Raw genomic sequence first — 72,089 nt, forward strand, 5'->3', positions numbered from 1 at the left:
AAATCTATAAAGAATTTACCAAACTCATTACCCCAAAAAACCAAATAATCCAGTTAAAAGATGGGCAGAAGACATGAATAGACATTTTTCCAAAGAAGACATCCAGATTGCTAACAGACACATGAAACAATTTTCGATATCACTCATCATCAGCGAAATACAAATCAAAACTATAATGAGATATCACCCTACACTTGTCAGAATGGCTAAACTTAACAATACAGGAAACAACAGGTGTTGGTGAGAATGCAGAGAAAGGGGAACCCTCCTACTGTTGGTGGGAATGCAAACTGGTGCAGCCACTCTGGAGAACAGTATGGAAGTTCCTCAAAAAGTTAAAAATAGAACTACCATATGATCCAGCAATCCTACTTCTGGGTATATAGTCAAAGGAAATGCAAACAAGATATCAGGAAGACTATTTGCACTCCCATGTTTATTGAAGCATTGTTTACAATAGCCAAGATATGGAAACAATGTAAGTGTTCATCAATGGATGAATGGATAGCAAAGATGTGATAATGGAATATTATTCTGCTATGAGAAAGAAGGAAATTCTGACATTTGTGACAACATGGTTGGACCTTAAAGATATTCTGTTAAGTGAGATAAGCCAGACAGAGAAAGACAAATATCATATGACATTATTTATATGTAGAATGTAAAAAGACCAGACTGAGGAACGAAGAGTAGAATTGTGGTTATCAGGGACTGGAAGGTGGTAGAATTGGGGAGATGGTGTTAAAAGGTACAAAGTTGCAACTAGTAAATAAGTAAGTTCTGGAGATCTAATGCACAGCATAGTGACTTATCTTTTCACTTTCTTGGTGTGTTACTGGCAGAAAGGTTTTTAGTCTTAATGAAACCAAATTGATCTTTTTTTCCCTTTTGTTACTTGTGCTTTGTGTTTTATCTAAGAAACATTGCCTAATTTAAGGTCATGTTAATACCTAATAATTTAAGGTCATGTTTTCTTCTAAGAGTTTTATAGTTTTAACCCACATTTATGTATTTGACCTATTTTAGGTTAGTTTTTGTATATGGTGTGAATTAGGAGTCCAATTTCATCCTTTTACATGAGGCTGTTTATTTATACCAGCATCAGTTTTTGAAAAGGTTATTCTTTCCCCATTGAATGATCTCATCACTCTTATTGAAAATCAGTTTGCCATAAATGTATGCATTTATATCTGGACTCTAAGTTCTATTCCATTGGTATATATCTATATCTATATCTATATCTATATCTATATCTATATCTATCTATATCTATGTCTATATCTATATCTATCTATATCTATATATCTATCTCCATATGCTGGTACCACACTGTCTGGATTACTGTTTCTTTGTGGTAAGTTCACAAATCAGGATATAGAAGTCCTTCAATTTTTTCTTCTTTTAAAAGATTGTTTTGTCTATTCTTGGCTCCTTGCATTTGCATATGAATTTTAGGATCAGCTTTTCCATTTCTGAAAAGTCAGCTAGGATTTTGGTAGGAATTGAATTGAATACATAAACCAGTTTGGAGTATCTTAGTCTACTCAGACTGCCATAACAAAATACCATAGACTGGGTGCCAGTAAACTTAAATTTATTGTGATAATTCTGGAGACTAGATATCCAACATCAGAATACTAACAAGTTGATGTCTGGTGAGAGTTCTCTCCTTGGGCCACAGATGGCTGCCTTCTCACTGCTTCTTCACATGGGAGGGAGAAAGACAGAAAGAGAGAGTGAGAAAGAGAGAGAGAGACAGATCTTCTCCTTATAAGGCCATAGTCTTTCATCTGATTACAGCCCGATCCTTATGACCTCATTTGACCTTAACTCCCTCCTAAAGACCCTACTTTCAGGTACAGATACAGTCACATTAGGGGTTAGGGTTTCAATATACAAATTTTAGGGGAACACAATTCAGTCCATAGCAGGGAGTATCACATCTTAACAATACTAAGACTTCCAATCCATGAACATAGGATATCTTTCCATTTATTTAAGTATTTTTAAATTTCTTTCAACAATGTTTTATAGTTTTCAGTGTTTAAGTCTCATTCCTTTTTTTGTCTCATTCCTCTATTTTAAGTATTTTAGGGGTTTTGGTGCCATTGTAAATGGATTGCTTTTGTAATTTCATTTTGGATTCTTATCATTAGTTTTGATTGATATTTGTATATTGATCCTGTATCTTGTAACACTGGTGCACTCTCTTATTTGTGCTAAAAGCTTTTTAGTATTTTACATATAAGATCATGTCCTTTGTGAATATATACTTTCAGTTCTTCCTTTCCAAGCTGTTACAACCATTTCACATTTCTGTGTTTTGTTCTTGTTAATCTCTTCCTGTCCTCTCCTTATTATTTTATTATCTTTTTGGATTTTTATTTTAATTTTACTGTTGAATTTGTAGTTATTCTTTTTTAAATTGAGGTTTAATTTACATATGACATTATGTTAGTTTTGGGTGTACAACATAATGATTCGATGTTTGTATGTATTGTGAAATGATCACCACGATAAATCTAGTTAACATTCAACCTTATATGTAGTAGTTATTCTTTATTAAATTTTTTATAAGGTTGCCCTATGGATTTCAACATTAATTCATAACTGCTACAGTATAGTTATAATTGCAGTGTACTACTTCACTTAAAAAAATAGAAATCTTGCAAACTTATAAACTTCTATCTCACCAACCTTTGTTTTTATCAGTTATATTTTCCCTTCAGCCATGAGAACTTAACCACTTATTATACTGAAGATATGAATGCTCATAGTTTTTGTTTATTTGAAAATATCCATATTTCACCTTCATTATTAAAAATACTTTTTCTGGATATTGGTAGAATTCTGGGCAGAGATTTTTTTCTTTCAGCATTTTAAAGATGTCCTACTCTCTTCTGATTTACATGTTTTTGATAAGAAGTTAGCTATTAATCAGATTTTTGTCCTCCTCTATATAATATGTTGGTTTTTTATTGCTACCTTTAATGTTCATTCTTTATCTTTCACTTTTAATAACTTAAATATTATTTGCTTTGCCTCAGCTTGGACTTTTTTGTTTTTCTGCTTATTTCTCATTAAATAATTTGAATTTGTAAATTTCTGCCTTTTATCAAATAATCTATCTTCAAGTTCACTTATTCTTCCTTCCATCTTCTCTGTTCAATTTATGTCTATCCCATAATTTTTTTATTTCATAAATTGCATTTTTGGTTCTAGATTTTCCATCTTTATTTAAAATCAATTAATTAACATGTAGTGTACTATTAGTTAGAATTTCCATCTTTTTTAAAATTTTATTTTATTTTTTCAGTGCTCCAAGATACATTGTTTATGCACCACATCCATCTTTTAAAAAATCATTGCAGTATCTCATCATTTCCCATTTCTATACTGTGATTTCATGCATTGAAGGCATGTTTTGTTTTATATTTTACTTAGGTTAATTGTTGCTGTTGGTTAAATTGTGTCTCCCTCAAAATTTCTCCTCTCGCTCTCTCTCTCTCTCTTTTTTTTTTTCTTTTTAGAGAGAGAGAGAAAGAGCATGGATGGGGGGAGGTGTGCAGAGAAAGAGGGGGAGAGAGAATCCTAAACAGGCTCCACACTCAGCACAGAGCCTGATGTGGGGCTTAATCCCACAACCCAGAGATTATGACCTGAGTTGAAACCAAGAGTACAATGCTTAACTGACTGAGCCATGCAGGTGACAGGTGACCCTCTCCCTCAAAACCTCTATAGTGAAGTTCTAACTGCAAGCACATAAGAATGTGATCCTATTTGGAAATAGGATCATGGAAGATATAATTAGTTTAAATGAGATTGTGCTGGAGTAGGGTGGGCCCTTAATCCAATATGACTGGTGTCCTTATAAAAAGGAGAATTTGGACACAGATAAATACACAAAGGGTGAAGGCTATGTTGAAGATAGCAGGTAGAAATTGGAATGAAGCTTCTACATGCCAAGGAATGGCAAAGATTTCCAGCAAATTACCAGAAGCTAGAGGAGAGGCATGGAAAGATTCCCCACTGCCTTCCGAAGAACTAGCCTTGCTGACAACTTGATCTTGGACTTCTAGCCTCCAGAACTGTGTGGCAATAAAATTCTGTTGTTTAAGCCATCAAGTTCGTGATACTTTTTAGAGCAGCCCTAGCCAACTACTGCAATTATAATAATTAATTTAAAAGCCTTGTTTGTTAATTCTGAGATTTGGTTCGTCTTAGTATTGGACTCAATTGATTTTTGTTTCTCTTGAGAATGTGTTTTATTGAACTGATTTTTCCTGTGTCAGGTAACTTGCACATTATGCATGCTAAGTAGTAGAGATTATGGGCTATATTCTTTTTCTGTAATGAATATTATTTGGTTTGTTTTAGCTGGTAATTTCCTTTACTGGGATTGAACTTCAAACTTTTTTTCTTGTGTCTGTTCAGAACTTTTGTCTGAGCTGAGTTGCATTGAGTCTCCTTTGAGTCATCCAGAGATATGGGTAGATAGAGTTTGGGATTCCCTCTCCAGCTCTTTCCTTTTCAAGACTATGGTAAGCTGTTGTGTTTGTTTGTTTGTTTGTTTGTTTGTTTGCCTGGGTCTCTGCTGCTGCTTTGTGCATTATTCAGACTGCAGTTAGCCTGGGCTGAAAGTCTCAAAAAAGGAGAACTTATGCCTACAACTTTCCATGTTCTCCTGACATGTGAAGGTGATTTCCCCATCGGTATCTGTTTGCTGCTGTTCATTCCCTAGTAACTTCAGGTAGATTTTTTTCCTCCCCAGTTTTGGTTTTGTCATTGCCTTCTGCCTGTGTGTGTGTGTGTGTGTGTGTGTCAGAATCTTAGTCCATCATGTCTGGAAGCCAGTCTCCTCACCGTCATTTTTGAGGGATATTTTCATTAGATGTAAAATTAATTCTTTCTTTCTTTCTTTCTTTCTTTCTTTCTTTCTTTCTCTCTCTCTTTCTTTCTTTCAAGATTTTATTTATTAGAGAGAGAGAGAGAGAGAGAGAGAGAGAGAAGAGGAGCCCTGGAGAGGGGCAGAGAACAGTGACTCCCCAGTGAGCAGGGAGCCTGAGGTGGGACTCCATCCTAGGACTCTGGGATCATGACCTGAGCCAAAGGCAACTATTTAACAGACTGAGCCCTTCCCCCCCTCCAGCCCCAGGTACCCTAGATGTGAAATTCTTGGTTGAAAAAGTTTTCTTCCTTTAGCACTTCAAATGTAGCATTGCATTTTCTTCTGGTTTGCATAGTGTCTGAGAAATCTGTTGTACTTATTACCTTTGTCCCTCTAGACCTTTTTTTTTTTTTTCTTTTTACTGGCTGCTTTAAAGATTTTCTTCCTTATCACTGGTTCTCAGCAAGTTGATTGGTGAGTGTTAGGGGTGTGTGTTCATTTTGCTTAGGGTTTACCAAGGTTCTTAGATCTATAAGATGGGGTTCTCATCAAGTTTGGAAAGCATCCCAGGTATAAGGGAACGACTTCAAACTGGGCAGATGGGACAGTGTGCCTTTCATTGGAACAGCCAGTAGGACAGGCAGGAGTGGATGGGGGAAGGAGTGGGGCTCCTGAAGCAGTGACTTGGGGCTAAGAGAGAGGATAAAGAAAGAGCCAAGGAACGGTGTGGTGTGGAAGGCTGGGGTGGAGCCTGAACTAGGGACCGGAGGAGAAAATTAATAGGGATAAAGTAATCCCTACTAGAGGTGGGACAGGAAGATGGAAGACTGATGCAGGAAGAGAAGGTCAACCTGCAGGAGGGAGCCAGGTCAAAGAAAGACCAAAGAGATTAAAAGGGCACACATCTTCGGAGGAAGGCAGCTAAGAAGGTCCGGATACTGAATCACAGAAGGGAAGAAGAAATAGAGAGGAGGGTGGAAAAATGGAAGAAAGAACCACGTCTAGATGTTCAGAGCACAGTAGCCTTCCCAGTGGCCCCACCGTGTGTAACCTGACTCGTCTGTTCCAGGAGTGGGGAGAGGGCGTCCGGGGGCAGAAACCATGGACTTCAGCCCGAGTCCGGGGCGGCTGCCGGGGTCCCGTGTTGGAGGACAGGCGAGGGCGGACTGACAGGATCATTACTCCTAGCCGAAAGTCCTTGCTCGTGCGCCCGCGCTTAGGGGATGAGCCTCTTTGACTCAGGCGGGAGGCCAAGGAGCGCACCCAGCAAGGCCCAGAGAAACAGCGGAGGAATGAGGGCCCTGGGGGCGTGGTGGGGTAGTGGGGGCACTGGCTGAGATGCGGAAGGTGCATGAAGCCCCCAAGCAGAAGGGCTGGCGGGCGCGGGAAGTGCCTGGATGCCTGGCCCAGGGTCGTAGGAAGGATGCAGGGCTGAGTGGACGGGGAGTGAAGGAGCGGAGCGTAGGGAAGCGGAGGGATTGGGGAGATGCAGGCTTGGGGTGGTCTGAGGGTGGAGGCTGCGTGGCGGCCGCCCAGGAGTGTTTTGGGGCCGAGAGATCGACCCCGACTAAATCGTCCCTGTGGCTTTTCTCTTCTGATTTCCTAGTCATAGAAGCTGCGGCATCAGAGGGCGATGGGTGAGAACAGGTCTTCGAGGGGCAAAGGGGAGACCAGCGGCAGGCGGTGGAAAGGGCGGGCGCGGGCAGAGGCGCGGGTGTGGCCTAGTCCCAGGCGGGGGAGGGAGGACCCCAGGACACGGTTTTGGCCCTTGGATCCTTCCCCCAGCCTCGGCTGCCTCCCCAAGCGCCAGCCGAGCGAAACGGGCACTGATGCAGCGCCAAGCCAGGGCTGGCCGCGCCGAGCGAAAGCGGGATGGAAGGGCGGGAGCCAAGGCCGAAGGGGCGGACGCAGGGTGGCGTCTCGCGCCCCATAAAGGGGCCGCGGAGACGGCGCTCTCCTCTGCGCGAGCGGCAGCCACCAGCGGGGAACACGGCGCGATGCCCCTTCCCTGCCAGCAGAGCCCGGTGCTGGCAGGCAGTGCCACTTTGGCCGCCCTGGGGGCACTGGTCCTGTACCTGGCGAAGCCCTCCGGCTACGGGAAGTACTCGGAGAGCCTGCTGCCCACCGCTACCCGCCTGCCCGCCCGCGCCGCCTGGTTCCTGCAGGAGCTGCCCTCCTTCGCGGTGCCCGCGGGGATCCTCGCCCGGCAGCCGCGCTCGCTCTTCGGCCAGCCTGGGACGGTGCTCCTGGGCCTCTTCTGCGCACATTACTTCCACAGGTAGCGTTTGTCCCCCGCGGGCGCGGCGCCCGGCCAGGCTCCCAGGGTCCAGGAGCGCGGCGCACCCGGGATCGCAGACCGGAGCGCGGAGCCGCGTTCCAGGGGAGCCCGCGGCGGGGCAGGGCTGCGGGCTGGACGCCGGCCAGGCGAGAAGCCGTCGCGGGGCAGACGCCTCCCGCACTTTCCCGGCCCCGCGCGCCTCTCCTGCCGGCTCCAAACGGTCTGGCTGCTGCGGGGAAGGAGGCGGAGCGGGAGGGAGGCGAGCCGGCCGGCTCAGGCTGGGCAGACTGTTCCCTCCCCAACTCCGTCCGCGCCGCGACACGTGCGGCGGCTCGCCCCCCTCTCCCTTCCCTCTCCCTTCACCTTTCCTTTGTAGGGCGGGGGCAGGCTGGTTCTGGGAGCCCGAGAGAGTCCACGTCTGGGCATCTCCCGGAGAACACCCGGCTCAGACGGTGGAGAACTTAATCTTTGCGGTTCTGAGGGAGGTGGGCAGAGTCTGACCCAGACTCCCACCGTGGGAGAGAGAACGGGATGGGAACCCGCGGGCATGAGCGAGAACCCTACCCTTCCCCGCAAAGGCGCGGCGCTCGCCACCAACTCCTCTACCTGGCGGGTTCCCCGGGACGTAAGCGGGAAGGAGTCGAAGTTAATGTAGAAATCAAATGCTCCTAATTTAAGAATCCCAATCAAGAATCCAGGACAGATTTGCCTTCTGGTCTAAGGAAAGACTGGAAAGAAATCAAAGGTTCTCGAAGAATGACTGTAGACCCTCGAAAAAGACTCCCAGGGGAAGGGAAGAACACCTGAGTATAAGTCGCTTCTAGTGTCCAGGCAGTTGTTGTAGCCCCAGTGTAACCGTGTGAGATCTGTGTTGATGATGCCCGCTTTGTAGACTAAGAAACCGAGGTCGAGTGAGGGTCAGTGACTGAAGGTGATGCAGCTAGTGCCCAGCCACGTTCCAATCTAAGCCCGTGAAACTCCACCGTTCAAGACGTTTTCATCGCCTTAAGCAGGCAGAAACTCCATGCGAGAAGAGTCTATGACAGAGAAAAGTTGCCAAACCAAGTCAAGAAGGACCAGAAGCACAACCTTATTTTGAGTAGAGAATTTCCAGGATCAAAAGATCAAGGAAATCTAGATTAGAAATTAAGGTAAAGGATGCTGGCAGCTGAAAGGCACAGTTCTTTTTCATCAGGATGCCTCATTTCAGGAGAAGTTGTAGAGAAACAAATTTTAACCTGTCTTACCTTCTGGATCTTCTTTATTGGTCAAGATTTCATATTTATGCAATGTGAACCGAATTTTCATTCTTTTAAAAAGATGAGTATTGGTAAGCAATAAGAACTAAAATTTCAGAAATGGGTGTCCTTTCTGCAAATATATACCAAAAGTCTGTTGTGGACAAGGTGCAGTCTTAATGAACAACCATATTATCTTACCCAGATTTAAGTGGCTTAATTTGTACAGAAAAAAAAAAGATGTTGGGTGCAGGACTTAAGAGACTAACTTTTCATTTCACTGTTTTTGGAACCAACTTTTGACAAAAAACATGATTCTATCAGACAATTAGTTTTATCTTCAAATAACACCTGTCAGTTCCATAAACAGTATTTTTATGAGGTCATTTCATCTTAAAGTAATGATTAGTGTTTTCTGATGGTCCTATTAACATAATTTTCAGACTTGTTTTTAAAATTAAAAGTCACTGTGCACAATAAATGATGACCACCCAGTACATTAAAAAAGAAAAAACACCCAAAGAAGTAATTACCCATAAAATGAGTGTCAGCATACTGTCTATCTTCTTCAGGGGAAAATTTAAAATGTAAGTTAAGGATTTGGAGATTGATTCTGACTGAGGGAGAATTGCCCACTGAATTTAGCTGTTTCTGAGACATGAAGATGGGATGTTTGCCCACCTTTCGCCCTTGTGTGAACTCTTTCTTTGAGGCCACTGGAGTACTAGATCTGTTATTTTGAGTGCTTATGGGTTATTAATGATCTGCTGAACACTCTTTGTGAATTATCTACTAATTCTCATACCAACCTATGTAGATAGTCACTATTTTCACCCCCACTTTGCAGGTGACAAACTACAGGGAAGAACAGTTAAAAAATCTGCCCAAGGTACTACAGTAACTTGGGGAGCCATGGTTCAGACCCAGGGGGTTTGAATTCAGATCTCAGGCTCTTAGCTACCAAGATAAACTGTTCTATACTTTTTCTTGCCTCCTTGTCTTTGCCTTTAAAAAAAAATATATATTTAGGCTTAAAATTATTTTTTTAATTCTGAAAATAATAAAAGTTGACTTAAGAAAAAGAAGAAAATAGAAAAAGTAGAAAAACACCCATAATTTCAACACCTAAATATATCAGTGGTTAAAGTTTTAGGACATTTTCCTCAAGGCTTTTATTTTTCTTCGTAGGTTTTTACACAGGCTTGTTATATTGAATATATTTAGCTTTGTTCTGCTTGGTTACCTAACATTTTATAATAAGTGTTTTCTTTCATTATCATTAGAATCTTTGTAAGTATAATCTTAATGGCTGCATGTGATTTCATCTCATGTAAAAACAATAATTTACCTATCCATTAATTTATGGTTGGACACTTAATTTGCCCCCTTATTTTGTAGGGGGGAAGCTAGGTTAAAGTGCATTTTTGCAACCTAAATTCTATTCAGAAGTTAGGTGTGTTTTTCAGCGGAGATTCCCAGAAGTAGTTCAAAGCCTATGAACATTTTTGTTTTGAGGCTTGAGGAGTCCTGTGGCTTGATAAATGAGGGTACATTAAGAAAAAAGCATCAGGCCCTCTTCTGTAAATTGCTGTGACACAGAGACCAAGATGAAGGGACAAGGGATCAGGAGGAAGGCTGGCTCAGGTGTGGCTTAGACTCTTGCAAAATGTCCTTTCAGGACTGTTCAGAACAGCAGTATGTTCTATTGGATAGTAGTTAAAACTCTGCACTTTTCTCCGTACAAAGGTGACTCCCCAGAATTTAAGTTCCACAAGGGCAAGGATTTTTGTGTCCTCTCTTCATGATTGTGTTCCTAGTGTATAGAAAAGTGCTGGTGCCTAATTAATACTAAATTTGTTGAATGCATGAATGAATTCTACCTCTGACATCAGTACAGGCAGTTGGATTATGGGAGAGCCAGTGATTACTTAGAAATCACCACTGAGATTGCATGGCTATGTCAACTGAGATAATTCTCCTCCCTTCAGAGTCTATTGTTGTGAATGTTCGGATGGTCTAGCCACATGAAAATGATTGCTGTGTAAGCATGTTGTCTAATCCCACTGCCAAAGTTGTTCGAAGTCAGAGTTATCTCTTGTTAGCCTTGCCTGCAGCCCTGGAACAATCCTTTGCTGACACTCTCTGATTGATTCTCATTTTCCCAAGAAGTCTTTGTGTCCTGTGCAATGACTATCACACCACGTATGCCTGTGGTGAGTGATGTCTCTTTCAAGACTTGGATGTGATCTTGGTATTTAGCTGAAGAAGGAAAAGAAACATGTTTTCACAGAAAAAATGAGATTTTATTGTGAAAAGTTGCTTGCGGAATGACTTTTCATGATGTGTATCCCAAAGCATAGGGTAACACACACATTAGAGTTGGTCTGAATTCAGATCTTTCCTGGGGTTTAGATGTTGAAACAGATGACATTTCCTAATTAGCCAAGTAAAATGATGGCTTCCATAAGATGCATTTTTGCTTTATTGGGCAGTTCATTCTCCAGCAGCATGAATTCTTCCTTATTCTTCAAAACTCAGATCAGGATCACTTCCTCCAAGAAGCCTTCTCTGAGTCCCTTCTCTGCTGTAAATCCAGGTGTGGTACCATTCCTTGGGCTTTCATAGCAGCCAGTGTGGCCTTCTAGGATACACTTCACACTTGGGACCGTAATTATCTGCTCTATGGAAACTCCATCTTCATCTGTCCAGCCTCCTCATTTTACAAAAGTAAAGCACCAAGAGGTTTAGTCAATTAGGGGCAAAGAAGAGGTTGGAATTTGAGTCCCCTGATGGCCCTTGTCAGTGCTTCTCCAATCTTATAAGAGATGCCAATGTCTGAACTCTTCAGAAGTAATCAAACCTCATGAAGGAAACAAATGGATGGTTGCCCGAGGAGGAGGTGGGTAGATGATGGGCAAAATGAGTGAGGAATGAAGGGGAATGGGAAATACAGGCTTTCCCTCACGGAATGACTAAGTCATGGGGTGGAAAAGTACAGCACAGGGAATACAGTCGATGGTATTATGATAGCATCATATGGTTACAGACAGTAAAAGTGTGGTGAGCGTAGCCTAATATATAAATTTGTCAAAGCACTATGTTGTACACCTGAAACTAATGTAACATTGTGTGTCAACGATACTTAAATTAAAAAAAAAAGGAGAAATGTGTCTTTAAATAGAAAACAAACTCATAAAAATGAAAAAAAAAACCCTCCAAAAACCTCATGAAGAAAATTACTCATTGGTTACAAATCAGAATATTGACTGATGCTTACAACGGAAACCACCTAGACAAATTTCTTCTCTTACAGATTGAGAAGAAAGGCCATGCAGGATGAGCCACATTCTTGTGGTCGCTTAATTATGTGTTAAGGACATTCATGAGGCATAATTTGATCAAGTAGGATTAACTGAAAGATTCTTTAGAATGAGGGTTAGCAAACTTTTTCTGTAAAAAAGCCAGATAGTAACTCTTTGGCTTTGCAGGCATACAGAGAACTACTGTTCTCTGCTACTGTAGCATGAAAGCAGCCACAGATAATATGTGCACAAATGAATGTGGTTGTGTTCCAATAAAACTTTATTTACACAATCAGGGAGTGGGCACTATTTGGACTATGGTCCACAGTTCTTGCCAGCCCCTCCTTAAGAAAACCGTGAATGGCATAGCTTTCTAATTAGTAAATTGATGCATTCCTGGCAGTACTACAATAAAATTTTGTTAAATCCTGTAACAAAGCAGTGGGCCAATTCTAGAATATTTCTGGTCCATTTAAACAGGAAATTGGTAGTAACATCATTTTCTGAGAATTCTCAGGTTCCAAGTCCTTTCTCTGAACACTTGTGGGAAATAGAAGGAGTCTTGGAGTTTACGTTCTAAATGGGACGACATCATGAGCACATCTTAAAAAATATTAGAGCTCTGTTTGCCAAAAATATAGACAAGCATTAGAGATCTTGGCTATTTCATTTATGCCATGTTGAAGAAAAGCTGAAGTTCTTGTTCATAAAGTTCTACCATAACGTTGCTTAAAAAGAACAAATAAGATGAGGAAACAATGATCCAAATTGGTGAAGTGATGTGTATGAAGTCACATGGCTAGGAAGGGACAGAGTGGGGCTTAAACCCAGTGTCCTGATTCTTTCTCAGAGTTTCACATGCTCAGAACCATGCTAGGTCCTGTGCAAGACACCAAAGTACAACACCTTGACCTCCAGGACAAAGGCAAGAAAGAATCATTATGAATCATTATGTGTCTATCATTCTTTCTGGTGTGAAAGTGGGTATTGGCAATGTCAGTCTGAGAGGCATAGAGCAGGTGGGAGGATGCAAATTGAGGGGGACCTATAGGGAGCCACAGTCATGCCACTGAACATGCTGTCCATGGTGCTTGTCTGTGCTTTAGTGTGTGCATGGACCAGAGGACACTCCTCTCTCCCAGCCAAGTTCAGAACCAACAGAGAGATAAACCTAGGAATGCAACAAATGACCACCCTTATTAGAGTTCTTTAAAGCTGATTTGGGGCAATGTGGCTTACATATAGGCCTCCTAACACTGTACCTCAAAAATACCCAGCAACACTCACAGCTGAACAACCGGGGGAGCCTGTTCTGAAAAAGGCAGCCGGGGGAGCCTGTTCTGAAAAAGGCAGCCGAGTGAGAGATGAGCTGAGCTGCACACACCTCTTGAGAGGGGCTGCTTTTAAGTTTACCAATCAGGCAATTCGCTTCTCTTTCCCTGAGGAGGAATGAGTGGGGGACAGTGGAAAGGCCAGGAGAGATACTCTAATGATGGGCCCCTCAGCCAGCAGGAGGGCGGGCATAAATGCTTTCTGTTTCTAGATGGAACAGAAAAGTTGTCTCCCTGTGGATTCTTGCCAGAGCCTGGCAACTTGGTTCTGGAGCCTGGGGCCCCTTGCATTCCATTTTTTACTCTCTCCCACATATGGCAATGGGGTCATCAAAATCTGGAATCAAGTTGTTTAAAAAGTCACTGTGCTCAACCCAAGATCCTTTAATAAGAGCTCAGCATAGGAGCTCTAAATTTAAAAACCCTCTGAACTGGGGCCAACAGTGCAATTTGCTTTCCATTTGGTTAGGGAAGGGGAAAAGGAAAGGGAAACCAATATTTATTGAGCTCTGGGTGTTCCAGGGATTATGTTACATGATTTACATTGGTTATCTTATTTTGTCTTTGGAGATAACCACTATCATTAATGCTATTTCACAAAAGACTGCACTCCATCTGACCACAGTGATTGGTAGGGGTGAGTGGGAGTGTTGGGGCGGCACTTGAGCTGGTCCTCAAAGCATGTTCTATCCCACACTTGGGGGTGGGAATGTGATGATCAGTCAGGAAAAGGAGCCTGATGACCAATGACCTAAAATTGCCCAGTGCTTCAGATACTCTGACTTGGAATGCCTCTCTTCCTTTTAATACCAAATATCTTTTGAATATATGCCATAATAGCCAATCCTACTATCCAAACCTTAATTAGGCTCCAGGCCCTTTTCAAAACTCTTCTATTATACTTGGGTTATGTGTTCAAGGCTGATCCTAGAAGTTAGCATGAAGAAAATAGGTAATATGCTTTTGACATTTTTCTATCTGATGTGAAACACCCTGTGTTCCTTTTCTGAGTGTGGTGTCTATTTCTCTCTCATGTCCCTATCTGCTCTCTTTAACAACAGTACAATGCCTCACTTCAGTCTCTCAGTGAATGTTCTTTACTTGCCCAAAGTTACATATCTGATAAACAAATCTAAATATTAGAGTATTGGATCCTTTGTTTTCATATTATCGAGTTTCGAAAGTTCTTTGTATATTCTGGATACAAATCCTTTACCAGGTATATGCTTTCCAAGTATTTTCTCCCAGTCTGTGTGGCTTTTATTTTTCATTCTCTTGACCATGTCTTTTGAAAAGCAGAAGTTTAAACTTTAACGCTATCCAATTTTTCTATTTGTTTTTGCGTTTTTGGTGTCATATCAAAGAAATCTTCACCTAATCTTAGGTCACGAGGGTTTTCTCTTAGTTTCCTTATAAAAGATTTATAGTTTTGGGTTTTACATTTATGTATATGATTCACCTTGAGTTAATCTTTTTTATTTGGGGGAAGGGCAGAAGGAGATGGAGAGAAAGAATCTTTAGCAGGCTTCACGCCTTGCATGGAGCCTGACATGGGGCCCAGTCTCACAATCCTGAGATCATGACCTCAGCTGAAATCAAGTCAGACACCTAACTGACTGAGACACCCAGACATCCTGAGTTAATTTTTATATAGTATTAGAAGTATGAATCAAAGTTCTTCTTTTGTGTATGGATATCCAATTGTTTCAGTATCATTCATTGAAAAGACTGTTCTTTCTTTAATGAATTGCTTTTGCATCTCGTGGTATGAACAGATACTTCAATAAAGGAAACATAAAGGTAAATAAAAGCATGAAAAGATGCTCAACATCATTAGGCATTAGGGAAATGTAAATGAAAGCAAAATGGGATACCAGTATGCAACCACTAAAATGGCTGAAATTAAAAAGTCTGACCATACTAATTCACTTACATCATTGACGGGAATGTACAATGGCAATCACTTCGAGAACATTTTGACAGTCTCTTAAAAAATTTAAACATAAATCTACCATATGACCTAGCCATTCCATTGTTAGCTATTATCCCAATAATAATAAAAGCATATATTTATACAGAGATTTGTATGCAAATGTTTGTAGTAGCTTTAGTTGTGGTAGCCAAAACCTGGAAACAACCCAAATGTCTGCCAACAGGTGAATTAGCAAATAAATTGTGTTGTATCTATATAATAAAATATTACTCATCAATAAAAATGAATTAACTATTGATGTGTGCTACAACATGGGATGAAATCCAAAATACTCTGGGTAAAAGAAACCAAGCCAAAAAGAGTGCATGCTTTATGATTCCATTTTTTTGAATTCTATGAGCTTGAAACTAACCTAGAGGACATAAAGTATCAGTGGTTTCCTAGGGAAAAAGAAGGATAGATATGGGATTATGAAGGGTATTGGCAAACTTTTGGTGGTGATGGATATGTTCATGGCTTGATACCATGATAGTTTCAAAATTTATCAGAGTTCATATTTTAAATACATGCAGTTGGTTATTAATTGTGCCTCAGTAAAGATTAAAAAATACTGTAGGTGGACTAGTGAGAAAATTATATGAATATGTGGCCCTGTGTCACTGAGAATTGCTCTAAGTTTTTGTGAGGCCAATCTGGCAACGTTTAATAATAGCTGAAAAACTGTTCACTTTTTTGTTTGTTTGTTTTTGGGCTCAGGAATTTCATTTAGGGGAAATTCTCAAGGGAAATAATCTAAAAGAAAGAAATCAGTTTATAAAAATTTACAGTGTTACTATCACAACTGTGAAACACTGAAAGTTATTTAAATGCTCTATAAATAGGTGATAATAATCAACATGATTGAATATCATATATACTTAAAAATATTAGTTTTTGGACATATGATAAAAATAAATATATAAAGTCCTTTAGTGAAAAAAAGAGCATGTAGGTGTGCCTGGGTGGCTCAGTCATTAAACGTCTGCCTTCAGCCCAGGTCATGATCCCAGGTCCTGAGATTGAGCCCCACATTGGGCCCCCTGCTCAGTGGGGACCCTGCTCCTCCTCCTCCCTCTCCCCTTGCTTTGTTTCCTCTCTCGCTGTCTCACTTTCTGTCAAATAAATAAATAAATAAATAAAATCTTTTAAAAAACCCAAACTGTACATGTTAGAATACTTGTTAAAAAAAAATAGCACATAAAGAGTACACTCTGAAAAATCCACATTAACATGTATGAGTTAGTATTGGTAATGGTTGGAATACAAAATGATGAAAATAGCTGAAACTTCAGGTTTGTGTTTTTCTTTTTTTTTAAGAGTCTGATGTGGGGCTCGATCCCAGGACCCTGGGATCATGACCTGGGCTGAAGGCAGACGTTTAATGACTGAGCCACCCAGGCACCCCTTTTTAAACAAAATAAAAAAAAAAAAGATTTTGTTTATTTATTTAAGAGAGAGACAGAATGAGAAAGAGAGAGAGGGCATGAATAGGGGGGAGAGGCAGAGGGAGAAGCTGACTCCCTGCTGGGGGGAACCCAATATGGGGCTCAGTCCCAGGACCCTGAGATCATGACCTGAGCTGAAGGCAGACACTCAACTGACTGAGCCACCCAGGTGCCCCAGTCAGTGATCTTTTAAAGAGGTTTAAAAAATAAAAAACTCATGTATTTACCTATATAGTTGCCCCTTCTGATGCTCTTCACTTTTGGGGACTGATCCATATTTACATCTGGTGTTATTTTTTATTTTGCCTGAAGAACTTTATTTCTTTCAGAACAGTTCTTTTAGATTTTGCATATCTGAAAACGTCTTTATGTCCCTTTTTGAAGATATATATTTCTAGGATATAGAATTCTAGAATGACAATGGTCCTCTTTCAGTACTTTAAAGATGTAACTCCATTGTCACCTTACTTGCATTGTCTATAAAAAGAAATCTGCTGTCCTTCATATCTTTGTTCCTCTGTACAGGTGCCTTTTTATCTCTGTCTACTTTTAGTATTTCCTTCTCATCATTGATTTTGAGCAATTTATTATATACTTTGGTATAGTTCTCTTCATGACTTTAGTGCTGGGGTTCTTTAAACTCCTTAGATCCATGGATTTAAGGTTTTCATCAAAATTGGACTATATTTATACATTATTCTTCATTTCCCTGCTTCTCTCTCCTATTGTTCAGAAACTGTGATTACATATCTATGAGGCCCACACATGTATAAAACCATCCCAGAGCACATTGATGCTCCTGTCATTTTTTAAATTCTTTTTTTCAGTGTATTTCATTTTGAGTAGTTTCTGTTGCTATGTCTTAAATTCATAGTCTTTTCTTCTGCATTATCTTATCTTGTTGATTCCATCTGGGATATTTTCAATCCAGATGTTGTAGTTTTAATCAGTAGAAGTGTGATTTTGGTCTTTCTACTGTCTTCCATGTCTCTACTTAATTTTGTGAACATGTGGAATGTAGTTATAATAGCTATTTCTTAAAAATTGAAGTCCTTTCAGGTGTACAACATAGTGATTCAACCAGTTCACACATTATGCTGTGCTCACCACAGTGTAGCTACAATCTGTCACCATATAATGTTTTTATAATACCATTGACTATACTCCCTATGCCATACCTTTTATCTCCATGACTTATTCATTCCAAAACTGGAATAGTCATAATTGCTATTTTAATGTCATTGTCTGCTGATGCTAGCATTTGTATCGTTTCTGTGTCAGTTTTGGTTGATTATTCTTCCAATTATGGTGAATGTTTTCCTGTGTCTTTGCATGCCTGATAATCTTTTTTTAAAAATTTTAATAAACATATAATATATTTTTATCCCCAGGGGTACAGGTCTGCGAATCGCCAGGTTTACACATTTCACAGCACTCATCATAGCACATGCCCTCCCCAATGTCCATATCCCCACCACCCTCTCCCATTCCCCCCTCCCCCCAGCAACCCTCAGTCTGTTTTTTGAGATTGAGTCTTTTATGGTTTGTCTCCCTCCCTATCCCATCTTTTCATTTTTTCTTTTCCTAGCTCCCCCCAGCCCCCCCACATTGCATCTCCACTTCCTCATATCAAAGAGGTCATATGATAGTTGTCTTTCTCCAATTGACTTATTTCACTAAGCATAATACCCTCTAGTTCCATCCATGTCATCGCAAATGGCAAGATTTCATTTCTTTTGATGGCTGCATAGTATTCCATTATGTATATATACCACATCTTCTTTATCCATTCATCTGTTGATGGATGCCTGATAATCTTTGATTGGGTGGTCAGATGTAGCTTCTTTTGTGTTAAATATTTTTGTACTCCTATACATATTTTTGAGCTTTACTCTGGGATGCAGTTAAATAACTTGGAAATAATTTGATCCTTTCAGGTCTTGATCTGATTTTTCTAAGTGGTTTTAGAAGAGTGCTAGTAACAGGGCTAATTAATTCTCTCCTATGAGATAAGGCCTTTATGAATATTCTAACAAATGTCCCATGTATTATGACTTTCTACTTCTGGCTCTTAGGAAAGGGCTCTTTTCCTGACCATATGTGAGCACTGGGCACTGTTCCCTTTAATCCTTTTGAGTCATCCTATCCTTACATAAGTGCATTAATTAAGGCTCTGCTGAATACTTGAGAAGGATCATTTTCAGGTCTCTCTGTATTGCTCTCATCTTAAGTACTCTGTCCTGAGACTTCTAGATGTCTTGATCTAGAATCTCAGTTGTGTTTCCTCAGTGCAGCAAGTCTTCAAACTTCTGTGATCCCCTTCCCTGAAAAGGAAAATTCTCTCAAAGAAGTAACCTGGATCAGTTGTTATAAAGCTTATATTATTTTTGTGTGTCTCTCAGGGATTCTTGTCTTTCATTGCCTGATATTCAATATTGTGTAAATCATATTTCATATAATTTGTCTTCTTGTTTTGTATTTTTGTTGTTCAGCCTGGAGGGTAACTTGTTACTCCATCCTTGGTGGAAACAAAAGTTCCTCTGATGGGTTTTGGCATTTATCTTTGCTAATTTGATCATTTGTAGTGCTTGTTGACATGTTGATTTTAGTAACCTCTGCTTGTACTCAGTGTTATTATTTTGAAGCTCATTGGTTTGTATTTCTAAACTTTCTACCAATTTGTTCAGAGCGTTTCTGTCTTAGCTAAGGTTGTTATAACAAAACACCATAATTAAGACACCTGGGTGGCTCAGTTGGTTAAATGTCCACCTTCAGCTCAGGTCATGATCCCAGGGTCCTGGGATTGAGCCCCATATCAGGCTTCTTGCTCAGCAGGAAGGCTGCCTCTCCCTCTGCTTGCTGCTCCCCCTGCCTATGCTCTCTTTCTCTCTGACAAATAAATAAACAATCTTTAAAAAGACCCACACCATACTCTGGAAGCTTATCAATAGAAAGTTATTTCTCACAGTTCTGGAGGCTGGAAGTCTAAGATTATGGTGCTAGCAAGGACCAGTTTGGGTGATGGCCCTTTTCTGGGTTTCCGATGACTGACTTCTTATTGTATCCTCATGTGGTGGAAATAGGATGAGTTAGCTCTCTGGCCTCATTTTGTAAGGGGACTAATCCTGTTCATGAAGGTTCAATCTTCATGACCTCATTACCTTCAAAGGCCCCATCTCCAAATACCATCACATTGTGGAATAGATTTCAACATACGAATTTTGGGGGGACAAAAACATTTAGTCCCTAACAGTTTCCTTTTTTTGCCCCATTATAACCCTATTGCTTTTTCTGTTCTCCGGCTTAATGTACAATGACCTTTAGGTCCCATGTTACAAGTTTCTAAACTTGTGGTGAGCTAACCATGATAGGAGAATGGTGGCTTCCTTTACAGAAGTTACATGGCTCCATGTCACTGTTGGTGGCAAGGTGGCCCTAAGACTTTAAGATGGGGGATAGTGTGGGAGATATCAGCGGGTGCTTATGAATGACAGATCTGAAACTTTCACATGGTAAATTCTGCCACAGAGACCTCAGAAACAAATTTTTCTTTTTTCATTAGTGTGAATAATGGAATGGAGTTATAGGAGGGAGATGTACTGAGGCAGATCCAGCTTTGAAAATTATGCCCTTTGATCAGGGTTACTTAGTCCCAGGACAATATTTGTAGAATATATATATGAAAGTAGAAAATTCTCAGAGGTTCTCAGAATGATGGTATATACAGGTCACATGGCTGTATAGAACAGTTTTCTAACAACAAGAGAAGCCCTATAAAGCTGGTCTGCAGTATGAATCCAAAGAGCTGGAATTAGAAAACCAGAAATTTCTTTTTGCAAACAATGAGAAATAGAGACAAATTGCAACTTAGAGAAATGATGTGTTTGTGTCCAACAGTGAACGTGCCTTCTTGCCCTGAGCCTACAATAATAGGCTTACCGAACTTTGTATTTCAAGCTGAAAACCACCCCATGCACCATTCACAATTTATTTATTTGGTCATAAGCAGTTAGCATGAGTGGTTGAGCTGGTGTGCCTATACAACGCCAAAATCCACCTCAAAATGATCAACTTAAAGAAAAAGAAAAGTTAAACTAGTTAATCAAATTAACCAACAGGTTGATCTGATTCTCTTTGTGTTTTTTACCTTTGAGAGTATAAATAGTGGTCAGTGGTAGTGTGTCTCCTGTAAGAGGTAGTAACTCAATGATGATTATCTTTCTATCACTCAGAGGAACACTCAAAATTCCTTAAAACTTTGGTAATTCATCATATATTCAGATTGAACTTCTGTGTAGGGGCAGGAAGAAAGAGAAGGGAGTTCCAGGGTCTCCCAGTACAACCAGGACGTAGATATAAAGATATAAAAACACATAAATAGAATAACTTAAAAATAGTTTGCTATATTTTAGGTCTTCATGAGCTAATCATCTCAATGTTTTTCATAATTTAAATAGATCTGCTGGATCATGACCAGTAGATAATTCAAACCAGATGACATTATTCTGGACATTGACAATGGAACCTGACTATCCTCACTTATAGGGTGTCAGAGCAAGATGAGAAGAAGTCACAGTATCCTTGGGGGAAACGTCACATTGAATTTTTCCCATGCTACAGCCCTTGATATGAAATGGTCAGCTACTCCCCTGCAGGAAAAAAACAATGTGGTATTATTAAATTGGGCCTTTCACTAGGTTTGGCAATCTAATTTCTCTCTGTAGACATAGCTTTTGGAGAAGCCAAACATCTGGTCAATGCTAACTTGAAAAAATTAGTTAAATCTACAATTGGAGGTTATTATGTCAGTGTTCTTTAGCCCTGGCTGCACATTAGAATCATCTGGGAGAACTCTTAAGAACTGCTGATGTTCAGGATTCTATGCTGAAGATTATGAACAATTTGTCTTCAGTGTGCTTCTTCCTCTTTAGTGCTCCTAAAGCCCTTTGAGTGATTTGAAAGTGCGATCAGAAATAAGAACCTCTGATGTAGACAAATGCCTATACAACTGACTGTTTTTTCTTTTTTCTTTTTTTTTTTCTACATAGCCACTGCATAGGGCAAAGTACTAAAGAGCATAAACTCTGGAACTAGCTCCACCTGGACTTAAATCCCAGCTCTGATGTTTCATAGCTGTGTGACCCTGAGCTGCTTAATCTCACTGTATAGATACCCTGGGGTATCTATAAAGATTAAATGAGTTAATGTGTACAAAGAACTTAGTAAGCACTATATAAATATTAGCTCTGTTGTCCTTTATTGGTATTTCCCTACCAAATGTCTGAACTGAAATTAATTTCAGTGGCCTAATATTATTCTAACAAGATGTATTATTTCCCTGTAACTGCTATAACAAATTACCACAAAGTGGGTGGCTTAAGATAACATAAACTTTTTCTCTCACCATTCTAGAGGTCAGAAGTCTGAAATCATGGTGTCAGCAGTGCTTTGCTCCCTCAGGAATCTCTAAAGGAAAGTCCATTCCTTGTCTCTTCTGTCTTCTGCTGACTGTCAGCATTCCTTGGCTTGAGGTCACATCTCTGCTCTCTGTCTTCACCTTGTCTTCTTTCTATGTGTCTTTATTCTCTTTTTCTGTCCCTTTCTTGTATAAGGATACATGTGATAGCATTTAAGGTACACCAAGACTGTCCAGGATAATCACCTCAAGATCCTTAATTTAATCACATCTTTTGCCATATAGCACAATCTTCACTCTTTTGTTATAAAGTAATATTTACAAGTTCTGGTGATTAAGGCATGGACACATCTTTTCTAAGGGCCACCATTCAACCCATGACACAAGGTCCATAAAAAATATAAGCTTGAATGGGATGCATCACTAACTCATTCCGTGTTTAGTCACCTTTGCTTTTGGCCTGCACATCCCACTCTCTAATATATCCCAAACCATTATTTACAATAATAGGTATCATCTTTGTATATACAGACAAGTGACTGTTCATTGTCAGTGTTTGTTATTTTTTGGGAAGGGCTCCAGGAAGTGAGCCAAGGATTCAGAGGACTAGTTGGCCCAATGCCTTTGGCATGCAGAGAGGCTCCAACAAGGAAAGAACCTCTTGGTGGGTTCTACTCCAAAGGGAATAATTGGGGGAAAATTTGTTTTATGATTAAATGTAACCCAAAACCCTCACCAATTCTGGCTTTATATTTGGAAAAGTCTGATGCTTATTTCAAAAGAGAAGAGTGTGATTGTGCTTTAATCAGGTCTCTTTCAGTTCCAAGTGACAGAAAAGTCAATTCAAATAGGCTGAAGTAAAACTTGAATTTATTAATGCTCATGACTGAAAAATTCCAGCTTTAGGTCCAGATTGATGCAGTGGTTCCAAAGATACCTTCAGGACTCGGTTTCTCTCTCTAGCTCTTGGCTCTGCCTTTACTGGTTCTGTTCTCAAAAAGGCTATCCTTCAGTGGTAGCAAGACTGTAGCATCTAAGAGCTTGTATACTCTCTGATCTAGGACACGTGCAGATGAACACTTCTCAAAAAAAATGTAAGCAAAACCTTATTGGGGTTTTTTGGGTCATGTGCCCATCTCTGAAACAACAAGGTTTTGATTGGCTGAGGGACCTGGAGATTGGTCTGAAATTCTTACCATTCAAGTGCTTTGCTTGATTTAAAGCAGTACGTTTCCAGAGAGCCAGGTAAAAGATCAAAATAGATCCAAAGGAGAGACAACATGAAATCCTGTGTTCTTGACTGTTCCTTGTCTGCCATCATGGAGGGGATGAGCCAAGTCACCTTGGGAGGTGTTTCTCATTGTCACATGCAAGGCAACAAAGCAAGACTGAGAAAAATGTCCTTTCACATTCATTCGAGCATTTTTTTCTCACTCCTCCTCCTGTCCTTCATGTTCCCTGGAGGTATCCAATGACAGGAAATCTCCACATTAAAAAACTCTATCTAAGGTTCTCCTTTTCCCAAGTAAGTCCAGTTTCAAAATGATATCTCTCCTTCATAATCACAATTCTCATTTTCACAGTGAAGTTGATCTTAGGTAGGGCAAGTGCCACCTGATTTGATTAAAGCATTCCTGTGAAGTGTGAATGAGTGACAGCCTCAACTTTCTTTCAGGGAGGTAAGGTTTAATCTTCAATCTTCCGTTTTGTTTTAAGAAAAAAAAATTGGGGGGGGGGAGGATAACTTGTGTCACATTTCTACTCCTCTAAAATCTGTTGCAAATGTAGTCACAGCAGGTTCTAACTCTGCTTCTGAAAGATTGTTGGTCATAGGTATTAGCCATCACTTAGAAGGTAACAAGGAGTAGAGCATCCTGAGGGATTGGGACAAAAGAATAGTGGGTTTCATTAAGAGAATTGGAAAACTGTTAAGATTGGGAAGTTTCCAGGAAAAAGAAACCTTTTGGGGTATGACCAAGCAGGTCTATGTTATGCATGTTCTGGATCTTGAGATCCTGAGAGAAAGAGTGAATCAGGAGGAGAGGCCTGCATAGGGGAATATTATGTAAACAGACAAAAGCCTAAGGCACAAAGACCAGTTTCACTGTTTTTCTTATGCTGGCCCTCAGCTTTATAGAGAGAAACTGATATATTCCCTTGGTTGGGGGGAAAGAAAGAGTCATTAAGTTCTAATATGTATCAGTTCTATTCAATTATACCATTTAATTCTTCCAGCTACCTTCTGAGGTTGACATCATTATTATCCTCCATTTATTAATGGAAAACCGAGGTGTGGAGGAGTTAAGTTGCCAAGGTCATTGTGGTAGTTTTTAAAACTACTGGTAGTTTTTTAAACATATTTTTAATATGTCCACACATAATTTTGATGCAATTTCCTTGAAAATATGGTACCGAATCACCCTCTCTTTGAATGGGGGCCAGAATTTGTGACTTGCTTCTGACAAATACAATGTGGCAAAGTGATGATATGTGACTTTTGACATTAGGTCACAAAAAAGGGGAGCTTCTGTTGGCACTCTATCTTGGATTGCTTGTTCTGGGGGATGCCTACCACAATGTCATGAGGATACCCAAGCTACCCTTTGTTGAAGTGAATGTGGAGAAGGCCCATGTGTGGAGAAGATGAGACCACCTGTCCACACCTAGCCCCCACAATCCAGCTATTTGAATGAGCCATCTTGGAAGCAGATCCTCCAGCCTCAGTCAGACCTTTTATGATTGCAGCCTTGGTCAATACCTTAACTGCAATCTCATGAGGGACCTTGAGTCAGGACTGCCCAGCCAAGCCACTCTTAAGTTCCGGACACATAGGAACTCTAAGTGAAAGCACATGTTTATTGATTTTTTTAAAGATTTTATTTATTTATTTATTTGACAGAGATCACAAGTAGGTAGAGAGTCAGGCAGAGAGAGATGGGGGGAAGCAGGCTCCCTACTGAGCAGAGAGCCCAATGTGGGGCTCGATACCAGGACCATAGTTCATGACCTGAGTTGAACGCAGAGGCTTAACCCACTGAGCCACCCAGGTGCCCCTTTATTGATGTTTCTAACTATTAAGTTTTAGGGTGATTTATTGTGCAACAGTAACAAATAACTAATGTATTTTGGAAGTAGTACATCCACCATCCATTTTCACCTTGCCACAGTTATCCATATAGAAACAACCAAAGAGTTGGTTGTATATACTTACAGGTATATAAAGATAGCAGATATGTACATGAAAAGATGTCCACATCTTTAGGAAATACAAGTTAAAACACAATGAGATATTATTGCAAACCTATCAGAGTGGCTAAAATAAAAACTGACTTACCTTTAAATAAAATGTCTCTTCATGTTTTTTGTCCACTTTATAATTAAATTTGTTTTGTTTTTAATATTGAGTTTTGAGAGTTCTTTATATGTTCTAAATTCTAGTCTTCTGTAAGATATGTGGTTCCCCCCCAAACAGGTAGCTTTTCTTTTCATCCTTTTAACAGGGTCTTATGAAGAGCAGAAGTTTTAAAAGTTTTGATAAAGTCCAGTTTATGATTTTTCTTCTTTTATGGACGGTACTTTGGTGTCAAGCCTAAGACCTCTTTGCCTAGCCCTAGATTCTGATAATTTTCTGGTTGAAAGGCTATCTTTTGTCCATTTAATTGCTTTTCCACCTTTATAAAAATTAGCTGGGCCTATTTGTGTAGGTGTATTTCTGTGTTCTCTGTTCCATTGATTTATGTGTATATCTCTCCACCAATACCACACAGGTTTGATCACTGCCGTTGTGCAATAGATCTTAAAATATAGTAGGCAAATTTCTCCCACTTTATTCTTTTTCAGAATAGCTTTAGTTATTGAAACTCCTTTCCTTTTCAATATAAAATTTAGAAGGATGTTTTCTATATTTATAAAAAAATCTTGTTAGAATTTATAGGAATTTCACTACCAATTTGGGGAGAATTGACATCTTAACTACGTTGACAAATGACAAAGCATTAATGACAGAAATCAAAGAACTAAATAAATCCATGAACATAGTATGTCTCCATTTATTTAGTTCTTTGATTTCTGTCATTAATGCTTTGTAGTTTTCACCATATAAATCCTGTGCATATTTGTTCAGATTTGCACCTAAGTATTTTATTTTTGAACTATTGTAAATGTTACTTTGTATTTTTAATTTCAGTGTCCCTATGTCCATTAAATACATATAGAAATATATCTGAATATAGTGTGTCCTATAAACTTGCTGAATTCACTTATTAGGAGGTTGGGGTTTTTGTTTTGTTTTTTTTTTTTTTTTTGGCCTTATCTTATTGACTGACTAGAATTTTCAGCATTTTGTTAAATAAGAGCGGTGAGAATAAACATCCTTGTCTTGTTCATGATTTTAAAGGGAGAACAGTCATTGACCATTCAGTATAATGTTTCCTGTATATGTGCTTTATTAAATTCAGGAAGCTTTATTCTATTCCTCTTTTCTGAGTTTTTATCATTATTGGGTGTTGAATTTCATCACATATATGTATTTTTTTACAATGACTGATATGATCACAATATTTCTCTTTTTGTTCTGCTAATATAGTTGATTCCATTGATTGATTTTTGAATTTTGTTTATTTATTTGTCAGAGAGAGAGAGAGAGATAGAGAGAGCGCACAAGTAGGTAGAGTGGCAGGCAGAGGCAGAGAGAGAAGCAGGCTCTCGGCTGAGCAAGGAGCTCGATGTGGGACTCGATCCCAGGACCCTAGAATCATGACCTGAGCCAAAGGCAGTAGCTTAACCAACTGAGCCACCCAGACGTCCCTGATTTTTGAATTTTGAACTAGTCTTGCATCCTTGGAATAACCCCACTTACTCCTTCTGCATGATTATTTATATATATTGCTGAATTCTATTGCTGAATTCTGTTTGTTAAAGATTTGTTAAATATTTTTGTGTTCATATTTGTCAGGGTTAGTGATCTATAGTTTTTTTTTTTCTTTGTACTATCTTTGGCTTTTGTATCAGAGTGATACTAGCTTTATAAAATAAAGCAATTATGTAGAATTGGTGTTAATTCTTTAAATGTTTGTAGAATTCTCCAGGGAAATCATTTGGACCTGGGCTTTTTTTTGAGGGGAAGTTTTAAAATTATGAATTAAATTTCCTTAATAGTTATTGGACTATTCAAATTATCTATTTCATTAGGGTGAGCTATGATAGCTGTGTTTTTCAAGGATTGGTTCACTTCATTTAAATTGTCAAATTTATGCATGTAGAGTTGTTCCTGGTATTTCTTTATTATTCTTTTTATGTTTGCAGATTCTGTAATGGTAGCCCCATTTCATTCCTGATTGTGTCTTCTCTCTTTTTCTTTATTAGTCTTTTTAGAAGTATGTACATTTCATTGATCTTTCAAAGAATAGGTCTTTGTCTTATTTGTTTTAGTTGTTGTTTTAATGTTTTGAATTTCACTGATATCTGCTTTATCTTTTTTTTTTGTAGAATTTAGATCTAAAATATCACATACATATTAGACAGTAGAAACATATTAGATAGTAGAAACTTAATGGATGAGAAAATACAGTCCTGAAATATTCTACCTTAACTCTAACCAAGGTTGTATGCTATGAGAAATTTGAATTACATTATTTTTAAAATGGAGTATTTTTTTCTCTCAGAAATAAGATCTTCCCTACAATGAATTTCCAAGTGACAGAGATGTCTTACAATACAAACTTCACTCTAAGGGAGCAGTGAAACATACATAATGGGGTGGAGGAGGACAACACGGGCCTGAAATAAGATATTTATGCCAAGCTACTAGAGTACCAATATCCTATACCTACGTGGCAGCTTTACGGTACACAAAAGAACTAAAATCTCTGACAAGTCCATTGACTTCAGACTGGGAGCACGCTTTAAAAAAAATAAGCTTAAGACTTCATGACAATGTAAATGTATCATTATCCTAAGATCAATACTTTGACACAAGTAGGTCACACTTAAGAACAGCATTTCCCAAATGATTTCATGGAATTATGAACTATTAACATGAGCTAATGATATGGTCTATTAAAAGTTATTACTAAGACACAAAACAAAGAATTATTTGGTCAAAAATTTGGGAAATGGTAGAATTGAGAAAGGGTTTCTTTTACAATAGAATTTCTTTTTTCTTTCTTTTTTTTTTTAAATTTCTTTTCAGTGTACCAGAATTCATTGTCTATGTACCACACCCAGTGTTCCATGCAATATGTGCCCTACATAATATCCACCACCAGGCTCACCCAACCTCCCACTCCCCACCCCTTCAAAACCCTCAGATTGTTTTTCAGAGTCCATAGTCTCTCATGGTTCATCTCCCCCTCTGATTTCCCCTAACTCCCTTCTCCTCTCCATCTCCCCATGTCCTCTGTGTTATTTCTTTTTTTTTTTTTAAAGATTTTTATTTATTTATTTGACAGACAGAGATCACAAGTAGGCAGAGAGGCAGGCAGAGAGAGAGGAAGGGAAGCAGCCTTCCGGCTGAGCAGAGAGCCTGATGTGGGGCTCGATCCCAGGACCCTGGGATCATGACCTGAGCCGAAGGCAGAGGCTTAACCCACTGAGCCACCCAGGTGCCCCTCCTCTGTGTTATTTCTTATGCTCCACAAATAAGTGAAACCATATGATAATTGACTCTCTCTGCTTGACTTATTTCACTCAGCATAATCTCTTCCAGTCCCATCCATGTTGATACAAAAGTTGGGTATTCATCCTTTCTGATGGAAGCGTAATACTCCATAGTGTGTATGGACCACACCTTCCTTATCCATTCATCCATTGAAGGGCATCTTGGTTCTTTTTTTTTTTTAAAGATTTTATTTATTTATTTATTTGACAGACAGAGATCACAAGCAGGCAGAGAGGCAGGCAGAGAGAGTGGGGGAAGCAGGCTCCCCGCTGAGCAGAGAGCCCGATGCGGGACTCGATCCCAGGACCCCAGGTTCACGACCTGAGCCGAAGGCAGACGCTCCAACCCACTGAGCCACCCAGGCGCCCCTGGCACCTTGGTTCTTTCCACAGTTTGGCGACCGTGGCCATTGCTGCTATAAACATTGGGGTACAGATGGCCCTTCTTTTCACTACATCTGTATCTTTGGGGTAAATACCCAGTAGTGCAATTGCAGGGTCATAGGGAAGCTCTATTTTGAATTTCTTGAGGAATCTCCACACTGTTCTCCAAAGTGGCTGCACCAACTTGCATTGCCACCAACAGTGTAAGAGGGTTCCCCTTTCTCCACATCCTCTCCAACACATGTTGTTTCCTGTCTTGCTAATCTTGGCCATTCTAACTGGTGTAAGGTGATATCTCAATGTGGTTTTAATTTGAATCTCCCTGATGGCTAGTGATGATGAACATTTTTTCATGTGTCTGACAGCCATTTGTATGTCTTCATTGGAGAAGTGTCTGTTCATATCTTCTGCCCATTTTTTTATATGATTGTCTGTTTTGTGTGCATTGAATTTGAGGAGTTCTTTATAGATCCTGGATATCAACCTTTTGTCTGTACTGTTATTTGCAAATATCTTCTCCCATTCCGTGGGTTGCCTCTTTGTTATGTTCACTGTTTCCTTTGCTGTGCAGAAGCTTTTGATCTTGATGAAGTCCCAAAAGTTCATTTTCACTTTTGTTTCCTTCACCTTTGGAGACATATCTTGAAAGAAGTTGCTGTGGCTGATATCGAAGACGTTACTGCCTATGTTCTCCTCTATGATTTTGATGGATTCCTGCCTCACGTTGAGGTCCTTTATCCATTTCGAGTTTATCTTTGTGTATGGTGTAAGAGAATGGTCGAGTTTCATTCTTCTACATATAGCTGTCCAATTTTACCAGCACCATTTATTGAAGAGACTATCTTTTTCCCCTTGCATATTTTTTCCTGCTTTGTCGAAGATTATTTGACCATAGAGTTGAGGGTCCATATCTGGGCTCTCTACTCTGTTCCACTGGTCTATGTGTCTGTTTTTATGCCAGTACCATGATGTCTTGGTGATCACAGCTTTGTAGTAAAGCTTGAAATAAGGCAACATGATGTCCCCAGTTTTGTTTTTCTTTTTCAACATTTCCTTAGCAATTTGGGGTCTTTTCTAATTCCATACAATTTTAGGATTGTTAGCTTCAGCTCTTTGAAAAATGCTGGTGGAATTTTGATCAGAATGGCATTGAAAATATAGATTGCTTTAGGCAGTATAGAAATTTTAGCAATTTTTTTTAATTTTTTAATCTTTTTATAAACATATAATGTATTATTAGCCCCAGGGGTACAGGTCTGTGAATCGCCAGGTTTACACACTTCACAGAACTCACCATAGCACATACCCTCCCCAATGTCCATAAAACCACCACCCTCTCCCTACACCCCTCCCCCCGGCCACCCTCAGTTTGTTTTGTGACATTAAGAGTCTCTTTTGGTTTGTCTCCCTCCCAATCCCATCTTGTTTCATTTATTCTTCTCCTACCCCCCAACACCCTCCCCATTCTTTCTTCACTTCCTCATATCAGGGAGATCATATGATAGTTGTCTTTCTCCAATTGACTTATTTCGCTAAGCATAATACCCTGTAGTTCCATCCACGTCGTTGCAAATGGCAAGATTTCATTTCTTTTGATGGCTGCATAGTATTCCATTGTATAAATATATACCACATCTTCTTTACCCATTCATCTGTCGATGGACATCTAGGTTCTTTCCATAGTTTGGCTATTGTGGACATTGCTGCTTTAAACATTTGGGTGCCTGTGCCCCTTTGGATCACTACGTTTGTATCTTTAGGGTAAATACCTAGTAGTGCAATTGCTGGGTCATAAGGTAGCTCTCTTTTCAACTTTTTGAGGAACCTCCATGCTGTTTTCCAGAGTGGTTGCACCAGCTTGCATTCCCACCAACAGTGTAGGAGGGTTCCCCTTTCTCCACATCCTCGCCAGCATCTGTCATTTCCTGACTTGTTAATTTTAGCCATTCTGACTGGTGTGTGGTGGTATCTCATTGTGGTGTTGATTTGTATTTCCCTGATGCCGAGTGATGTGGAGCACTTTTTCATGTGTCTGTTGGCCATCTGGAGTCTTCTTTGCAGAAATGTCTGTTCATGTCCTCTGCCCACTTCTTGATTGGATTATTTGTTCTTTGGGTGTTGAGTTTGCTAAGCTCTTTATAGATTTTGGATACCAGCCCTTTATCTGATATGTCGTTTGCAAATATCTTCTCCCATTCTTTTGGGTGTCTTTTGGTTTTGTTAACTGTTTCCTTTGCTGTGCAAAAGCTTTTGATCTTGATGAAGTCCAATAGTTCATTTTTGCCCTTGCTTCCCTTGCCTTTGGCGATGTTCCTAGGAAGAAGTTGCTGTGGCTGAGGTCGAAGAGGTTGCTGCCTGTGTTCTCCTCAAGAATTTTTATGGGTTCCTTTCTCACATTGAGGTCCTTCATCCATTTGAAGTCTATTTTTGTGTGTGGTGTAAGGAAATTGTCCAGTTTCATTTTTCTGCGCGTGGCTGTCCAATTTTCCCAACACCATTTGTTGGAGAGGCTGTCTTTTTTCCATTGGACATTCTTTCCTGCTTTGTCGAAGATTAGTTGACCATAAAGTTGAGGGTCTATTTCTGGTCTCTCTATTCTGTTCCATTGATTTATGTGTCTGTTTTTGTGTCAGTACCGTACTGTCTTGATGATGACAGCTTTGTAATAGAGCTTGAAGTCCGGAATTGTGATGCCACCAACTTTGGCTTTCTTTTTTAATATTCCTCTGGGTATTTGAGGTCTTTTCTGGTTCCATATAAATTTTAGGATTATTTGTTCCATTTCTTTGGAAAAAAATGGATGGGATTTTGATAGGGATTGCGTTAAATGTATACATTGCTTTAGGTAGCATAGACATTTTCACAATATTTGTTCTTCCAATCCATGAGCATGGAACATTTTTCCATTTCTTTGTGTCTTCCTCAATTTCTTTCATGAGTTCTTTATAGTTTTCTTAGTATAGATTCCCTCTTTGGTTACGTTTATTCCTAGGTATCTTATGGTTTTGGGTGCAATTGTAAATGGGATTGACTCCTTAATTTCTCTTTCTTCTGTCTTGTTGTTGGTATAAAGAAATGAAACTGATTTTTGTGCATTGATTTTATATCCTGACACTTTACTGAATTCCTGTACAAGTTCTAGCAGATTTGGAGTGGCGTCTTTTGGGTTTTGCACATATAGTATCATATCATTTGCAAAGAGTGATAGTTTGACTTCTTCTTTGCCGATTTGGATGCCTTTAATTTCTTTTTGTTGTCTGATTGCTGAGGCTAGGACTTCTAGTACTATGTTGAATAGCAGTGGTGATAATGGACATCCTTGCCATGTTCCTGACCTTAGAGGAAAAGCTCTCAGTTTTTCTCCATTGAGAATGATATTTGCAGTGGGTTTTTCTTAGATGGCTTTGATGATATTGAGGTATGTACCCTCTATCCCTACATTTTGCAGAGTTTTGATCAGGAGGGGATGCTGCACTTTGTCAAATGCTTTTTCAGCATCTATTGAGAGGATCCTATGGTTCTTGTTCTTTCTTTTATTAATGTATTGTATCACATCGATTGATTTGCAGATGTTGAACCAGGCTTGCAGCCCTGGAATAAATCCCACTTGGTCATGGTGAATAATCCTTTTAATGTACTGTTGGATCCTACCGGCTAATATTTTGGTGAGAATTTTTGCATCTGTGTTCATCAAGGATATTGGTCTGTAATTCTCTTTTTTGATGGGATCCTTGTGTGGTTTTGGGATCAAGGTGATGCTGGCCTCATAAATTGAGTTTGGAAGTTTTCCTCCCATTTCTATTTTTTGGAACAGTTTCAGGAGAATAGGAATTAATTCTTCTTTAAATGTTTGATAGAATTCCCCTGGGAAGCCATCTGGCCCTGGGCTTTTGTTTGTTTGGAGATTTTTGGTGATTGCTTCAATCTCCTTACTGGTTATGGGTCTGTTCACGTTTTCTGTTTCTTCCTGGTTCAGTTTTGGCAGTTTATATGTCTCTAGGAATGCATCCATTTCTTCCACATTGTCAAATTTGTTGGCGTAGAGTTGCTCATAATATGTTCTTATAATTGTTTGTATTTCTTTGGTGTTGGTTGTGACCTCTCCTCTTTCATTCATGATTTTATTTATTTGGGTCCTTTCTCTTTTCTTTTTGATAAGTCTGGCCAGGGGTTTATCAATCTTATTACTTCTTTCAAAGAACCAGCTCCTAGTTTCATTGATTTGTTCTATTGTTTTTTTTTTTTTGTTTCTATTTCATTGATTTCTGCTCTGATGTTAATTATTTCTCTTCTCCTGCTGGGTTTAGGCTTTCTTTGTTGTTCTTTCTCCAGCTCCTTTAGGTGTAGGGTTAGGTTGTATATAACAGTGTTTATTTTTCCCATCCATGAGCATGGAATGGTCTTCCATCTTTTTGTGTCTTCTTCAACTTCTTTCATGAGTGTTCTGTAGTTCCTTGAGTACAGATCCTTTACCTTTTTGGTTAGGTTTATTCCCAGATATCTTATGGTTCTTGGTGCTATAATAAATGGGATCAATTCTCTAGTTCCCCTTTCTGCATTTTCATTTTTAGTGTATAAGAAAGCAACTGATTTCTGTACATTGACTTTGTATCCTGCCACATTACAGAATTGCTGTTTGAGTTCTAGTAGTTTTGGGGTGAAGTCTTTTGGGTTTTCCATATAAAGTATCATGTCATCTATGAAGACAGAGAGTTGACTTCTTCATTGCCAGTCTGAATACCTTTTTTTCTCTTTGTGTCTGATTGCTCTTGCTAGGACTTCTAATACTATGTTGAACAAGAGTGGCGAGAGTGGGCATCCTTGTCGTGTTCCTGATCTCAAAGAGAAGGCTGTCATCTTTTTCCCATTGAGGATGATATTTGCCATGGGTTTTTAATAGGTAGATTTTATGAAGTTGAGGAATGTTCCCTCTATCCCTGTACTTTGAAGAGTTTTAATCAGGAACGGATGCTGGATTTTGTTAAATGCTTTTTCTGTATCAATTGAGAGGACCATGTGGTTCTTCTCTCTTCTCTTATTGATTTGTTCTATCACATTGGTTGATTTGTGAATGTTGAACCACACTTGCAACCCAGGGATGAATCCCATCTGGTCATGGCGGATAATCTTTTTAATGTGTCGTTGGATCCTATTAGCTAAGATCTTGTTGAGAATCTTAGCATCCATATTCATCAGGGATATTGGTCTGAAATTCTCCTTTTTGGTGGGGTCTTTGCCTGGTTTGGGAACCAGGGTAGCTGGTTTCATAAAAAGAGTCTAGAAGTTTTCCTTCTGCTTCAAGTTTTTGAAACATCTTCAGGAGAATAGGTATTTTTTCTTCGTTGACTGTTTGGTAGAATTCCCCAGGGAATTCATCAGCTCCTGGGCTCTTGTGTTTTGGGAGGTTTTTCATCACTGCTTCAATCTTGTTACTAGATATTGGTCTATTCAGGTTGTTCATTTCTTTCTGGTTCAATTTTGGAAGTTTATAGTTTTCCAGGAGTACATCCATTTCATCTAGGTTGCTTAACTTATTAGCATATAACTGTTAATAATTTCTGATGAGTGTTTCTATTTCCTTAGTGTTAGTTGTGATCCCTCCCTTTTCATTCATAATTTTATTAATTTGGGGCTTTTCTCTTTTCTTTTGGATTAGTTTGGCCAATGGTTTAGTGATCCTATTGATTCTTTCAAAAAAACCAGCTTCTAGTTTCATTGATGCATTCTACTGTATCTCTAGTTTCTATCTCATTGATCTCTGCCCTAATCTTGATTATTTCCCTTCTTGTGTGTGGAGTTGGCTTAATTTGTTGTTGATTCTCCAGATCTTTAAGGTGTAAAGACAGCTGGTGTATTCTGGATTTTTCAATTCTTTTGAGGGAGGCTTGGATGGCTATGTATTTCCCCTTTAGGACTGCTAAATCCCATAGGTTTTGGACCAAAGTGTCTTCATTCTCATTGGTTTCCATGAGTTGTTTAAGTTCTTCTCTGATTTCCTGGTTGATCCAAGCATTCTTAAGCAAGGTGGTCTTTAGCTTCCAAGTGTTTTAATTCCTTTCAAACTTTTCCTTGTGGTTGAGCTCCAGTTTCAAAGCATTGTGATCTGAGAATATGCAGGGAATAATCTCAATCTTTTGGTATTGGTTGAGCCCTGATTTGTGACCCAGTATGTGGTCTATTCTAGAGAAGGTTCCATGTGCACTCAAGAAGAATGAGTATTCTGTTGTTTTAGGGTGGAATGTTCTGTATATATCTGTGAGGTCCATCCGGTCCAATGTGTCCTTCAATGCTCTTGTTTCTTTATTGATTTTCTGCTTGGATGATCTGTCTAGAGTGGCATGTTAAGATCTCCTATTACTAATGTATTCATATCAATATGACTCTTTATCTTGATTAATAGTTTTCTTATGTAATTGGGTACTCCCATATTGGGGGCATGGATATTTACAATTGTTAGATGTTCTTGGTGGATAGTCCCTTTAAGAATTATGTAGTGTCCTTCTGTATCTCTGACTATGGTCTTTAGTTTAAAATCTAATTTATCTGATCTGACAATTGCTACCCCAGCCTTCTTTTGAGGCCCATTGGCATGAAAGATGCTTCTCCATCCCTTCACTTTCAGTCTGGATGTATTCTTAGGTTCAAAATGGGTCTCTTTGAGACAAAATATGGATAGGCCCTGTCATTTTATCCAATCTGCAACCCTGTGCCATTTTATGGGTGCATTTAGGCCATTCACATTGAGAGTGATTATTGAGAGGTACGTTTTTATTGACATCATGTTACCTGTGAAGTCTTTGTTTCTATAGATTGTCTTCATATATTTCTGTTCAATGATATTCTTGGTTTTTTCCCCTCTTTTATAGAGCCCCTTTTAATATTTCTTGCAGTGCTGGCTTGGTGGTCACATACTCTTTTAAACCTTGCAGTTCTTGGAAGCTCTTTATCTCTCCATCCATTTTGAATGTCAGTCTTGCTAGATAAAGTATTCTTGGCTGCATGTTCTTCTCATTTAGTGTCCTTAATACATCTTGCCAGCCCTTTCTGGCTTGCCAGATTTCTGTGGACAGGTCTGATGTTATTCTGATGGGCTTTCCTCTGTACGTAAGGAATGTCTTCCCTCTAGCTGCTTTCAAGAGCTTCTGTCTAAAATTATGACTCATCATTTTCACAAACAGCTGTCTCAAGGTCTTTCTAGATTCTATGATCTTGGAGGGGAGACCTTTTTGCCTCTAGTACATGAACACTGGTTCCATTCGCTAGATTGGGAAAATTTTCATGGAGAATTTGTTCAACTATATCCTCTAGTCTTCTTTCTTTCTCCTCCCCCTCAGGGATTCCAATAATGCTGACATTGGAATGTTTCATGGTGTCATTTATTTCCCTGAATCTGTTTTCATGGCTTCTAAGCTGTTTGTTCCAGGCTTCTTCCTGATCCTTTTTCTCTATCAGTTTGTCCTCCATATCACTAATTCTATCTTCTGCCTCAGTTACCCTAGCTTTTAGTGAATTTAGATTAGATTGGAGGGCAGAGTGCAAAAGGCTGTGGTTCTAGAGAGTGCCGGCTCGCGTCCACACCAGAATCCCTCATGGGTGCCTCCACCCAGATGCTCTCAGGCATGCTGGTGGCTCAGGGACCAAGACCTGGCTTCTTTGTTGTGCTCTCTGATTGCTCGCCCATGGTGGCAGTCCTGGGTCCATCGACTTAAGTCCTTGTCCCTAACCACCCAATTCCACCAATTTCCCCTTAAGATCTTTTGCTCTTTTTGAGTGCTTTCAAGCAGACTCCAAGTTAATGCTCATTCCCAATCACAGTGCACTCTCATATTGGGGTATTACTTTCCGATGGGTCACTTCTGGTGGCTCCCTCCCCTTTTTGTTTATATTCCGATATCAGTCCTATGTTCCCACTCTGCTTTACCTGTCCACTGGTGTCTTCTGCCCCCGTAGAGATCCAGAAGTGTATAATTCTAATCTTAGGCTGATTTCATGGGTGATCAGAGTTCTTTTGTAGGTAATCAGCTTACTTTAGGGGACAGGTTGAAACAGAGCCTCCTACTTCTCTCCCTTCTTGTCTCCTCCAATGTCTGCTTTATCTTTATCTTTATTATTGCCTTTCTTCTGCCTCCTTTGGGAGTATTTGGTGTTATGCTTTTCTTTTTTCCTAGATTCCTAAGGTGGGAGCTTTGAGATCTTTCCTATTTTCTGTTGTATGCATTTAGAGCTATAGACTTCCCTCCCAGCACCGATTTAGCTGTGTCCTACAAATTTTGATATGTTGTAATTTTCATTTTTAATGAGTTCAATATAGTTTTTTATTTCCCTTGAGGCTTCATCTTTGAACTATAAATTATTTGGAATTATGCAGTTAAGTTCCCATGTTTTGGAGATTTTCTTGTTATCTTTCTGTTTGATAGAGTTGGTGAGAAGTGGTCAGATTCTAGAAATATTTTGATTGTGGAGCTGACAGGATTTGTCAATAGATTTAATATCGGGTATGAGAGAGAGAGAGAAAGAGAGAGAGGTCAACAGCGGTTCAATCTGCACAATTGGAAGAATGAACTTGTCATTTACTGAGAAGGGGCAGCCTTAAGGACGTGCAAATTTTGGGAAAAGTGGGGGATCATGGGTTTGGGTTTGGATGATTAAGTTTGAGATATCCTTTTTTTTTAAAGATTTTATTTACTTATTTGTCAGAGAGAGAGAGAGAGAGAGAGAGCACACAAGCACGCAGAGTGGCAGGCAGAGGAGGCAGAGAGAGAAGCAGGCTCCCCACTGAGCAAGGAACCCAATGCAGGACTCAATCCCAGGACCCTAGGATCATGACCTGAGCCGAAGGCAGCCACTTAATGGACTGAGCCACCCAGGTGTCCCTTGAGATATCCTTTTTTATCTAGTTTTTAAAATCTAGTTTACTAGATGTCTAGTGGAACATTGGCTATATGAATCTGAGTTCAAGGACATAAATTTGGGAGTTTTCATTCTGTATATGATACTTAAAGATATGAGACTAGATGTGGTCCCATCTACAGTGGCTAGAAATAAAGAAGAGAGTCCTGAGCCCTGGAGAACTCTAATATTTAGAGGTCAAGGAGATAAAGAGAAACCATCAAAGGAAAATGAGAAAAAATCGATAAAGTAGAAGAAAAACAAACAGAAAGTGGTATACTGGAGGTTGAGTGAAGAAAGTGTTTCCAGAAGGATAGAGTGATTAATTTGTCAAACAAGAAGAGAACAGAAAATTGACTCTTAGGTATGGAAATGTGGAGATCTCTGGTGGTTTTGCCAAGGTCAGTTTCTACAGCAGGGGAGGGAGGAAGGAAGAAGAGAAGACAAAGAGATGGCAAGTATAGGCAGCTATTTGAAGGAGTTTTACTGTAAAGGAAAGCAAAACAATGCAGTGGTGGGTGAAGGGGGACATGGGCTGAGGGAGTCATTACTAGACATAACAAGCAAATATATACATGGGAAACTTGTATTTAAACATAGAGTTTGAATTTACTTTGATTGACAATGAAGTCTAAAATTTCATATAGTGAAAAGTCTTCAATAGGCTTGATAATCTTAGCAAGAGGATTTATATTTGAAGAAGACTTAGTTAAATATGAGTTGGTCTACGGAAGATGTGTAATTTAAAGGTTGTTTCTTTGGTTTAATTTGGATTTGCAATTTCAGTTAACCCTTTCCAATAAGAGTCCCCCAAATGAATATTTACTTAGCAGTGATAGAAAACTTTATATTTACAGAGTACTTATCAGTTTCTGTATCAGAACAAACACAAAAGAATGAAAATGTCGTTAGCAGTGTAGGAGGGAATTAAACCAAAGTGGTCCCAAACCAGGGAAACTGAGTCTTAGGGCATATGCGGGATCTGAAGGTGAGACTCACCAGCAACCCTCCACTGGTATTAATCTTCAACCTCTTGGGCTGCTTTACTCTGTTTTCCTTTCTCTTCATTGTTTTTTTAATTGCTTTCTTCATTGAAACATCTATTTTGAACTGCTTCCAGCTTTCCAGCTATCAGGCAGCAGAGTCATTTCTATCAGAAGGATTTTATTGGTTCTCCAGGGTTCCTGGCTTTCTAGAACCTATCACTTGTGCTCTGTTTCACCAACTCTCTTTTCCTTTTCCCACTGAGAAATCCAGTGAGGCTACATTTCCTTGCTTTCCTTAAGGTTGGTGGCCAGAGGCAGTGGCCAGAGGAGTGAAGGAGGAAGTCATCTCTATCCCACTTCTAGCTTGTGGGTTGGCCATAGGGAAAACCTGTACACACTCCTCCATGCTCCCTCTCTCTGTTTGCCTGCCAAAAGAGGAAGATGCTTAGGACAAGTGTGGGTCTTGAATGATTGTGGCGCAGAGCACCAGCCCTGAACAGCATTGCACAGGGGCACCAGCAAGAGATGAACTTTTATTATGTGGAAACTCTGATACTTTAGAGTTGTTTATTATAGCCGTGAGCCTGTTCTGGTTATTATGTACTCCTTTGGATGAGATGCAGTGAGTTTTGGCTTTGCATTTAGACTTATAAAGTCCAGAAGTTAGGGGCGCCTGGGTGGCTCGGGGTTTTGTTCTTGTTGCTGCCTGTTGTCATAGTTGTTTGTTTACTTAGTGACTTTTCTGAACTCATTCACTGAAGTCTTTAAATATTTTATTTATTTATTTGGGAGACTAAGAGAGAGCATGAGTAGGGGGAGGAGGGGCAAAGGCAGAGGGAGAAGCAGGCTCCCCGCTGAGCAGGGAGCCCCATGCAGGGCTCCATCCCAGGACCCTGAGATCATGACCTGAGCCGAAGGCAGATGCTTAACTGACTGAGTCACCCAGGTGTCCCATCTCTGAAGTCTTGATTGTTGTAGTCACTGAAGTCACTGCTTGGTTAGCTCAAGGATCAGTTAGCAGTGGGTCAGAGCCTTACCTAAACACCTGGATCAAATGTCTCCCGGCTTTTGCCAAGAGCCTCTGTATGCCATAATCACCCATGTAATTTATAGTTCTGCTTTTAGCCTCATTAGCTACTTGGGAAAACCCCGAGGTCAATCAGAGGTGAGAGTTTAAGACATTTTCAGGTGTGTTTTTGAACTTATGCATGGTCCTATGAATGTGCATGGCGGTCTAGATTCCCAGAAATATACCTGAGATTTTCAAAACCCCTTATGGGCGTCTCATTCTTCTGTCTTTCCTTTAAAGATTTTTGGTGAGTTTATTATTTGTCCTACCTATTATCTGTTGCTTCGGGCCACTGTCCTGGTAAAACATTCAAAAACATCCCCCTGGCCCAGAAACATTTAGCACTGGGTACGTTTGAATGAGGTGGTGTAAGACTAGCCTTTTGAGCAGTCTTCTAGGGAACCACTAGACAGGTCGAATGATGATTTCTCTTTGGGATTGAGGCTTTGAAAGAGATCCAGCCCCATTTGCCTCCCTCCAGTCCCGGGAATGTGGGCTGTTACCTTTCAGCTTCTGCCACGCTGAAAAGTGGGAAGTGGGACTAGGATAAATGAAAAGGCCACAATGTTTGTTGCCCTTCCTGACGTCCAGATATTCTCTTGCTTAAATTCTCCCCAGGTTGCTGTAAGCCTTTGGCTGATACTGAGTTTTGAAAAAGTTGATTCTGACTTTTTCTTTTTTGGCCAGTTTTTTCTTTGCTTTTATGGAGGGGTGAACTCTCGGAGGTTCTCCTGCTATTCCACTCCCTTAATTAATTTTCACACTTAAGAGTGTTTCTAAAATTTGGGAGGGGATGTTCCATAAGTTGGTTTTAAAGTTCATATGAAGAAATAAATAAGGATAAATTGAAAATCCTCAAAAACAGTAATAATGTAAGAATGCCTCATCCACCCACCATGCCTGGCTGGTTCAGTCAGTAGAGCCTACAACTCTTGATCTTGGGGTTGTGAGTTTTAGCGCCATGTTGGGAATAGAGTTTACTTTGAAAATAGTAATCCCACCTAGCTTTTTTTTTTTTAAGATTTTATTTATTTACATATTTGACAGAGAGTTAGAGAGAGAGCACAGTAGGCAGGACTGCAGGGAGAGGGAGAGGGAGAAGCAGGCTCCCTGTGGAGCAAGGAGTCTGATGCAGGGACTCGATCCCAGGACCCTGGGATTATGACCTGAGCAGAAGGCACATGCTTAACTGATTGAGCCACCCAGGTGCCCCTGCCCCACCTGGTATTAAGATATATATTAAAAGTACAATTATTAAGGCAGTGTAGTAGTGACAGTAAATAGATCAATGGGACAGAATCAAGAGTCCAGAAAAAGAACCAATTTTTATAATTTAGTACATAATACCCATGGAAGTGCATGTCAGTGAAAGAAGACAGTTTAGAAAATTTACTAGCATTAGGAAAAATATTACGTTGGATTTTTTTTTTTTAAGATTTTATTTATTTATTTGACAGAGATCACAAGTAAGCAGAGAGGCAGACAGAGAGAGAGGGGAAAACAGAGCTGAGCGCAGAGCCTGACTCAGGGCTCGACCCCAGGACCCTGGGATCATGACCTGAGCTGAAGGCAGTGGCTTAACCCACTGAGCCACTCAGGCACCCCTTATGCTGGATTCTTATCTAACTTCTTACAACAAAAGAAATTCCAGATGTATCGAAGTTTAAACATAAAATACACAATCATGAAATAATGGGAAAATAGCTCTGAGAGGTTACAAGACTTTGGAACCACCCTAAATATCCATCAAAGTAAAATAGATAAACATATGTGGTATATTCATACCTGATGGTAATATAAAACAATGGAAATATATGAACTATAGCTTATATACAAAAGCATGCTTGAATCTGAGAAATATGATGAGTTAAAGAAATAAGACATTAAGGGATACTCTAAGAATCATAGAATATCACTCCATTTGTATGGAATTAAAAATGAACAAAATAAATTATTTTTTTAAGGCATGCATCCAAATGTGGCAAAATTGTAAAGAAGTAAAAAGAAGTGGTTATTATAAAAAATCAGGTTGGTGGTTACCTCTGGGTGAATAAAGAGAATATATGGTGAATAGAGAAGCCTCTGATGGTGAAGGGAAGTTCTAGTTCTTGATTTGTTAAGCGACTACATGAGTGTTTGTTATGCATTAAACTATTTATGTAGGTTTATGAGCTTACCTGTATGATTGTTATATTGCACCATTAAAGAAGAAAAATTATAAAGAAAATGTAGCTGCTTTCTAGTATTTAACATTGTATTTTGGGCAAATCTTATTTAGAGGCTGTTTATATATTTTTAATCCCATTTTCCTAGATTCTTCTAGATTCATGCTTCCTAACAGGCAGAGGAATCTCTTTCTTTTCTCAAGAGATTCTGCAGTCCACCTCCTAGGAAATGCCACAATATCGGTAATTAAATCATTTCAGAGCGACATATAGAAAGCTGTATGATCAGCTATCAAAATGTCATCCCACTGCTGCAGGGGCAAGCAAGGCTCTCCCTTTCTCCAGTGTCATCTGGTTTTCATTTGTAGATTGATATAAAGCTGAGCTCCAATCCTGGTCTCATAGGATTGAATTTATTAACTGCTGAATGGAGATGAAATTTACCTTTCAAGGCTGGTTTGAGAATAAAATAAGGTAATAAATGGTGACTACTATGGCCTTTAATGAAGCAAGACAAATGATAGCATAAATGATTGCTCTAGAATGGAATAATAATGTTCTTTTTTTTGCATAAGTTCAAGGGAAAATGATTTTTAAAAATGGGTTTGATGTAATTGTTTCATTTCATTGATTGATTTTTTTTTTAACACTGTATCCTATCATTTCTTTTCCATCTATCTCAGGACATTTGTTTACTCATTGTTCACTAGAGGGAGGCCTTTCCCAGTTGCATTCCTTGTCAGAGGGTTTATCTTCTGCACGGGAAATGGACTTCTCCAAGGCTACTATTTGATTTACTGCGCTGAATACCCAGCTGAGTGGTACACAGATGGAAGGTTTCGTCTGGGTGAGTAAATCTGGCCACTTGTAACCCACACCCCGCCTAAATTCCCACCACCTTCCCCTACCCTACTGCAGTAATCCCTTATGGAATTCCATTCTCCTCTTCTCTCCCTGCCACCCCCCTCTTTTTTCTATAAAGCAGCCAGAGAGCCCTTTGAAAAACATGTCACTCCCCACCTTGGAATCCTCCAGGGCGTTTCTACTACTCTCAGGATAAAAGACAAATTCCTAATCGTTGCCTATGCCTGTGACACCCAAATGTGGTTGGTCTTGCCGCATTTCCTAATCCCATTTCTTGCCTCCATCCAATTACTATGCTGTTGCCTCTGCGGCCTTCCTGCTGGGGCCTGAAATGGTCAAGCTGGTCCTGCCCCAGAGCTCTTACACAGACCGTTCCCTCTATATGGAATATTCTCTCCACATACACTGGTGGAGGTTGGTCCCTGACTTTATTTAGATGTCTAACAGTTTGTACCTCTTCAAAGGGACTTTTCCTGACCATTTTATCTAAAATAGTAGAAAACACTGTTGAAGTTTTTTTCATTATCTGCAAGAGGAACTCAAGTCTAGAAGGTTCAATTGTTTGTGTATTGTTTGCCTTAAACCCCAATGCAGGGATTACCCTTAATTCCTCTCTTTACATCACACATCAAATTCTGTCAGTCAGCTTAGTAGGGCTGCGTGGAGCTCCATAAGATGTACCCACGAGGCTCCCTTCCTCCCTCACTGGTCCGACTTCATCCTAGTCTGAGCCGCCATGACCTCTTGCTGGGACCGCCCCGGGGACCTTCCAACCAAGTTTCTTGCTGCCGTGGGGCCTGGCCTTCAGTAGTAGCCCCTTGTGCACGCAGCCATCAGATGGAACCTTTGGAAACACAGCCGACTGGAGGGTTGACATGTGCACACAATGGAGTGTTCAGAGCCACAGAAACAAACAAACAAAACACAACAAAAACAAGGAGGACCTCTGTGTGCTCCCACCAGTCGTCTCCAGAATATGTAGTTAAATAAAATAAAGTGTGACCATTGTATATCCAGTATGCTACTTTTCGTGTAAAAATGGCGGAAGGAAAATATGTGTGTGTGAAACTGGAAAAAGGAATATTCGATTGAAAAAAAACAAATTTTAAAAAGTTGGCATGGGGGGGTCTGGGGGAAAGAGATTGGGATGGCAGGTAGAGCTTTTCTTTTAATATGGTTTTGTCCTTTGAATTATGAAACTTAATAATTTAGTTTAAAAAAATCTAAATGGGGGACCTTGGCTGGCTCAGTTGGTGGAGCGAATGACTGTTGATCTTGGGGTCATCAGTTTGAGCCCTGGGTGTGGTGTAGAGATTACTTAAATAAATAAAACTAAAAATATATATATATATATATATCTAACTGAAAGAAAGTTTCCTAAAATGGAGAAGAAACCAATAAATGAACCTAACTATATGTTGAGCTGGTAATATAACTGTACAGGAAAATGGTTTATGTCAGTTTACAAGAAATAAGGAGACTGAAGAAGTAAGTTGAATGCCGCCATCAAGAAGTGAGCCAGTCTTATCTAGAAAGGGAGGTATTCTGAGGTACAACTGTCTGATGTCTTTTTAAGAAGCCAGTGCTCTGAAAAATTTTTTTAAAAGGTAAGGGTTAGGGCACCTGGGCAACTTAGTCGGTTGAGCATCTGACTCTTGGTTTTGGCTTAGGTCATGATCCCATGATCCATGAGATCAAGCCCAGAGTTGGGCTCTGCACTCATCGGGGAGTCTGCTTGAACATTCTTTCCCTCTGTCCTCCACCTGTGTGTGTATGTGCACCTCTTTCTCTCTTTAAAGTAAATAAAAAAATCTTTTTTTTTTTTCTAAGAGTATGGGTCTGGGCAAGATTAAAATGGCCTTAAAGGACATAATGTCTAGATACCAGGATGGTCCTATACTGGACTTTGGTTTTCACAAACCACCTATAAGAAGCATTTTGGGGAAACTGAAATATGACCTAGATATTATGTAAGATGAAAATCTGGAAAGGAGATACATTAAGGTGTTTAATGGTTATAATTTCTGGGTGGTGGGAATAAGGTGTCTGGGTTTTCTTATTTTCTTATTTTTGCTCGTTCACATTTAGTATTCCACATAACATATTTACTTCTTTTGTAGCAGTAACAAATGGAAATCACTTCCTATTTGTCCTTGCTTCAAACCTGCCAGTGGCTTTATTTCGTACATAAGGATCCAAACTCCTCACCAAAGCCTGTAATGCTTAGTGTATGTTTTTTTAGTTAGCATCCTGTCCACATTTCCCCACTTTTCCCTCTATCTTAAAGTTTCAACTGCACCAGCCTTCCTTCTGTTTTTTAGACAGAATGAAACTATTCTAGCCTCAAGGCCTTTGCACCTGCTAATTCCTATGCCAGATTGCTCTCCCTCAGATCTGTGCATTCTTATTATTCCAATCACAGGACAAAACGCCAAATTTTCAGAAAAGTTTTCCCCATGCACCTCATCTAAGTTGGAGATACCTTCCCCCCACCCCAAGTTCACTTTCTATCTCATGATCCTATGATTTTCTGCTTTGCAGTGACATTATATGATTTAAAATGTTTTAATTATTTGAATTCATTTCTGTCTTCTTATGCTAAAATATAAGCTTTATGAAAACAGACACCTTGACTGTTTTTTCATGACTGTATCCTTGGTGTTTAGGACAACTCTTTGTATTGTAAGCTCTCAATTGATACTAGTTGAATGAATAAATGAGTGAATGAGTGAACAAATGAGGGAGACTTGTACTGCACTTGTGAGATAGATATTATTCAAATTTACATTTTACAGATGAGAAAACGGAGGCTGAGAGAGGGTCAATGGCTTGCCCAAGGACACATAGACACAGAGTCTAGGGTTTCTGCATTGTCTGCTACTGTGCATGCTATCTCCCCTCCTTCTTTCAACCTCCTGCCATTGGTGTCTCTCCCCAGTTTCCCTTTCTTCTAGGCCAATAATTAAATTATTATTGAAGTACAGTTGACATACAATGTTATAGTCCTTTCAGATGCATAATATAGTAATTATGCAATTCTATGCATTTCTCCAGTGCTCACCAAGATCAGTGCAGTCACCACCCGTCACCATACAATGGCCAATGATCTTTTGACTAGACAAGACTGCAAATCATCGTTTCCTGTCATAGCAAGGGAGGAGAGAGTAGATCTGTTTTTAATTAAAGTGTTCTTGCTTTTCGCCTCTTGTATTTCGATCAGCACAAATACACATTGTTGAGAGGTAAAGTTGGGCATCTATGTGGAACAGTGAGTGTTTCTGGGTTGTCATGGCGCCCACTGGGGTGCAAGACCTCACATCCCTGATCCTGGCTCTCCTCACCTCAGACCAGGGCTTCTTTCTGAGCTCATGAATGGGAAACAAGACTGTGGGTGTGAACTGACAGTGGTTGAAACCAGTTTGCTAGGTGCCAAGCTCCCTAGTCTGACTTATGTTAAGTTCCAAGAGAATGGGTATATCAATCCGGAATGCTCTCAGCAGTGAGTCACAGGAAACCAGTTCATGTGACTTAAATAATTAAGAATGTCTATTTTTTACATAACAAGAATGTCCAAAGGTAGGTGGCTTCTGCGTTCCTTTAGTTGTTTACAGATATCATTAAGATTCCTGGAACTTTCTATACTTTCTATTCCGCTGTTCTTAACATGTTTACCTCTGGTCCTGATTGTATTCACCTCATGATTGCAAGAGAGTTACTATAGCTCAAGGCATCACATCTGGCAATGAAAGAGGAGGGAGGCAGTAGAGGCACTGGTCCCACTTCCCTTTTATCAGGAAAGTAAAAAATTTCAAGGAAATTTCTCTTTGTATCCTATGGCAGAAATAGGTCACGTGACTGCTTTCAGACTTCCAGCCCCTGTGGTGGGGGAAGGCAAAGGAGGAGGGTTTGGAATTAGCGGTTGAGTTTGCCAACCACAATTTAATTATTTGGGAATGAACCAAAAGTTTGCTATTGTTCATTCATTCATTCGTTCATTCAGGTATTGGACAATGGTGTTCTTCCCTTTCTCTCATCTCCCACATTGTTCCATCTCGTGTCACTGTATACTGTCAGTCTTTTGATCTATGAAAATATGGCCTCTCCACACAAACTTGGAACAATGGCTAATTGGCCACCCTTTGCAATATCTTTGGAGCATTCTTAGAATTTGAAATTGAATGCCCGTCTCCTTTATTAAACAAAACAAAACAAAACAAACTTAGTTTGTGAGAAAAACACCAAAACCAGGATACATTTAAAAATTTATTTATTTATTTATTTATTTATTTTATTATTTTTTTTTTTAGAGAGAGAGAGAGATCACAAGTAGGCAGAGAGGCAGGCAGAGAGAGAAGGGGAAGCAGGCTCCCTGCTGAGTAGAGAGCCTGTTGTGGGGCTTGATCCCAGTACCCTGAGATCATGACCTGAGCTGAAGGCAGAGGCTTAACCAACTGAGCCACCCAGGCGCCCCTTAAAAATTTATTTTTAAAATAAGTTACAATTATATGTAATAAATATGTATAAAATATGTAATAAAATAAGTAATATATATAAAATTTAATATATAAAATTTAATGTATAAAATTTACATATAATAAATTTTATATAATTTATATATAAGTCTATATATAATTTATATAATTTATATATAAATACAATACTTATATATAAATACAATTTATATAAAATAAAAAATTATGTTTATTTGAGAGAGAAAGTGTGTGACAGCAAGGAGGGGGAGCTGCAGAGAGAGAGGGAGAAGCAGGCTCCCCGCTGAGCAGGGAGCCTAGTGCAGGGCTCAATCCCAGGACCCTGAGATCATGACCTGAGCCAAAGGCAGATGCTTAACTTGACTGAGCCACCCAGGCATCCCACCAGGATACATTTGTAACTTCTTCCCTCTGTCTTCTTTGCTAAGGTGTCTTCTTATTTATTTTGGGAATGGGAGTCAACATTCATAGTGACTATATATTGCGCCAGCTCAGGAAGCCCGGAGAAGTCATCTATAGGATTCCACAAGGTAACACCTCCCCTACCCTCCAGATTTCCACTCTGCCTTGAGAGCCTGTCCCAGGGATTGTGCTATGAGCAGCAACTATAGAGGGGGCAGTGAGGGCCCAAATGACACAATGTATCCCAATTTGCCTCTGGTTCTCCTTCACATCCCCTTCTACCCCACAGCACTTTGGTGTTTTTGGATCTAAACCTGGAAGTTCAGGTAGGGACACCCTTGGGAAGGTACAATGTCATAATACCTTGAGGGTGGGGGACAGTGAAGCTTCAGGTAAAGGGGGAATAGGCTGCCACCTCGTCACAGTAGGTAAGATTACCATGTACCGTATTAGGCTTCTCCAGAGAAGCAGAGCCGACAGGATATAGATAAAGATACAGTGATAGATACATAAAGAGATGGATTCTGAGGAACTGGCTCACATGATTATGGAAGCTAGGAAATCCCATGATCTGTTACCTGCAAGTTGGAGACCCAGGAGAGTAGGTGGTGTGAGTTCTAGTCCATGCACAGGGGAAGACTGATGACCTAGCCTAAAGATGGTCAGGCAGAGAGAGTGAATTCTCCCTTACTTGGCCTTTTTGTTCTATTCAGGCCTTCAGTGGATTGGATAAGGTCCATCCACATTGGGGAGGGCAATCTGCTTTAGTCAGTGTGTAGATTCAAATGTTAATCTCATCCAGGAACAATCTCACAGACATAACCCAAAATAATTTTTTTAAATATATATTTTTAAAATATTTATTTATTTTTTAAATTTCTTTTCAGTCTTCCAGAATTCATTGTTTATGCACCGAAATAATGTTTAATCAAATATCTAGGCATGCTGTAGCCCAGTCAGGTTAGCACAGAAAATTAAGCATCATATGTACACACAGTGTTGGTCCTTCATGAGTCAGCCAATAACGCTGAGTTGTATAAGACTTGTCTTCTCCAGCTGACCCAGACTTAATCTAGTCAGTAGTCAGGGGTAGTACTGTACTGTATATACTTCCTGCCTCTTGTATTTTCTTAGTGGCCTGATGAGCCAAAATTACTTAATCAAAAATTAAGATGGGAGGTCTTGCAAGTACAAATGCATTCCCAGATATGAAGTCACAGAATATTTGAAATTTCAACTGTTTCCAAGAAACCAGGGTGTGAAGTTGACAAACGTAAGCAGGTGAGAGTGATTAGTCCAAGTAATCTGTCGCTATTTTAGGTGCTATTTGTGTCGGTTGATAGCTCCCACCATTTTTGCTGTAAATGGAACCTCTTATTTACTTTAAAATTTTTCCTAAATTACAATATGGTATTGATATTCATTTATTAATAAAATAATGACAGAGCTACCATGAATTCAGTAACACATTTAAATGAATTTAAGCATTGCTGACATCCTCATGGTGTCTATATCAAACAAAAATGGAGCCATATATTGAGATATCCCATTTGCAATTTATAGACCCTCTGTAGGAGGTCAGTGGTTTCTCCCAGGGTCTGGGAAAACCCGGTCTGGAATTGTTCACGCAGTGTCATCTTTAAGGAAGACAACTTGAAGGAGCTTTGGGATTTTAAATATTCACTCAAAAACTAGCCAAAGAAAAGCACAGAATTCTCTTAAAAGGTAGATTGTCAAAGTTCATTTCTAACTATTAAGGTATGTTACCGAATGATTTAAAAACAAAATATTCTTTATATAAATATGGAAAGAAAAAATCAGTTTTAGTTTACTGTGGGGCAGAAAGTGGATACATTTACTATCATTGGAAATGTATTGATTTCTATTTACAGGTCTCATGTCAGACATGTATGGTTGGATAGAAAAGTAAATCTTGAACATCAGCAGAAGCAGACCTCACCAGCCCCCCACAGGGGCAAAGCCCCTGCAGCTCCCACTCACTTCTTTCAACCTGAACAGTGTACATACACTCCCTTATGGGTGGGGATGTGCAAATGCCACGGGAAACTCTCATTACTTCTGGAATCAGCTCAGGTTGTCACATAATGTGTTGTTCATTTTGTCTGAGTGCCCTCGTGAAATACACTGTACAGGTGTCCAGGGGAAAAGTGAGGGGGGAAAGGTGGCTTGGAAACATTATTTAATGGGACAAAACAAAAACCAGTCCTCCTGCTCTTCATCATTGTCCAGCCCCGAGCCAGGGGTGCAGCAGTCGCTAGAGATTGGCTGGAGCCCATCAAGCAGTTGGTGACACGATTCCAGGAAGTTCTGAGGGCAATAGGCTATTGTCACTCTGTTTACCTTTCGCTCCAAGAGGATTGCAGCAGACTGCGATGACCATAAGGAAGTCTCCAGCCCCACATTAGTCATAACTGCCTTTATGTGTTTTGGAACAAAGCAGTGGGGTTTGAATGTGGCCGTGATCCAGTTCTGATGATGGACTTTTCATTCTGCACGTGCAGGTGGCTTGTTTACGTATGTTTCCGGAGCCAATTTCCTCGGTGAGATTACTGAATGGATCGGCTATGCCCTGGCCAGTTGGTCCCTCCCAGCACTTGGATTTGCGATTTTCTCACTTTGTTTCCTGGGGCTTCGAGCTTTTCACCATCACAGGTAAATTTCTTGATCAGTCAAGTCCAGATTGGTAAACTCTGATTTTCTGGGCTTTCACTGAATTTGGATTTCAGCTGGGTGACAGTACTGTAAACACTTTTTTTTTTTTTTTAAATGAGTAAAACGAAACCCATGTAGGGATAGGCACACCCTCGGTGACTTGGGAAGCCACCTGCTACCTTGTGGAAGGTTTCCTGGCAAGGAAATTATGAGTTAGTTGACCCAGGCTCTGTGCATTCCTAGCAGGGTCACCGGCAATGGGCTCTAGGTAAGGGTTGAGAGGTCCATGAAGTATCTCCCATTTCCATGCTTCAGTTCAAGTGACCTCTGCCACATTTCTCAAAGTGCGTCCCGTGGGCAGCACAGTCCACAGCTTCACAGATAATCCTGAGGTCCAGCCACGATATAGTAGCACCAGGGGAAAGGCTAGCCCCTGGTCTAGTGTGGCTCCTATATTTCATTCTGGCTTTGGTGCTAATAGTTCAGGTAATCACAGAGCCCTGCAAACGCCAGGATTAATCTCCCGGAGTCTGTGTAACACCAGTGCTTACTCTGGCACTCCCCTTTATCCGCAACACCCACCCTCCATAAATCCAGCCAAGGTCATAGCTGCTTCCTGGGAAGCTACGATAAGTGAAAGCTTATGTGCTGTGATTTCAGGACTGTCCCCTCATCTGGAGAATGCCAGGAATTGTAGGGGCTTAGAACCCTTTCTCTATAGGTCTAGCCTAAAGCCTTACTAACTTCTACCTCCCCCTCAGACCCTGTACCTGGGATGGGCTGGGGACAGAGGCATTAACGAAAAGCATCACTGCAAGGGGAAGAGTAACGTACTAAGCCGTTATCAGGCTTTGCACCTGAACTTCAGATCCTTTCTGGCATTCAGATCCCAAATGGCATTTGCGGCTGGAGAGACAGAGAGAGGGAGGGGTAGCTCAAGGGGGAGCAGCCTTGGAACCAGGACCTAGGGGACCCTTTAAGCTCCTGCATGGGTGTTTTAGTCAGGCTAATTTGTAGTTTTGAAGGTTAAACCAAGAATCTTTTCCTCAGAGTAGACTTTATGCAGATGTGTCGGAAATGAATGAAACAGTAGCTGTCCTCAGAAAGAGCGTCTCCAGCCTGTCAGACCGTCCACGTTCTCCCTTGAGGCAGAGTCTGTTGCCCACCAGAAGCAGAGGGGAAGAGGGCAGAGTGCCGTCAGCCAGCAGTTGGAGGGGTCCTGGGCAGTGGTCTCAGGTGGGGCCAGTCAGGGGAGGGAGAGCAGTCCCACCAGAGGTTTCCAGCTGGTGCATCAGCAAAATCCAAACCGTGGCCCTGTCCTGTGAGATAAGACAGCTCCAGAAGGAAGGCCAGGCACCTTTCCTGTAGGGCTAACTGGCCTTTGTGGGAAGAAACTCCTTACCCCTTTCTGAGCATAGCACGAGAAACCAGCCACCTCTTGTCACATATTATTACTGTTTGTCCCCGGTTCACATCAAGGTACCTTAACAGAGTGCATCATCGTGATTATCACTGGAGAACCATCAGCTTCAACTAGCTAGGACAGCCTGGTCACTCAAGGAGAAAGCCATTTCACAATGTGTATTAATCTTCCAGGCCTGCCAAAGCAGATGACTGCAAACCGAGTGGCTTAAAACAATAGAAATTTATTCTCTCAAGTTCTGGAGGCAGAAGCCTGAAATCCAAGTGTTTGCAGGGCCATGTTCTCTCTGAAGGTTCTAGGCAAGGATCTTTCGTTGCCACTTCTTGGCTTTTGGTTGGGCCCCCATCTGAGATTGCATGGTCTATAGCTCCATCCCCATTCTCTGCCTCCATGTCCACATGGCCTCCTCCCCTTCCTGTCTCTGTCTTGGTGTCTCTTGTCCCCTTCAGTCATACTGGATTAAGGGCCTTTCCTTTTCTAGTATGCCCTTGTTTTACCTACTAAATCGTATCTGTCATGACCTTATTTCCAGGTAAGTCTTCCAGGCTAAGACTTCAAGCATATATTCTGGGGGGACACAATTCAACCCAGAATACGAGGTAACATTTTCTTGGCATTTCCAAGGCTTTGTGAGGGGATATTTTCCTGGGAAATTGCCCATTCTCTAGGATTAATCTTGCCCATGATCTTTGGGGGCTCTAGTTCCTTATTTCCCAATTGAATCCACTGAGTCGTTCCTTCTGGCTTTTCCCTTTTTTTATTGTAGTAAAATACACATAACATAAAATTTACCCTTTTGGCTATTTTCAGTGGTCCATTTAGCGGCAACAGGTACATCCATAATGTTGTGCAATCATCACCACTGTCCTCTGGCAGTTACTTTTACTTCCCAACCCAAGAAGTTTCAACATTTATGGGAGGAGATGCAGGAGGGAGAAGGGAAATGGACAGATGACCATCTGCAAGAGTCAGGCCCTGAGTAACTGTGGGTTGGTTTGGAACAAGGATCTCAGACCCAGCAAACCTCAATGGTTGACCACTGCTTATTATAATTGTTCCTTTCTTGTCTTTTAGGTTCTACCTCAAGATGTTTGAAGACTATCCCAAATCTCGGAAGGCCCTCATTCCATTTATCTTTTAAAGAAACCAGATTAAAAAAGAAACTAAAAGCTCCCACATGACTGTTGAACACCATCAAGCTGCTGAGCTTGTAACTTTGAACGTTCCAGTGTGTATATAAACCGGGAGGCCTCTTGTGTTCTGACAGCCGGCCTGGAGATTCTGTGGGGTGGCTACTCTGTGTGTCTCTGTGTGTCTTCCCAGGGTCTCTCTCCTGATCTCCTGTTGAAGCTTTGACAAGGCTCTTCTCTGCACAGAGACATCTATCTGCTCTTTATCCAGTCCTCCTAGAAAGTGCAAAACTTCCCCATGTCTTTCTTTCTTTGGGTGATCTAAGTATGTGTGGCTCTCTGTCAATGTAAGACAGCCCTCTAGCCAGGAAAGTTTTCAGGTGAGGGCAGTGCTTGTAGAATTTATTAAAGGTACATATTTTATGCCCATACAAATGAGCAACATTGAAATTCTGGAGCTGCATGGACCCCGAGCAAATCTCCCAAATGAAAACCCAGTCATGCTTTCCTCTCCCTCAGTTAATTATGAAAGATGTGAAGTGATGACGTGGGCTTTCAATAGAGGAGCCCTCTCTTCATATGGCCGAAGGTGTGAGGAGGCATTGACCCCATTTCAAATTTGTGCGTGGTCTCGCATCTTTGTCCTCCTGAAGTTTCCCGGATCCCTGTCAGAGATATCTTAGAAAACTGGTGTGGGTTTGTTGAATGTCAGGTTTTCTTGACCACAGAGGGAGAGACATGACTGGTTGGCTAGTGAGAGAGTGAAAAAGCCTTTTACAGTAGACACTGCCCATTCCGATATTCTCAGAAACCTGTGGAAATAACCAAATGATGAGAGAGTGTCAAAAAAGGGAAATGACCGAGGAAGATCATACATTGTTGCTTGCCTGGACAGGACATTTACAGTGACATGGAAGCATTCCAGAAGTGCTCGGCAACTTTTCTGCAATTTCTTCACGGCAGTCTTTGGGATCTGCTGAGAAAGACATTTCCTAGAGGCAGCCTGAACATGGGTCCTCCAAGTCCCTGAGGGCACAGGCAGGGCAGAAAACATCTTTTGTTTGGCTCAGACAGGGATTCACACACAGTTTGACTTTCTCTGTTTCTTCGGTTTTTTTTTTTTTTAAACATTGGAAGTTTCCAAAATTTCAAAGTTAGATCTCTGCATTCCAGTTTCCCTTAAAGCACTGGACGCTGTGGGCCCATGGAACCCCCTAAGAATGTGGACTGATCAGCTAGTATGTATTAGAATTTGCAACCTTGGTGGACGGGTCACGACCTAGAGTGGGTGCTCAGATGCTGGGCTCTCTAAGGGAGGGGCTGAAGACTCAGAATCAGAATGTAGGAAACTATTTGTCCTCTCGGATCTAGGTGTGTGGCAAGCGTCGGAAATGTTTAGCAAGCCCTTTGGGGAAAGGAACACCAATTTGATCAGAAATTCATTGTACAAGAAACAAGACATTTGAAAGGTGTATGTTACTGAAAAATACAAATTGTAGTCATGTAAATGTTTTCTGTTTTCTTTTTATTAAATGCCTCTCAAATCGTGGATGCTAAGTAATTTTGTTTGAGTTGAAATATTCCTGGGCTCATGAAGATTTTTATAAGGTGTTGAGCTGCGGGTTTTTTGTTGTTGTTATTTTTTTTTTAAAGAATTTTTTAAAGATTTTATTTATTTATTTGACAGAGAGAGAGAGAGAGAGAGACCACAATTAGGCAGAGAGGCAGGCAGAGAGAAGGGCGGTGGGAAGCAGGCTTCCCGCTGAGTAGAGAGACTGACACAGGCCTCACTTCGATCCCAGAACCCTGAGATCATGACCTGAGCCAAAGGCAGAGGCTTAACCCACTGAGCCACCCAGGCGCCCCGTTGTTGTTGTTGTTATTGTTTGCCTTTCTTTCTTCCTTCCTCGTCCTCCCTCCCTCCCTCCCTTCCTCTCTTTCTTTCTTTCTTTAAAAGTATTGCTTCCTTTTTGCTCTCTGTCTTCGTTTTGTCAACTTGAAATTAGGGGCTCTGAGTTGAAAACAAAAGAGAAATATAACTTATGTGATTTCTCAACCATAGCTCAGAACTGGAAGCAGGTGCAGGCAAGGTGCTAGAGAATGTGCTAAGGCCAGATGCCACCCCTAATGTTCAGGAATACACAGACGGCGAGATAGTCTCAGTGACATAAATCTTAAGGTATAGCTTGGGCTCAGTGAAATAAAAGTCTTCCAGTTCTCTCCATGACATTGAAAATTGGCTTTATTAAAACCTTTATCTTATTACCATATAAAATATCTGGGCCAGTCCTTGAAATGTAATAAGCACTCAATGAATGGCAGCTCCTTTTTTTTTTTAATTTTATTCATTTATTTGACAGAGAGAGATATCACAAGTAGGCAGAGAGACAGGCAGAGAGAAGGAGGAAGCAGGCTCCCCGCTGAGCAGAGAGCCTGATGCGGGGCTGGATCCCAGGACCCTGGGATCATGACCTGAGCCAAAGGCAGAGGCTTTAACCCAGTGAGCCACCCAGGCGCCCCTGGCAGCTCCTTTTTGACCAGGAGGTGCAATCTTGGGACAAAACTGCCACCATTCAGCAACTGCATTTTTTTTTTTTAATTTGCTACAAGAGGGCACTCTCTAGAATTTATAGGCCAACCCTGATTTAATACGGTAATTTACATATTTGGAAATTGAAAAAACCCTATTGTCATTTCAGATTAACATGATCATAATCCCGGGTGCCTGGGTGGCTCAGTTGGTTAAGCAACTGCCTTTGGCTCAGGTCATGACCCCGGAGTCCCAGGATCGAGTCCCACATGGGGCTCCCAGCTCCATGGGGAGTCTGCTTCTCCCCCTGACCTTCTACCCTCTCATGCTCTCTCTCACTCTCTCTTTCTCTCAAATAAATAAATAAATAAAATATTTTTTTAAAAAATGATCATAATCCTTCCTTTTAAAAAATTTATTTATGTTTTAGTAATCTCTATATCCAACGTGGGGCTCGAACTCATGACACAAGATCAAGCCTGCCAAGCTCTACCAAATGAGCCTGCCAGGTGCCCCTAATGTGGACCTTCTTAATTTAAACATAGTGTGAAATAAACTTCACACAATCTTAACTCTTCCCTTGATAGCTGAGGTATTCTGCATGCTCTAGGACCATAGTTTTCAACCCATTTTCTCTGTCGGGACTAGAATATGTATGTGGATTGAGTATAGTAAAAGTCTGAAGGGAAGGGGGGCCCATCCCTAAATGTATTTCCCTTTTCTCCTAAAACTAGAGTGCTACAAAAATTATGGTAAAGGTAGGTTTCTGGGGAGTGGTTTTTGAAACCAGAGACTAAAATATGACAGTGGCTTAGCTAACAAGATAGTCTGTCTCGATCTTGCTAAAATTTTCATGGAGGGAATGTTTTCCTATTGACCTTGTAGAAGATGTTGTAGTATTCTGTTTATCTTCAGAATGAAAGTGCAGAAGCACATTTAAGACACCCACTAGTTCTGCCTTTTCACACAATATATGGAGACACTGAGACCTGCAGTGTTGAAATGCCTCCCTGGGTCATATAGCTGGTCAGAATAGCCGTCCTACCTTATCCCTTTAAGGATCAGAAGTCTGCCTTTCTTCATAGGGCATAGCAGGCTTTTAGAAGAGAGACTCAGCAGAACCTATTTGGATGGGTGTGAATTTAAGTCCCGAACACACGCGTTCACACTGCAATCATTTATTATTTAAAATATGGAAAATGGTAAGGGGTGGAAGGAGATTGTTGGGTGAGACATGATTCTTGCCTTTTAAGGGTTGCCACTCAGATTTCTGAAGAACTCATGCAGGAGAAAAATAGCCAGAGACTGAGAAATCTACCAAATGTCATGTCCATTTTGTGGAATTTGTTTCCCCCACTCTGTGGAGAGGATCAGGCTATGCCCTATCATGAACCTATTTCATAAAACAAAGGTGTAGTAGAGATCACAGTGTAGAAGAGATGACATTTGTGCTCAGTCTGGAAAAAGCTTCAAGTCACGAGTTCCTCCTACCCCTAATGTTTATCTCTCTAAGGCTCATCATTGACTGCCCTATATTTGAGAAGGAAAAAAAGAACTCTAATGAGTACTTTGCAGTTAAGTGATTTAGGTGGTCTGACCCTTTCAGGAACAAATAAACAAATCTATGATTTTACTGCCTTGAAGTTTTTCAACAGCTGCCTTGACTTTTTGTGGTAACCTTATGGTAATCTCACCAAGAATCAAAGGATAAAGCTGTTGGCACGTGAAGGAATGGACTCATGAAGAGTCGTTTCCTTTCTTGCCTGGCCTTTGATTTTCTAATAGACTGTGGGCTGAGGTCCAGGCATGGCAAAAAAGCTAGGGTAACAATAAATGTTAAGCAAAACCTTCTAGAAAAGGCTGTTGATTGTTTTATAGCATCTATACTATCCCATGATAAAAGAAAGAGGCATGGTGCCAGATGGTAATGTGGGTGCTTGGATGATTTAATAGCCACTGAGTGGATTTAATTTCTGAGTAAGAGATTTGCTCATTCTCTCTGTAAGTCCATTAAGCTGCGATCTTAAAAGGTTCCATGTTATCATATCGTGTCTCATTTCTTCCCACCAACCACAGTTTGGGATTTGGATGAGTGAAATACATTGTTGAAGAAGGTTAAATATGTACTAACCTGTATTCGTTCCTTCATGGCTTCAGGGTTTGGTTTTGCTCAGGGTAGGTAGAGGCTTAGGTGAGGGATATCCAAGACTCTCTCCCACAGGGCAGGCTGGCTGGGAGCTGGAGGAGAGCAGAGAGTGGGGAGTTGTGCAGGAGAGGGGTGGAGGCAGGGGAAGGTTGGCAATGAAGTCAGGGAAAGGGCCTTGGGAGAGGGGGGCCTCTCCTGACAGAATGAGCTGCTTTCCCTTTCCTTGCATCTGTGTAAGTCTGTTGCCTTCCTTATCCTCCCAGGGAAAGAATCCCTCTGGGAAAGAGATTAAGCTCTTCTTAGAGCTCCTCTTTCACAAGGAAAGATGCTGAGTTTCTTTAAACACAAGCCATATGGTTGTGCCTCACAATAAAGGATTTAATTATATTTCTTTCCACTCACCTCATAAAGATGGTTTTATGTCTGTACAGCAGTGACACTTGTGAGAAAGAGGTGAAGGAATTGTTCTGAGAAACGTGTGACTGCATCCAAGATCAGTGAGGCCAGAGGGGAGACCAGAGCCTCCAGAGGAGTGAGCACCCACAGGCTTTGCCCTTTTCATGGTCTTTGTTTTCCTTCATCCCAGAGGCCCCAAAGAAAAGGATCCTTCCTTAGAAGGATGCTTTTTTTTCAGCATCGACTAGAAGACAAATTCATAAAATCAATTAAATTCCATTAATTGATTCATTAATGCATTTAATTATTAATGTAAGATTCCTATGCTATATATAGAATCTGGATACATATATACATATATATACATACATATATATATGTATGTATATATATGCTATATTCCTATGCTATATATAAATTTAATATAAACTGTGTTAAGTTGGGCACCTGGGTGGCTCAGTTGATTAAGCCACTGCCTTTGGCTCAGGTCATGATCCTGGAGTCCTGAGATTGAGTCCCTCATCAGGCTCCCTGTTTGGCAGGGAGTCTGCTTCTCCCTCTGACCCTCCCTCTTCCCATGCTCTCTTTCTCTCATTCTCTCTCAAATAAATAAATAAAATCTTAAAAAAAAAAAAACTGTGTTAACTTAAAGACATACATCGTATAAACTCTGGAGCAATAACTCAAAAAAGATATAGGTAATAAACTAATAGTGGAAATGGAAAGGAATCATAAGAAAAATTCAATCCCAAAATAATGTAGGAAAAGCAGAAAAAATGAACATAAAACAGATGGAGAAAATAGAAAATAGTGAGATGGTGAATTTAAATCCAACCATATCAGTAATTACATGAAATGTAATGGTATAAACAGTCCAATTAGAAGGTAGAAATTTTCAGACTAGATAAAAAAGCAAGATCCAAGTGTATGTTATATACAAGAAATCTGCTAGGGACACCTGGGTGGCTCAGTTGGTTAAGCGGCTGCCTTCTGCTCAGGTCATGGTCCCAGCATCCTGGGATCGAGTCCCACACCGGGCTCCTTGCTTGGCAGGGAGCCTGCTTCTCCCTCTGCCTCTGCCTACCACTCTGCCTGTGCTCACACACACACACACACACACACTCTCTCTCTCTGTCTAACAAATAAATTAAAAAAAAATAAATCTGCTAGAAATACAAATATCCAGGTTAAAAGTAAGTGGATGGAAATTATATATTATGATAACATTAACTAAAATAAATCTGGAGTGGCTATATTAATAGATCAAGTAGATTTTAGAGCCAGGAATATATTTTTAAAAAAAATTAATTCTAATATAGTTAACATACAGTGTTATATTACTTTCAGGGGTACAATATAGTGATTCAACAGTTCAATACATGACTTAGCGCTTATCATGATAAGTATGCTCTTAATCTCCTTCATCTATTTTACTCACTCCTCCCCCTACAAGTCATCATTCCATCAGTTTGTTCTCTTCTCTCTCTTTTTTTTTTTTTGCTTTGTCTCTCTCTTTTTTTTATTTCTTAAATTCCACATATGAGTGAAATCATATGGTATTTGTCTTTCTCTGACTGATATATTTCACTAAGCATTATACCCTCTAGGTCCATCCATGTTGTTGCAAATTTTATTTTATTTTTTTTATGGCTAAGTAATATTCTATATTTTTAAAATTATTTTTATTAACATATAATGTATTATTTGCCCCAGGGGTACAGGTTTGTGAATCATCAGACTTACACATATCATAGCACTCACCATATCACATACCCTCCCCAATGTCCATAATTCAACCACCCTCCCATGCTCCCCTCCCCCCAGCAAACCTCAGTTTGTTTCCTGAGATTAAGAGTCTCTTATGGTTTGTCTCCCTCCCAATCCCATCTTGTTTCATTTCTTCCTTACCTATCCCCCAAACCCCCCACTCTGACTCTCAAATTCCTCATATCAGGGAGGTCATATGATAATTGTCTTTCTCTGATTGACTTATTTCACTTAGCATAATACCCTCTAGTTCCATCCATGTCATGGCAAATGGCAAGATTTCATTTTTTGATGGCTATATATATATATATATATATATATATATATTCTTTATCCATTCATCTGTTGATGGACATTGCTGCTGTAAACATTTGGGTGCATGTACCCCTGGGGATCACTACATTTGTATCTTTAGGGTAATATCTAGTAGAGCAATTGCTGGGTCATAAGGTAGCTCTATTTTCAACTTTTTGAGGAAGCTCCATGCTGTTTTCCAGAGTGGTTGCACCAGCTTGCATTCCCACCAACAGTGTAGGAGGGTTCACCTTTCTCCACATCCTCACCAGCATCTGTCATTTCCTGACTTGTTAATTTTAGCCATTCTGACTGGTGTGAGGTGGTATCTCATTGTGGTTTTGATTTGTATTTCCCTGATGCCGAGTGATGTGGAGCATTTTTTCATGTGTCTGTTGGCCATCTGGATGTCTTCTTTGCAGAAATGTCTGTTCATGTCCTCTGCCCATTTCTTGATTGGATTATTTGTTCTTTTTTTTTGTTCTTTTTGTGTTTTATTTGTTCTTTTTTTGTTCTTTTTGTTCTTATTTGTTCTTTGGGTGTTGAGTTTGCTAAACTCTTTATAGATTCTGGATACTAGCCCTTTATCTGATATGTCGTTTGCAAATATCTTCTCCCATTCTGTCAGTTGTCTTTTGGTTTTGTTAACTGTTTCCTTTGCTGTGCAAAAGCTTTTGATCTTGATGAAGTCCCAATAGTTCATTTTTGCCCTTGCTTCCCTTGCCTTTGGCGATGTTCCTAGAAAGAAGTTGCTGCAGCTGAGGTCGAAGAGGTTGCTGCCTGTGTTCTCCTCAAGAATTTTGATGGATTCCTATCTCACATTGAGGTCTTTCATCCATTTTGAGTCTACTTTTGTGTGTGGTGTAAGGAAATGGCCCAGTTTCATTCTTCTGCATGTGGCTGTCCAATTTTCCCAACACCATTTGTAAGAGACTGTATTTTACCCATTGGAAATTCTTTCCTGCTTTGTCGAAGATTAGTTGACCATAGAGTTGAGGGTCTATTTCTGGGCTTTCTATTCTGCTCCATTGATCTATGTGTCTGTTTTTGTGCCAGTACCATACTGTCTTAATGATGACAGCTTTGTATTAGAGCTTGAAGTCCGGATTTGTGATGCCACCAACTTTGGCTTTCTTTTTCAACACTCCTCTGGCTATTCGGGGTCTTTTCTGGTTCCATATAACTTTTAGGATTATTTGTTCCATTTCTTTGAAAAAAAAGAATGGATGGGATTTTGATAGGGATTGCATTAAATGTGTAGATTGCTTTGGGTAGCATAGACATTTTCACAATATTTGTTCTTCCAATCCATGAGCATGGAACGTTTTTCTATTTCTTTGTGTCTTCTTCAATTTCTTTCATGAGTATTTTAGTTTTCTGAGTACAGATTTTTTGCCTCTTTGGTTACGTTTATTCCTAGGTATCTTATGGTTTTGGGTGCAATTATAAATGGGATCGACTTCTTAATTTCTCTTTCTTCAGTCTTGCTATTGGTGTATAGAAATGCAGCTGATTTCTTTGCAGTGATTTTATATCCTGACACTTTACTGAATTCCTGTATGAGTTCTAACAGTTTTGGAGTGGAATCTTTTGGGTTTTCCACATAAAGTATCATATCATCTGCAAAGAATGAGAGTTTGACTTCTTCTTTGCCGATTTGGATGCCTTTAATTTCTTTTTGTTGTCTGATTGCTAAAGCTAGGACTTCTAGTACTATGTTGAATAGCAGTGGTGATAGTGGACATTGCTGCTGTGTTCCTGAACTTAGTAGAAAAGCTCTCAGTTTTTCCCCATTGAGAATGGTATTTGCAGTGGGTTTTTCATAGATGGCTTTGATGATATTGAGGTATGTACCCTCCATCCCTACCCTGTGAAGAGTTTTGATCAAGAAAGGATGCTGTACTTTGTCAAATGCTTTTCAGCACCTATTGAGAGTATCATATGGTTCTTGTTCTTTCTTTTATTAATGCATTGTGTCACATTGATTGATTTGCGGATGTTGAACCAACCTTGCAGTCCAGGAATAAATCCCACTTGGTCATGGTGAATAACCCTTTTAGTGTACTGTTGGATCCTATTGGCTAGTATTTTGGTGAGAATTTTCGCATCTGTGTTCATCAAGGACACTGGCCTGTAATTCTCCTTTTTGATGGGGTTTTTGTCTGGTTTTGGGATCAAGGTAACTCTGGCCTCATAAAATGAGTTTGGCAGTTTTCCTACCATTTCTATTTTTTGGAACAGTTTTAGGAGAATAGGAATTAATTCTTCTTTGAATGTTTGGTACAATTCCCCTGGGAAGCTGTCTGACCCTGGGCTCTTGTTTGTCAGGAGTTTTTTGATGACTGCTTCAATCTCCTTACTGGTTATGAATCTGTTCGGGTTTTCTATTTTTTCCCAGTTCAGTTTTGGTAGCTTACACATCTCTAGGAATGCATCCATTTCTTCCAGATTGTCACATTTGCTGACATATAGTTGCTCATAATATGTTTTTATAATTGTATTTCTTTGGCGTTGGATGTGATCTTTCCTCTTTCATTCATGATTTTATTTATTTGGGTCCTTTCTCTTTTCTTTTTGATAAGTCTGGCCAGGGGTTTATCAATCTTATTACTTCTTTCAGAGAACCAGCTCCTAGTTTCGTTGATATGTTCTACTGTTTTGTTTTGTTTTGGTTTTTGGTTGGTTTTTTTTTTTTTTTTTTTTTTTTTGGTTTCTATTTCATTGATTTCTGCTCTGATCTTTATTATTTCTCTTGGACTGTGTTTAGTCTTTCTTTGCTGTTCCTTCTCCAGCTCCTTTAGGTGTAGGGTTATGTTGTGTACTTGAGACCTTTCTTGTTTCTTGAGAAAGGCATATATCACTATACACTTTCCTCTCAGGACTGCCTTTGCTGTGTCCCACAGATTTTGAACAGTTGTGTTTTCATTTTTTTTTTTTTGTTTCCATGAATTTTCTCAATTCTTCTTTAATTTCCTGGTTAACCCATTCATTCTTTAGTAGGATGCTCTTTAGCATCCATGTATTTGAATTCTTTCCAAATTTCCTCTTGTGTTTGAGTTCTAGCTTCAAAGCATTGTGGTCTGAAAATATGCAGGGAATGATCCCAATGTTTTGGTACCAGTTGAGACCTGATTTGTGACCCAGGATGTGATCTATTCTGGAGAATGTTCCATGTGCACTAGAGAAGAATGTGTATTCTGTTGCTTTGGGATGGAATATTCTGTATATATCTGTGATGTCCATCTGGTCCGGTGTGTCATTTAAGGCCTTGATTTCCTTGTTGATCTTTTGCTTGGATGTTCTGTCCATTTCACGGGGTGGGGGTGTGTGTGTGTGTTAAAGTCCCCTACTATTATTGTATTATTGTTGATGTGTTTCTTTGATTTTGTTATTAATTGGTTTATATAGTTGGGTGCTCCCATGTTAGGGGCATAGATATTTAAAATTGTTAAATCTTCTTGTTGGACAGACCCTTGAGTATAACATAGTGTCTTTCTTCATCTCTTATTATAGTCTTTGGCTTAAAATCTAATTTATCTGATATAAGGATTGCCACCCCAATTTTCTTTTGGTGTCCATTAGCATGGTACATTGTTTTCCACCCCCTCACTTTAAATCTGGAGGTGTCTTTGGGTCTAAAATTAGTTTTTTGTAGACAGCATATTGATGGGTTTTGGTTTTTTATCCATTTTGATACTCTGTGTCTTTTGATTGGGGCATTTAGCCCTTTTACACTCAAGGTAACTATTGAAAGACCTGAATTTAGTGCCATTGTCTTGCCTGTAAGGTGACTATTACTGTATATTGTCTCTGTTTCTTTCTGGTCTACTACTTTTAGGCTCTCTGTTTGCTTAGAGGACCCCTTTCAATATTTCCTGCAGGGTTGTTTTTGGTGTTTGCAAATTCTTTTAATTTTTGTTTGTCCTGGAGGCTTTTTTTTATCTCTCCTTCTATTTTCAATGATAGCCTAGCTGGATATAGTATTCTTGGCTGCAGGTTTTTCTCATTTAATGTTCTGAATATATCATGCCAGTTCTTTCTGGAATGCCAGGTCTCTGTGGATAGGTCTGCTGCCAATCAAATATTTCTACCATTTTATGTTATAGAGTTCTTGTCCTGAGCTGCTTTCAGGATTTTCTCTTTGTCACTAAGACTTGTAAGTTTTCCTATTAGATGATGGGGTGTGGACCTATTCTTATTGATTTTGAGGGGGGTTCTCTGTGCCTCTTGGATTTTGATGCTTGTTCCCTTTGCCATAATTAGGGAAATTCTCTACTATAATTCACTCCAATATACCTTGTGCCCCCTCTCTCTTTCTTCTTCTTCTGGAATCCCAATTATTCTAATATTGTTTCATCTTATGGTATCACTTATCTCTTAAATTCTCCCTTCATGGTCCAGTAGTTGTTTGTCTCTCTTGCTCAGCTTCTTTATTCTCTGTCATTTGGTCTTCTATATCACTAATTCTCTCTTCTGCCTCATTTATCCTAGCAGTAAGAGCCTCCATTTTTTATTGAACCTCAATAATAGCTTTTATGATTTCAAGTTGGTTAGATTTTAGATTTTTTATATCTCCAGGAAGGGCTTTTATTTCTCTACATGCCTAATATATCTTCCACGCCTTTTTCAATCCCGGCTAGCACCTTGAGAATTGTCATTCTGAATTCTAGTTCTGACATATAACCAATGTCTGTATTGATTAGGTCCCTAGCTGTCAGTACTGCCTCTTGTTTTTATCTTCTTTCTTGTTCTTTTTTTTTGAGGTGAGTTTTTTCACCTTGTCACTTTATCCAGATAAGAATATATGAACGAGAGAATAAAATACCAAAAGGGTGGCAAAGACCTCAGAAAAATGTATGCTAACCAAATCAGTAGAGATCCAAAACCAGGGGAGAAGAAAGGGGGAAAAATAAATAAAATAAAAAAATAAAAAATAATACATATATATTAGACTGGTGAATAGAACCAAGCCACCCACTTGATTCTGGGTTTAGTTTGGTCTCTTGGAAGAAATTGTCTCCCAAAATTTTAAAGAAAATAAAACTTATATATGTACAAAAATAAGGGTGAACATGATGAAGGGATGGAATATGAATGTAAAGATGAAAATTTTTAAAAAATTCTAGAAAAGGAATAGATAAGTTGGTTGGAAAAAGAAAATTTAAAAAAAAAAAAAAGAGGGAATGTGCTCAGGCTGGAGACTAGAACAAAGCCATGTGCTAGATTAGGGTATATTTTGATCTATTAGAAGAAATTGTATTCCAAAATTTTTAAGAAAAAAACTCCCTAGATGTATACAAAAAAATAAGGTTAAATACAATGAAGGGATAAAATATGACTGTAACAATGAAGGTTTAAAAAGATTTCTTTTAAAGAAAGGTATTGTTAAGATAAACTAGTTAAAAAACATCAAAAGAGGAAAGAGGAAAACTTAAAATTAGAATAAGAAAAAAAAATTAAAAGAAATTAACTTTGCAAGACTAAAGCTCATGCGGGGAAAAGCCATGCATTCTATGCACAGCTTTCCCCTATCTCTGGAGTTCCATTGTTCTCCTTGATCTGTGAACTTAGTCTTTGCTGGATGTTCTTGTTTATCCTCTGTGGGAGGGTCCTCTTGCCGTGATTCTCAAATTTCTTTGCCTGAGACAGAATTGTGCCGCTCTTGCCAGGGGCCGGGCTAAGTAATCTGCTCGGGTTCACTCTTGGAGCTTTTATCCCCTGAACGCTTTCTGTAGAGTTCTGGAGGATGGGAATGAAAATGGTGGCCTCCCAATCTCTGACCCGGAGGAGCTGAGAGCTCAGGGCTCCACTGCTCAGTGTGGCCTCAGGGAAAAGTGTTGAATCACTCCCGTCTCCCTGGTCTCCGGCCATTTTCCAAGCTCACCTGGCCTGTGACCGAGCATCTCTGTTCATGGTGCATGGCCCTGTTTGGAGTCTCCAACTTCCTCCAGAGAATGAAGAGGAGTCTCCCTGGAACTGCCACTTGTGGGGTCCCTGCTCAAAGAACAGTGGTCTGACTGTGCCATAGATCACAGTTTAAGGTAACCCCAAGCTGAGAGGGCACGGCTCCTCAGTTCTGCCTCTGTAACCAGCTTCCCTGCTTTGATACCTGCAAGCCTGCTATACTCAGACACCCCCAATCCTTCTGTGACCCCGCAGGACTTGAGACTACACTGTCCCCGCATGGGCTCCACCCCAGCTTAGCCTCTGGAGCGATGTCCCTCAGTGGAGCAGACTTTTAAAAGTTCGGATTTTGTACTCCATTGCTCGGCCACTGGCTGGGCGCCGGTCCCTCCCCCCATGGTCTATCTTCCTGTCGCTTCAAATTCACTTCTCTGCATGTCCTACCTTTCAGAAAGTGGTTGATTTTCTGTTCCTAGAATTGCTGCTCTTCTTCTCTTCTATCTCCTGTTGGATTTGTAGGTGTTTGCAATGGTTTGATAAGCTATCTAGCTGATCTCCTGCTACCTGATGTCATCTCAGCCTGCTACTCCTCTGCCATCTTGCCTCTAAACTCAATATTCTATATTCTGTATATTCTCTATATATCTACACATGCACACACACACACACACCCCCAACATCTTTATACGCTCATCTATTGATGGACACTTGTATTGTAGAGTAAGGAATATTATAAGTGACAAAGAAAGATATTACATCATGATAAAGAAGCCAATTTATCAAAAAGACAAACTTAATTTGTATGCATCAAATAACAGAACCTCAAAGTATATAGGTAAAAACTTACATAACTGAAGGGACAAATAAATCCATAACTGTAGTCAAATTTCAACACCTTTCTCTGTGGACAGTATGCATACACTTTCAAATTGATGGGGTCCATGATCAAAGGAGTGAGACTGATACAAAGCGAAGGTCAAGCAAAGATTTATTTCGTGCCAGCACCGAGAATTAAACTGACTGGCCAGGGCCATTTCGTTTTTTGTTTTTTTTTAAGATTTAATTTATTTATTTGATAGACAGAGATCACAAGTAGCCAGAGAGGCAGGCAGAGAGAGAGGAGGAAGCAGGCTCCCCGCTGAGCAGAGAGCCTGATGCGGGCCTTGATCACAGGACCCTGAGACCATGACCTGAGCCGAAGGCAGAGGCTTTAACCCACTGAGCCACCCAGGTGCCCGGCCTTCTCTTACAGAGAGAGCGACGACCCAGCTTCACAGACTAGCTTTTATGAGCAAAGGCCAAAGGCCATGTGGTTGAGCCTGGCCAATGAGATTGTCTCCACCTGGCCTGACTTGTCCTTGCATTCTGGGCTCTGTTATCTCCACCTGACCTGACCCGTCCTTGTATTTGGGCTCTGTTATCAGGGACTGGTCGATCATATTTTACTGGTTTCTTGGACTTGATTCTAAGTAAGTTCTTCTTGGTGGGGGGTGTGTGGGGGGGTGGAGGGGGTTGGGGAGCAGGGTCAGTTTAAGTTTTACTGCATAAACAACAAAATGGTTGTTCAACCAAGATGAAGTCACCCTGGCTAAGTAGGCCCTTACATTGCCCCCTTTTCTTTGGAGATTAGCAAATCCTTGACTTTTCAGCCAGTTCTATGTCCTCTTTTGTACAAATGACATTATGATGTTTATAATGCAGGGGCCAAAAAGTAACATTTAACAATAGGAGCAACAATGAACTCAATGAACTCATTGTTTTGAGTCTTAGCTTCAGTCCCCAATTGGTGGGGTCCACCGGCAGCAGCGTCCATCTCTGGGGGGCGTCTTTGTCCTCAGCTCATTTGACGTGACCCGCGTGAATCCAGGCCCTGATGCCATCTACTTTTATTGCTGTGGAGATGATCAGGATGACAGTAAATGGTACCTTCCAAAGAGGTTCCAAGTTTCCTACTTGGTGGCGACATATCCAAACCAAGTCCCTGGGTTGGTAAGGATATTGTTCCACCTCCGTCTCCATCTTAGTGTGTGCAGTTTGGATCCCTGCATGGGCTCTTTTTAAGACAGATTGTAATGCCTGCAGTGACTGGAGTACAGACTGATCAGTTATTTCTGCTAGGGCAACCTCTTGTAGCTGAGGGTTAGGCGTGTCTTCCGAACATTATTTCAAATGGGGTTACCTTGTTTAAGTAGGGTGTACATTGTGCCCTGAGGAGGGTGAAAGGAAGGAGATCCACCCATCCACTGCCAGTCTCCAGAATTAGCTTTGTCAAGGTCTCTTTAAGAGTCCGGTTCATTCTATCTACTTACATGGAGCTCTGGGGCCAAGTAGGTACAATGTAATTTCCAATTAGTGTCCAGAGCCTTGGCCAATGCTTGTGAGACTGAACTAACAAATGTGGGGCCATTGTCTGACCCGATCACAAGAGGCAACCCAAACCTAGGAATTATTTCTTCTAGTAGCTTTTTGGCTACAACTCCTGCCATCTCATGTTTGGCGGAAAAATCCTCTACACAGCCTGCTGTCCATATAGATGTTGGCAGTCTTACTCTTGGCCATCTGCAGTGCCTTGGTGAGTGCAATCAGCTCCGCTTTTTCCGTCGAGGTTTCATGTGGCAGGGCTGTCGTCCAGAGTTCCTGCTCAGGAGAAACCACCTCAGGCCCCGCATACCTCTTTCCATTGACCATGTAGCTACTCCCATCTGTGAACTGAATCATCTCCGCATCCGGGAGGGGAGTGTCTCTGAGATCCGGCCTTATTCTTGTGACCTGGGTTAGGAACTCCCCGCAGTTGTGTGGTCAGCCAGCTCCTCTGGCAGCAATGTGGCTGGATTTAGCACTGCCTGGGGCCAGAGAGTCACCTTTTGTTCGTTGAGGAGGAGGGCCTGATACCCTGTCACTCCGGCCTTTGTCATCCACCGATCTGGTGGAGTCCAAAGAAGGCCCTTGATAGCGTGAGTGGTGGTCAAGATGAGATTTTGACCCAAAGTCAATTTATTTGCATCCTCGACCAGGAGGGTCGTGACAGCAATTATGCTGAGGCAAGGGGGGAATGCAGCCACTACTGGATCTAGTTTCTTGCTAAGATAGGCTACTGGCCTTTGTCAAGGCCCCAGAGTCTAAGTTAAAACTCCTTTGGCCACCCCTGCCTTTTCATCCACATACAACTGGAAGGGCTTGGTAACATCTGGGATGGCCGATGCTGGGGCACTCAGCAAGACTGTTTGTAATTCCTGAAATGCTCCTTCTGCCTCAGCTGTCCACTCTACCGTAGTGAGTCCTCCCTTAGTCAGTTCGTAGAGAGATCAGGCAATCTCTGAGAACCGCAATATCCACAGCCTACAGTGGCCCACCATCCCAAAAAACTCCCTCACTTGTTGGGGTGTGGTGGGGTGGAGGTATCGGGTGATCACCTGTTTCCTGGACTCAGACAGAGAACACACTCCCTCATGGAGATCAAAGCCTAAATAAATAGCATGTCTCTGACAAAGCTGTGCTTTCTTTGCTGACACCCGGTTCCCTTTTTCCTGCAGAGCCTGTAAGAGAGCTCTTGTCCCCTGCAAGCATGACTCATAGTCCTCAGTGGCTATTAACAAGTCATCAACATACTGTAACAGAGTGACTCCCAGGTTGGAGGTTCTGTACTCACGCAAATCCTCGTGTAAAGCCTCAAAGATAGTGGGTGAATTCTTGAATCCTTGGGGAAGTCTTGTCCAGATGAGCTGGCCTTGGAACCCTTCCTGTGGGTCGGACCACTCAAAAAAAAGGGGGGGGGGCTGAGACTCCCTTGCTAAAGGTATGCAGAAAAATGCATCCTTGAGATCTAAGACTGTATAGAACCTCTAGAGTAGTTACAGTATTTACCCAAATGTAACCCAAGGTTTATCATTGGTTTAGCAGTACTTCCTGAGTAACTTAGCATCAAAGAGATCTCATTTACAATTCTGGGAAGGCAAAGAGAAGACCATTTACATTTTCTTCTTAACAGCAGATCAACCAATCCAAGAAAATTCTGTCCTTCTTGAACAGAGAGAACTTCAGTCTTACAGTTAGCAGAATTTTGTACTCCCAGAAACATCCTAATCTCTAGTGAAGACTAAATATTAACCAATTGTGAACTATTACAACAGAATTCTTAGAAGGCAAATTTATGAATCAGTTAAGCACAAAACATGTTTACCAACAGATTTCAAAAGCACAAACCTAGTTCCAGTAATCAATGCTTTAGCATTTTATCCCATTTGGTTAAGACCTAGATGTCCAACAAATTTAATTCCATTTGTCATCCAAGCAAAACTTTAAGGTTTCAGGTTACCAAAGACTTTGAAAGCTACTTTAACAATTACCCATTAAAACTTCGAGACAGACAATTAACCATCAGTTTTAGTTATCTCTTTGTTAACAGATGTCAACAAATAACATGAGCTTATTTGACCCTCAGTAAACTTTGATTGAAGTTTCACATTTACTGCTGTTAACTCAAAAGACATGTTCATCCTAATTAAACCAACAAACTTAACTTAGTTCAAATACTGATTTACATTCCACCTGGGCCCACTCCACTTCGAATGTTTACCTGAGACACGGGTGGGAAGATCGGAGTGTGGGGGGGGGGCGGTGTTAGGTCCAGGGGGTGCTCTTCTTGTTTCCCGACAGTGAAGAGAGAAGGATCCATGGTGCAGGAAGCACCAAGGATGGTCTAGAGGCCAGTTATGCAGGCCACACCCAAGTTGGTGCAGAAACAGAATGGGAAAAGAGAAGAACAAAGTGCTGCAGAAGGCAGAGAAAGGGCTCCCAGCCTTAGAGCTCATCAGCCCCAACAGAGGAGCAGACACCATGCTTTCCCGTCAGCAAGAGGGAGGGGCTAGGCAGTCCACGGTCGGGCCAGAGAAGACAGGGAACTTCCCCGAAACAAAGGGAGTTTCAGCAACTGCTTGGGAATATCCCTTAAAGTCTCTGTCTTGAGTTAGACCAACCCCAGTTGGCTCCAGTTATAGCCCTTAACACAAGAAATGAGTGAGGGAGAAGCCCCACATCTATTAGGAACTGAGAGATAAAAGTCAGAGTCCCCTTACTCTCTGCTTGCCCCATTCTTTCAAACACAACAAACAACACAACAGACAACAAAAAGACAAGACAAAGACAACCGCAGACCCAGTGGCCCTTACCCAGAACCTGCTGCTGGTGGGGATTTTCTCAGTCCCCTGACCGCCTAGGGGGACTCGAACCCCCTGGCGATCTACCAGTGGAGGGATTGGGTGTCCCCACATCCACTCTAGCCCTGGGGAGCAATACTGCGTCCAGTTTCTCCCTGGTGGGCCATACCCCTGGAATCAAACCGACCGACCAGGGCCATCTCTTACAGAGATGGCGACGACCCCTCAGCTTCACAGACTAGCTTTTATAGAGCAAAGGCCATGTGGTTGAGCCTGGCCTATGAGATTGTCTCCACCTGGCCTGACTCGTCCTTGTGTTCTGGGTTCTGTTATCTCCACCTGACCTGACCCGTCCTTGTATTTGGGCTCTGTTATCAGGGACTGGTCGACCATATTTTACTGGTTTCTTGGACTTGCTTCTAAGTAAGTTCCTCTTGGCAAAGGGGGGGGGGCAGGGTCAGTTTAAGTTTTACTGCATAAACAACAAAATGGCTGTTCAACCGAGATGGAGTCTCCCTAGCTAAGTAGGCCCTTACAAAATTACCTATATGTCAAAGCAGAACTTACACAGTAAATTAGAATGTTTTAAATCAGGGATGCCTGGCTGTCAGCCTTGATCTCAGGGTTATGAGTTCAAGACCCATTTTTCAAAATGAAAATGAAAAATATGACATATCAAAATCTGTGATATGGGACATCCACAAATGGTCATGATTTAAAAATCAGGACTGAATCTATAACTAAAATACAAGAAAAATATATGAAACAATGTTCGAATGTTGAAAAGAGACAGTGCCTGACAGTGGTTACTGAGCAAAGGGAAATAAACAAGATGAGCCCACAATTTCCTCAGCTTATTGGTTAAAAAATTTTTTTCCAAGCCACAACACAGGG

The 72,089-nt window shown here is 40.5% G+C and overlaps 1 protein-coding gene across 1 annotated transcript; it reads left to right on the forward strand.

Moving 5' to 3' along the window:
- Nucleotides 1-6,885: 6,885 nt before the first annotated feature.
- Nucleotides 6,886-53,013, forward strand: SRD5A2 (steroid 5 alpha-reductase 2; the record flags this gene model as incomplete). Its single annotated transcript, XM_080814638.1, has 5 exons — nt 6,886-7,166; nt 42,704-42,867; nt 47,803-47,904; nt 50,299-50,449; nt 52,947-53,013. 5 exons carry the CDS (start codon nt 6,886-6,888, stop codon nt 53,011-53,013), a joined length of 765 nt encoding a protein of 254 aa, XP_080670764.1.
- Nucleotides 53,014-72,089: the final 19,076 nt, after the last annotated feature.

Source organism: Martes martes (assembly GCF_963455335.1).
Source record: "Martes martes genome assembly, chromosome: 9".
In the NCBI taxonomy this organism is placed as follows: Eukaryota; Metazoa; Chordata; class Mammalia; order Carnivora; family Mustelidae; genus Martes; species Martes martes.